General features: G+C 43.4%; 1 protein-coding gene across 1 annotated transcript; it reads left to right on the plus strand.

The window, feature by feature from the left end:
* Positions 1-912: 912 nt before the first annotated feature.
* On the plus strand, positions 913-29756 carry LOC141111667 (vomeronasal type-2 receptor 26-like). The gene is made up of 5 exons (XM_073603815.1): positions 913-1090; positions 7041-7237; positions 21647-21865; positions 25991-26114; positions 28849-29756. Exons 1-5 carry the CDS (start codon positions 913-915, stop codon positions 29754-29756), a joined length of 1626 nt encoding a protein of 541 aa, XP_073459916.1.
* Positions 29757-63634: the final 33878 nt, after the last annotated feature.

The raw sequence follows: 63634 nt of genomic DNA on the forward strand, positions 1-63634 counted from the left end.
CCACTACTATATAATAATATAAATAATAATAATAATAATTATCAATAAAATATATGCAAATCAATATATATAATATGAAATACATTGGCTAATATGAGATTCCACAACACATACTGTGTCAGGTTAAGGTGATATATAGAGCCAGGTCAGGGTGGTATATAGTGCCAGCTTAGGGAGCTATATAGAGCCAGGTCAGGGTGATATATAGTGCCAGGTCAGGGTGGTATATAGTGCCAGGTTAGGGTGATATATAAAGCCAGGTTAAGGTGGTATATAGTGCCCGGTTAGGGTGGTATATAGTGCCAGGTCAGGGTGGTATATAGTGCCAACTTAGGGTGATATATAGAGCCAGGTCAGGGTGTTATATAGTGCCAGGTTAGGGTGATATACAGAGTCAGGTCAGGGTGATATATAGAGCCAGGGGCCCCAGAAGCACCTGGGGTCCCTGGGCAGTGCCTGACTCCCCCCAATGTGTGTCACCCGGCGGAGCCTGGCCTTAACGATCATCTACACAATGGGCATAGGCAACCTACTGATTGACTTGACTGTAAATAATTCCAATATTATTTGAATTGTTTCTTTTGTTATCATAATGTAGTGAACTTTTAAGAGCATCAGCGGGCTTTTATCACATTTCATATTTTAATAGAAAATGCTTTAACTTTTTTATTAGAAAATCTTTTCAGGCAACTTCAGGCGACGAAAATACATAGACCTACATTTTCCTCTTTAGTACAACCAAATAAACTTGAGGTTCTAAATCTCTGCACTACACATCTTTATATAAAGAGAGCACAGAGGGATCCGACCTGCTGCACCATCAGACACGGCAGCTCACACCGTGTAATGTGGTGTACAGATTTCTTGCTCGGCATTTGTTCAGATCTATGCAAACATTTCATTTATAAAACTATGTGGCTTATTTTGTTTCTGTGTTTAACATTATGCCCGCATGGTATCTGCACTTCATCACCAGCTTGTCAGCTGAAGATTTTACCAGCATATGAGGAATATGAATATGTTCATGATGGAGACATCATCATTGGAGGAGTCTTCACCGTCAACTGTCTCATGGCCGATTACAGGATCCGTGAGAAGCCGAATGTCACTAGCATGTTCTGTGTAAAGTATGTAATTTGAACAAAAAAAATAAAAGTCTACTGAGACTCATACCTGTAAGGCAGGGTTCCCCGAACTACAGCCTGTGGGCCATATCAATCCCACTACAAGATTTGATATGGCCTGCAGCTCGGGTCAGAGGCCTATCCCTGTACACAGATTGAGGATGCAGATGAGCTGAGATTGCCTATTGTCTCTGCTTTGACCCAATGTAAGGGGGAATGTGATGGGGGGGTCTCTGATGTGAGTGGAACTCTGATGGGGATTCTGATGTAAGGAGAGACTTTGATGAGAAGTAGGGGAAGGGGTAAAGGTTGTAAGGAAGAGGCCCTTGTCCTCAACAACATGGGGACAGGGTGCTTTGCAAGTAGGTACTCATGTTGAGGGCATGTGACCTGGTATGGTTCAGGAAGGGAGGCTACGTGCCTCTCCCCCCCCCTCTTTCCTGGCCAGCCAGGCTGCATAATAGGATTAAGGGACTGGTATGGGTTTTTAGAGGAACCTCAAAATATTTTTATTTTTTTTAATTTTTTTTGTGTATGGAGTCCCCTTAAAATCTATACCAAAATGAAAGTTTTTTTTTTTAATTATTATTATTCTTGCTGTAGAAAGTGCTACAGTAAAAATTACATTTACAGTGAAAAATATGATACAGTTTAAATTGCCAGCATTTAACATTCATTGTCAGATTGCCAGGGTGGCTGCAACCCTATCCTGGTCAAGCACTCACAAACAGAGACAGCTATTCAAAATGGGTAAAAATCATGGACTGTAATTTGTGGGTCTTAGACATTTAGAGAGAAACTTATTTAAACCCCCCCTGCTCTTGTTGTGAGTTGTCAGGTACAAGAGGGGAAGGGCCGCCAGCAGAAAAACATTAAGCGTACAATCCTGTGGTCATACTGCCTGTCCTGAGAGAAACCTTTAAACTCAAGAGGAAAGCAAGCAGTGCCATCTAAGTGCAGCATCAATCATTTTATAGGGATAAAACAAAGGAGAGACACTCACAAGAAAATAAGTGTGCTACGCTTTTAAAAATCATAGAGGGTTCCTCCGCTACCAGGATCTGTGCCACTGCCGAGACGCAGCCGGTAGCGGTGTCGGCGCTGATGGCTCTCAGTGCTTCTGGGCTGTGCGCGTGGGTACACTCTGTCAGTGGAGATGGCGTGGCTGCTGGATCCGAGACGTGGTGCACGTTGGGAGCATGCGTTCTCCTTCCTCAGGCTTGTCTGAGGGCCCTCTTGCTGTAGGGATTAGTAAGCACTGGTGGGGGCGGGCATGAGAGTCTTGTCCCTAACTCACCATAACAACACATTAGCGGCTATTATAAACCTATGTACACAGTGCTAATGAAAAAACGATTGCTTACTAAAGGTAATGACATAAAAAAATTAAAAAATATATGCACTTACAATTTCAGAGCACCGGAAAGGTTTAGGGCTTAACAGTCCTACCTTAATAAATAAATAAATAAATAAAAACATATATTTGTATTAGTAAGCAATAAAAAAAACATTAAAACAAACTATTTCATTCATAATATTCCAAATAGATTAAAAAAGAAAATAAAGATAAGAACAGAGAAATAAAATCTAATATACACTCAACGGCCACTTTATTGGGTATACCTGTTCAATGGCTTGGTAACACAAGTCAGCCAATCACATGGCAGCAACTCAATGCATTTACACATCGTGGTGAAGACAAATTCCTGAAGTTCAAACCGAGCATCAGAATGGGGAAGAAAGGGGATTTAAGTGACTTTGAACGTGGCATGGTTGTTGGTGCCAGACGGGCTGGTCTGCGTATTTCTGGGATTTTCACACACAACCATCTCTCAGGTTTACAGAGAATGATGGGTAAAAGAGAAAATATCCAGTGAGCGGCAGTTGTGTGGAGGAAAATGCCTTGTTGAGATCAGAGATGAATAGGCAGACTGGTTCCAGATGATAGAAAGGCAACAGTAACTCAAATAACCACTCGTTACACCCAAGGTTTGCAGAATACCATCTCCGAATGCACAACACATCCAACCTTGAAGCAGATGGACTACAGCAGCAGGACACCACTCCCGTCAGCTAAGAACAGGAAACTGAGTCTACAATTCACATAGGCTTAAAAAAATTGGACAATAGAAGATTGGAAAAACACTGCCTGCTCTGATGAATCTCAATTTCAGCTGCGACATTCAGGTGGTGGGGTCAGAATTTGGCGTAAACAACATCAAAGCATGGATCCATCCTGCCTTGTATCAATGGTTCAGGCTGGTGGTGGTGGTGTAATGGTGTGGGGGATATTTTCTTGGCACACTTTGGGCCCCTTAGTAACAATTGAGCATGGTTTAAATGCCACGGCCTACCTGAGTATTTTTGTTGACCATGTCCATCCCTGTATGACTACAGTGTCCCCATCTTCTGATGGCTCCTTCTAGCAGGATAATGCACCATGTCACAAAGCTCCAATCATCTTACCACTGGTTTCTCAAACATGACAATGAGGTCACTGTACTCCAATGGCCTCCACAGTCACCACATCTCATCCAATAGAGCACCTTTAGGATGTGGTTGTCAGAGCTGGGCTCACCCCTTCCTTCTCAAAGCTGGCTGCCACAACCCCCACAAGGGCAAGGGTTGTGGGGATGAGGCCCTTCTCCCCATCAACATGGGGACAAGGTGCTTTGGGGGGCTACCCCAAAACACTCTCCCAATGTTCAGGGCATGTGGCCTGGTACGGTTCAGGAGGGGGGCGCTCTCTTGTCCCCCCCTCTTTTCCTGTGGCCTGCCAGGTTGCGTGGTCGGATAAGGGTCTGGTGTAGATTTTTGGGGGAGCCCCACTCCATTTTTTTTAATTTTGCCGCAGAGTTCACCTTAAAATCCATACCACACCTGAAGGGTCTGGTATGGATTTTTGGGGGGAACCCCACGCCATTTAAAAAAAAAAATTTGGCGCGGAGTTCCCCTTAATATTCATATCTGACCTTAAGGGCCTGGTAATGGAATTTTGGGGGATCCCCATGCATTATTTTTTTCAATGACTGTCAATTACTTTTATGTGTATTGTCGGGACCGACAATTCATTAATAGCAAGCACTAGTGCTAGCACTTTTAAATGACTTTTTTTTCCTTTAGAAATGTCATTTTGCTCTCAGACTGTTATAAACATGGGAAACATGCGCTACTTTACAGGCATACTATAGACACCCCCAGGTACAAAATTTAAAGGAATATTTAACTTTTATTGTTTCACTTGAAGCATTATTAAAATCACTGCTCCCAAAAAGTCAGTTATTAAAACTTTTTTTGCATTGATACATGTCCCCTGGGGCAGGACCTGGGTCCCCAAACACTTTTTATGACAATAACTTGCATATTAGCCTTTAAAATTATCACTTTTGATTTTTCACGTTCGAGTCCAATAGACTTTAACGGTGTTCGCGTGTTCGAACAAATTTTTTGCCTGTTCGCATGTTCTGGATGCAAACCAAACTGGGGGGTGTTCTGCCCATCCCTAGCTGTGAGTGATGTAGTCTGATTCTCGTGTGCAATTATGTGTGAGATGACAAAACTGACTTTTGGGAATGTTGTTCACCCAATGGGGGAGATGGCATCTCCTATGATGCAAATAGTAGTTGCCTGTCGTGGGTTTATTGTAATTTTGTGAACAAATGGTATTTCCATCATGATAAATTCCAGATCTAAGAACGCCAATGTTTCTGTGTCATATATTGAAGTAAAAGATAGCCCCACGTAATTTTGATTACAGTGTTCAACGAAGAATTGGGCTTCCTTTAACCTACACTCTGGGTTCACACTAGCTGCAGCCGCGGCTCACAGCAGGGGGTCCGGTGCATCCCTGTTCTCTGTTTCAGGCATGAATCAGGTCCGAATTTTAGCCTGAATTTGGACCTGAAACGGAGCCAAAGACACACAGGAACCTTCTCTAGTGCAGACCGTGGCCGACCCAGAGCTGTGTTCACTGGCTCCATTGAGAGCCAGTCATAGTCTCCTGTCATGCGAATCGGATGTGCAAAAATCTGCATCCAATTCGCATAAGTGTGAACACAGCCTTAAATTCAAAGCAGCACTCACCAACACCCTCCTTACCACTTTCCCAAGCCGGCGTGTTTGCTGGAGTGGAAGAAAAAATAGTTTTTTCCTAATCCTCACATGCTCAACATCTATTTTCCAGCTTGGCACTTCCACTAGTTCAATATCTGCTGGTTAAAACAAACCCTTTTCTTTAGTTATAGGTTAGGGCATGCCCCACTTTACCATTTTGTCACTCACCATCACTTTTTATCTTTTTTTTTTAATGTTTTCTAAATTTACCTTGACGAACATGTCATGTCAGAGAGGACCTTCAAGAAAAGAGGGAAAGGGGGGGATCTGTGACTAAAAGGATCACTTTTAATAAAATGAATGGGATCTGGATCACAGGATCTGGATCACATTCTTCCTGAAGACCTCCCCATTTGGATACAGACTGACCAGGATGCATTTCACCCCTCAAGACAGATGCTGTTGGAACATCAGAGACCTGCTCTGCTACACGCTGCTGGTACATTGTGTACGTTTTCCCGGTCGGGCATCTTCCTGTCAGGCTTGTTGTGAATTATTGAACTTTGACAATAATACAAGTTCTGTTCTCTGCAACTGGACTCTAAGTGTTTACTGCACCATGCTGCACTTCCCAGCAAACTACCTACATTCATTAAGGGTTTACATTTTCCATAGTACATACTTTAATATACTTATATCATTTTTTTTGGTGGGTCAGCAAGTGTCACTCATTATTGAAAAGGATCTACATAACTGGGAAATGGCATTGATGATGAATTACCATTGTGGGACATTTTTTGTTTTATTTTATTTTATTAATTTTGTTAGGGTGTCTTTTTGTTCGTTTTTTTTGTAAATGAGTAACCAGTGGTTCCATGTATCCGTTACTTATTCAGATATATAGGTATCTAGGCCACCATTATTTTCAAGAGAGCTTCCAGATCCTGATAAGTTTTCCCCTCACAGACACCTCACAACCAAGAGCCATGGTTGAAAAGAGGAGGACTTTGTCCTCATCAACATGAAGACAAGGGTTATGCCCCCTAGCAAGGTACCTTCCACATATTGAGGGCATGTGGTCTTGTTTGGTTCAGGATGGGGCTCTTTGTCCTCCAATTCCTAGTCAACCAGGCTGCAATCTCCAGTAAGGGTCTGGTGTGGATTTTGTGGGAGACAGGAATGGAATATTCTTGTGTGGGATCTTTCTTAAAATCCATGCCAGATTTTCATTGGGGCTACAATAGACTGGAATGGATTTTTCTTTTTTTGGTGAACAGTTTTTTTAATTTTTTTATTTAAACTATAATAACCAATGACTGTTGGGCTTTACCCCCGCCCCTTTGCAAATTTCCCTACCAATGTTGAGGTCAGCCTGGTTCAGGAGGTGGATTTACAGCAACAGAATTTTTGTTCTATAAAGGACATGTCAAAATTTGTCTGTGCTTTTATTTACAATTTTTTTTTTAAATGGGGGAGGCAGAATCTACGGGGTCCCCTTATTTTTACAAGGAATTCCATATTTTGATAAGCCCCCTATCTGCAGACCCCTACAACCACCAGCCTGCCTCAAAATCCACACCAAACCATTATTCAGGTAAGCAGCCTGGGTGACCTGGAACGGGGTGGGGCACCGGATCTTTGACATGGCTAAGATGATATGTAAGCAACTGGAATAAGCTCTTTTCATTTCCACTTTGTCACTAAACCTCTAGGTTTTAGTAAGCTAATGACCTACTATAGCCAATGTATTACTTAATTATATTAACAGACCTATGCATCATTACTACAAGAGACTTCAAATGTTCCTTTTTGCCATTGACCAAATGAATAGAAACTCAACAATCCTGCCTAATGTTACCCTAGGATATCATCTTTGTGACTCATGTTCTGATCCTGGAAAGGCCATTAAAAGTGTTTTACAGATTTTATCCGGACCTGGAGAGACTATTCCAAATTATTCCTGCCGAGACCACCAGAAATTAGCTGGTTTTATTGGAGACCAGAGTTCAACCACATCCCTGCCTATAGCCCAGATATTATCTATCTATAACCACGTGCAAGTGAGTATCAAAGCATAAAGTACGTCTCATGTCTCACGAATAAATGGTACTCGCTCATAGATTTTGATAGGGCGGTGTCAGAAACCATGAAATCAGGCTGAGACAGAAGTACAGTTAAATCACACTTGTTTAATAAAAAAAGTAAAAAGAACAAACGTAGCCAAAACATAGCCAAAGTACAATAAAAGGAATTGATAGTCAGCCAAGCCAAAAGTCAGGGATCAATGTAGTGGAACAGCAAGCAGGATCTGGAGCCAGAAGGGATGTCAGCAAAGCAAGTCTTGAACAGGATGGCAGGAGATAGTCTCTGTGATGTTGACCAAGACTTGCTTTGCTGACAACCCTTCTGACTCCAGATCCTGCTTGCTGTTCCACTACATTAATCCCTGACTTTTGGCTTGGATGACTATATGTTCCAGTTACTGAACTTTGGCTATGTTTTGACTACATTTGTTCTTTTTACTTTTATTATTAAACAAGTGTGATTTAACTGCACTTCTGTCTCAGTCTGATTTCATGGTTTCTGACAGTAGGCAAAGGCCATGGAGATGCTCCTCTAACGCAGGAATACTCTGCGGAAAAAACAAGTTAGGCAACATGTAAGGTTGAAAAGCATAATTCGCCATAAATGGGGAGAATCAGAAAGCAGAATTCAAGGCACTGTTGTGAGCAAACTCTGCCCACGGTAATAGGTCTGACCAGTTGTTATGATGGTCAGAAATATAGAAACATAGAAATTTCTCCAAGGACTGATTGGCTCGTTCACCCCATTAGAGTGCGGGTGATACGCAGAGGAGAAAGCAAGCTGAACTCCCAACTGTGCATAAAAGGCTCGCCAGAACCGGGACACAAACTGACTACCCCTGTCTGAGACAATCACCTTGGGTAGCCCATGTAAGCAAAAGATCTCCCGAGCAAAAATGGAAGCCAGTTCCTTAGAAGTGGGTAACTTCTTAAGTGGAATACAATGACACATCTTTGAGAATCAGTGAACCACCATAAGGATAACTGTGTTGCCCTGGGAATTGGGTAACTCCACAATGAAATCCATAGACAGGTGGGTCCAGGGCCTCTCTCCATTGGGTATGGGTTTTAAGAGACCCACTGGAAGGTGTCATGGAGTTTTACTTTGAGCACACACGGAACAGGCAGCTACAAAGGTGGTTACATCAGTACGTAGACTAGGCCAACAGAATTGTTGGGAAATGGCCCAAAAGAGTTGATACTTCCGAGGGTGTCGAGCGGCCTTGGGAGAAATTTTAAGTCTGGAGCACAGCACTTAGCCAGAATACGATCAGGAGGAATTAGAGGAAACGAAACCGACTCCATCTTGGAAGTGGAGGAAAATTGTCATGACAAGGCGTTAGCCCTTACATTCTTAGTACCGTGTAAGAATGAGACAATGTAATTGAAACTTGACAAAAAAAGAGCCCATCGCACCCTTCTGGGAGAGAGGCATTTAGCTTCAAACAAGAATGGGAGATTCTTATAGTCAGTAAGAATGAGAACCAACACAGTGGTACCTTCGAGGAGATGTTTCCATTCTTTCAGGGTTAAAATGATCACCAACAGCTCTCTGTCACCAATCTCATAATTGCACTCTGCAGGTGACAATTTCTTGGAAAAGTAGCCACAAGGATGCATAGCGCTCTCAGAGGTACGACGTTGAGACAAAAGGGCGCCAACTCCAGTCTCAGAAAAGGAGGGGCTGAGCCCAGCCCTGACAGGGGGTAAACTATGACTGTGAACTGTGAACAATTAGTAAAAAATTAAAAATAAATCAAAAATTAAAATGGAATATGAACTTGGGTAGCTGCTGCCTTTAATGGCATATATTAAATACACCATAAACAAATAAGAAAAAGAAAGTGCTGCACTCACCCTACCACCGTGCAAAATCGAATATAATACAACCTAATATACAATACATATAGATTACATACCAATAGATCAATATTATTTCCAGTCCAAAATAAAAGTAGAAAAGTACTTTAGTGCTCTGTGCAAATCCACTTCAATCTCCTCCACTCCTTGTGTCCACCCATGTCCTCTATAGGGTCCAAACTCACCAGAGGTTGTTGACCCCCTCATCTTATACTGAGAGAGGTCAATGAAAGCTTTGGACACAGACCAATTGTGGTCATACCATCATCCACACTTTATATAATGCCATCATAGTTTCTCTCAGATCCGCATTACGAAGGACAGGAAGCCAGAAAGAGCTCTTATAGGGTATTACCGTTTATTAAATCTAACTATAAGATATTAAAATGTTACACTCACAATATTTGGTGCCATGCCCACACCCAGAATCATCTGCCAACCCCTAGTATAGAAATTCTATAGCTCTGAGCCACTTGGGAGTGGGCGTGTGTTCCAAGAAGACAGAAGTGGCGTAAACCAGATGTCCTGCCCCTATGCATTTTGTCACATCTGGGATGTCATCAGGCATAGCTTCCCCCATAAATCCCTTCATATATTTACTACACTTTGTGCTTTGATTGGTTATGACTACCACATTAAAATGATTACTTCTCACATTCTCACATATATTGATCTCTAATTCATAATTACATATAAATACTTCATTAATTCTTATAAATTTTACATAAAATGCTCCCAGCTCCATCTAGTGACCCAGGGTATATTCCCTACCTGGCCTTCCCTATATGTCTTAATCTTGTGGTGAAAACATATATTACATTCTTAAAAAAAGGAAGAATATAGATTAAAACATGATACCTCATTTTTGCAATCAAAATTTAATTAAAAAATTGAGTATTTAAAAAAAAACGGAAACTTTGTAATCCATAAAATTTTGCCCAGGGCTATTTTATAATAAAACTCTGTGATAAAACATTTTTTAATTGATGTCCACATTCACACCATGCAGGGTCAAAGTCTCTAGTTCAAAGTTCCAAGGGTCTTATTTTGTGAAATGTCTTGCTTTAAATTTAACCCTCTCCAGTGTTTTTTAACCCCATCTATTCTATAAAAGATCAATAGACTTGGGTCTTTATTATAGAAAGCTTTATAATGTCTAAATACACTATGGGCTTAATTTACTAAAGGCAAATCCACACTGCACTGTAAGCACACTTGAAAGTGCAGTCGCTGTAGATCTGAGGGGAAGATCTGAAATGAGGGGAAGCTCTGCTGATTTTATCATCCAATCATGTGCAAGCTAAAATGCTGTTTTTTATTTTTCTTGCATGTCCCCCCTTCAGATCTACAGCATCTGCACTTCCAAGTGCACTTGCAGTGCACTTGTAGTGCAAAGTGGATTTGCCTTTAGTAAATAACCCCCCACGTCTTTGATACTCCTTTCTTATGTAATTCATATTTTCTTTAACTCTGTTCTCTTCAAATACTGGAGCCTGCATATTTATGAATGGAAGAAACACAAAAATAACCATCAATCACTCTTGATCTGGAGCTCCATGCAAGATTGTGCCTCATGGGGTAAGGAAGACCATGAGAAAAGTGAGGGATCAGCCCAGAAATACATGGAAGGAGCTTGCAGCAGTTGGGCCCACGTTCACCAAACAAATCATTGGTAACACAATATGCCACCATGGATTGAAATCCTGCAGCACCTGCAAGGTCCCCCTCCTCAAGAAGGTACATGTACAGGCCCATCTGAAGTTTGCCAATGAACTTCTAAATGATTCAGAGAAGGATTAGGAGAAAGTGCTGTAGTCAGATGAGACCAAAATTTAGCTCTTTGGCATTAACTCACCGTGTTTGGAGGAAGAAAAATGCTGCCTATGACCCTAAGAACATCAGCCTTACAGTCAAGCACGGAGGTGGAAACATGATGCTTTGGGGCTGTTTATCTGCTAAAGGTACAGGCTGACTTTACCACATTGAGGGCCCAATAGACAGGGCCATGTATTGTAAAATCTTGGATGACAACCTTTTTCCCTCAGCCAGAACACTGAAGATGGGTCGTGGGTGGGTCTTCCAGCATGACAATGACCCAAAACATACCGCCAAGGCAACAAAAGAGTGGCACAAGAAGAAGCATATTAAGGTCATGGAGTGGCCTAGCCAGTCTCCAGACCTTAAAGAATAAGTTCACCTTTACAAAAAAATAATAAATGCACATATTTTTGCAGGTAAAAAAATGGGCATTTGTTATTTCTTTTGTTGGGAGCCCAGAAAGCATTGCATCCAAGATCAGCAGATCCTACATTGTATGGCCAAGCATTTACAAACTAGCAGGAAGCATCAATAAACTACCACAGAGCTCAACAGTGCCATGGTAGTTCAGATACTACAGGCCTACAGCTGCAAAGATCTTGTAGTTTTTTGATTCACAGAACACTATGAACATATGACACTTCTGGTGGGTGGTGGCCCACATGGCTGTGTTTTTTTTACAGATTATAAAAGCTAGCAGAAGGGAGAAGATGCCCCTCTAGCTGTCAGACTGGGGGTTTGGGAGAAGCGGAGTCTGATGCATCTGTAGCATGTTACATGTTAGATCCTGAATATGGGTGTAACTTGTAGCATGTTTAAAAAGGTGAATGTATCCTTGAATCCTATAGAGAGTTGATGGAGGGAGCTGAAACTTCGAGTTGCTAAGTGACAGCCAAGAAACCTTAGGGATTTAGAGAAGATCTGGAAAGAAAAGTGGACCAAAATCCCTCCTGAGATGTGTGCAAACCTGGTCACCACCTACAAGAAATGTCTTACCTCTGTGCTTGCCAACAAGCAATTCTCCACCAACTACCAAGTTATGTTTTGCCTGGGGATAAAATACTTATTGTATTCTCTGTACTGCAACTCAATTTATAACATTTGTATCATGTGTTTTTCTGGATTTTTGGTTCATATTCTGTCTCCATCATTTAAAATACACCTATTATAAAAATTATAAACCCTTCATTTTTTTGTATGTGGGCAAACTTACAAAATCTGCAGGGGATCAAATATTTATTTTCCCCACTGTAAAGTGATCCTATATCTACCGTTACTAGTATTCTATCTTTATTTAAAGTGACTCCCTGAAGGTGATTTATAACATCTTTGCTATCTTTTATATAGGAAGGTCTGTTCTTTGCCAAGGGTTGTAGATAGAGGTTTTAATAAATGGTATTACCCTATGAAATGTCTTACTGGTGCCCTCTCCTTTATGATGCGGATCTGAGAGTAACTATGATGGCATTATATACAGCATGGATGATGGTATGACACACAATTGGTCTGTGTCCAAATCTTTTATTGACGTCCCTCAGTATAAGCTCAGGGGGTCAACAACCTCTTGTGAGTTTGGACCTTATAGGAGACATGGGTGGACACAAGGAGTGGAGGAGATTGAAGTGGATTTGCACAGAGCACTAAAACACAGGACTCTAAGAAGATTGCACTTTTATTTTGCACTATAGCACTTTAGTTTTGGACTGGAAATAATATTGATTTATTGGTATATAATCTACATGTATTTTATGTTAGGTTGTGTTTTATTAGATTTTGCACGGTGTTAGGGTGAACGCAAGCTTTTCTTTTTCTTGCGTCTCAAGTCTGGTGCGTCAGGGCTGTTCTGTCAGTCTGTTTCACCTCATTCTCTTCGTTTCATTTTTATAATTTTTTTTTTTTGCATGTAAATTTTAATAGTTTTAGCAATAACCACTCAAGGACCGAGCCTCTTTCTGAGATTTGTTGTTTACAAGGTAAAAACTGTTTTTTTTCTGCTAGAAAATTACTTAGAACCCCCAAACATTACACATTTTTTTTCTAATACCATAGAGAACAAAATGGTGGTCATTGCAATACCTTCTGTCACACCGTATTTGCACAGTGGTCTTACAAGCACACTTTTTTTGGAAAAAATACACTTTTTTGAATTAAAAAATAAGACAACGGTAAAGTTATTCCAATTTTTTTATATTGTGAAAGATAATGTTACGCCAAGTAAATTGATACCCAAAATGTCACGCTACAAAGTTGAGCCCGCTCATGGGATGGCGACAAACTTTTAACCTTAAAAATCTCTATAGGCGACGTTTAAAAAATTCTACAGGTTGCATGTTTTAAATTACAGAGGAGGTCTAGGGCTAGAATTATTTCTCTTGCTCATACCTCACATGTGTGGTTTGAACACTGTTTACATATGCGGGTGCTACTCACGTATGCACTTGCTTCTGCTCGCGAGCTCGGCGGAACAGGGCATGTTTCAATTTTTTTCTCTATTTATTTTACCTTTTATTTTTTATTTTTACACTGTTTTTTTTTTTTAAATGTCACTTTTATTCCTATTACAAGGAATGTAAACATCCCTTGTAATAAAAAAAAAGCATGACAGGACCTCTTAAATATGAGATCTGGGGTCAAAAAGACCTCAGATCTCATATTTAGACTAAAATGAAAAAAAAAAAAAAAAAATTGTCATAAAAAAAATGGCCTTTAAGAGCTGTGGGCGGAAGTGATGTTTTGATGTCGCTTCTGCCCTGCATTGTTATGGAGACAGGTTTGGGGCCATCTTTCCCTCACTAGTCTCCATGCCCAGCAAGGGTGAAGATCCAATCGCCTCCGTCTCTGCCGATGGCTCTGGTAAGTGCGGCGGGAGGGGGGCCCTCTCCCGCCGCCGATTAAAGTGCTCTTGCAGTGAATCCGCTACAGAGACCACTTTTATCTTAAACCAGACCACTCACTGAAGTAGAAGATACCGGGGTTATGGCAGCTAGCTGCTGCCATTACCCCTGTATTCCTCTTCAAACAGCCAATGTAAAACAACGATGGGCGGTCTGGAACAACATAGAGGACACATTTGTACTCATATTCTACTGTACCTTCACAAATAACCCTAATATTTAATCAACAGAAATAAAACAGTTCATGTTCAAACCACTAGGATGCAAGATATTTATCAACAAATCCACATTAATTCATACATATTTAATTGTTTCATATTAGATACTCTCTGGGGGTTGAAAATAATATCAATACCATAACATTTTAGTTGGATCCATTCCATAAAACTCCTTAGAATGTTTAGAAACTTTTTATAATTATCATAACCCTTAGGCACATTATTAATCCATTCTTTAACCCTAGTCACCAATTTTCTTGGTGTGTGACCCATGTACTGATGCCCACATGGGCATTCCAGTATGTAGGCAGCTTAACAGATGTCACAAGATATATCTTCTAGATTTTTCCCCCCATGCTATTACATTCAAAGTGATCTATTTTTCTAAGACTATTCCCAATCACTTTGCAGGGTAAACACCTCCTATAGGTAAAGGGATCTTTACCCTCAAAAAACAGTTGGCCTGAAGGTGGCAGTGGTTAGTTGCTGGCTGAAGGCTTTTTTTTTTGTCAGTGAAGCCCTTAGCCTGCATGTGATCACTATGTTGTAGTTGGATCATTAATGTCAGTAACATCAGGGACTGGGCTAGTAGACATGTGCACACTGAAATATTTCGTTTCGGAATTTAGTTTTCGTCCGAAAAATAAATTTATTTAGTTACTCCCGAAATTCGTTCTTATTTATTTCGTTTTTCGTTAAAAATTGCATTAGTCCGAAAATCCAAATTAAGGTCGAATCTGTCATTGAAGGCTTATGGTGTCTGTCGAATGTTCAAAGAAGATTCGACTGAGCAGCTAAACTGTACGACGCCATATAGTTTACCTGCTCCGTCGAATCTTCTTAGAACTTTCAACATACACCATAAGCCAAACTACCTGTGTACTTAGTTCTAGCTATTTTACTGCTCCTCCTCTTTGGTTACAATCAGCCAATAACATTCATCATCATCATTATTTTTATTTACCTTTTCTCCCCTACGTCGAATCTTTCTCCCCTACGTCGAATCTTTTCTCCCCTACGTCGAATCTTTTCTCTCTATGTCGAATCTTTTCTCTCTATGTAGAATAATCTTGGACTAATAGAGTTAAGGTTAGGCACATTCGACCACAGGTTTGATGGACACAGATTGTTATTGTCATCATCATGTCGAATCTCCTATCTATATCGAACTGTTGTAGCAACGAAAATGAAAATAAAGCATTTGTTTATGTCGGATCTTTCGTTTTTCGGATTCTGCACTTTCGTTATTGTTTGTTTAAACGATAACGAAAATACCTGAAATTCAGACGAAAATGCATTCGGACGAAAACGAATGCACATGTCTATGGGCTAGCAGCTTTGAGAAGTATTCTCTGGTGGCTCTCAAAGGGGGACATTTCAGTCTTGTGACTGTTAAGTGAATGTCACTTTTGCCACTAAAGGGCAGATTTCAGTGAATGAGGGTGAATGTTGTTTGGCCCACTAAATGTGCAGGTTATTCTTTATATAGATGTGTTTATTCTTTACAGGGAAGGATTTTGACTGTTTGGAGAGTGTGCAGTAAATGTACCATTTACCACTTGATACATAGGACCTTAACATCTCATTTTAGAAAGGCGTGTCTTCCTAGATGCTTGAAAGCTTAACTATCTCCTGTAGGTTTATATCCTCAATGCTGAAACACATCTCCCTGTTTTCTTAGATCAGTTATGGGGTAATGGATGATTTTGGCATCGACAGAGCTGTTTTTCCCTCTTTTTACCAAACAGTCCCAGGTGACTTTATGATTTATCATTATATATCAGAACTTATCAGACATTTTGGACGGACTTGGGTTGGAATAATATCATCTGCAGATGAAAGCGGGCAGAGAGCAGCGTTTCGGTTATCAAGAATTTTGTCACGTCTTCAAATTTGTGTAGCCTTTATATTAAGATCTTGTATTCAATTATCAATGTCTGCAGAGAGTGATTTGGAAAGTGCATATACGACCGTTAAGAAATTATCGGTAAAAGTGATCATACTCTGTGGAACATATCATGATGTAATGTTTGAATCCTCAATGAAAAGATTATTCAGGGATGTAACATTGATCCTCCCACCTCAATGGGCCTCACATATTGCTCTTATAGAAAGTATCCAGATAGTTTTAATTGTAGCTTATCCTTGAACTTCTGGTCCGAAGCTGATAAGAATTTCAAGAATTTTGTTGATGGTTTCCATCCAATGATCCACCCAAAAGACAAGTTACTTGAAGATCTGTGGATGACAACACTTTTCTGCTTGTCAGGAAACAAAAAAAAAGATACATTGTATGAAAGACTTTATCGAATTTCTCTTCACAATTGTACAGGGCAGGAACATTTACCGGACTCCGGAGATTATTCATCTGACAGAACTTCAGGTCCTGTGTATCATGCAGTGCAATGTATGGTCGATGCTCTGAACATTCTGCATTCATGCCAAAATTATTCTTACTGTATATTAAATGTCACGCAGATGATAAAGAAAAATATAAACAAAAGATGAGTACAAATGTGGCCAAAAAATAGATTAGACTTTTATTAGAATTCTTCAGTGGACACACACGAGTCAATGAGTCATGATTTGTGACAAGTGAACAGGTTGCAGCTTACTGTTTGTAGTATCAGGTATAGCAGATAGCCATCCCAATGGCCAACTAGTGCGCACAACAAATTATCAAAGCTGTTGCAATTTTCAAAGCATCAGCTTAGCATTGTCAGCCTGCAACAAGAAGTATGGTTTCTGGCAGGATCTCTGAGTAAGAAACTTTGCAACAGATGTTACAAAAAAAGAATATGCTTAAGAAAACTGTATATTGTGAGGCATCATGTGAAACATGGTGATGTCTTGTCTAGATCCTTTATATTTAGCTGTCAGGAAAAATGAATGGTGCTAGTTTGTATGACTGGTTAGTTAGTAGCTTCAAGTAGACATTTAGTTTGATAAAACGCCCGGTATCATAAACACGCAAAAACATGCACATACACCCCCATACTCAGAAAGCCTTTCGTGGACCCAACCAATGTTAACAATCTATGCCCCATCTCCTTGCTCCCCTTTTCCTCAAAACTCCTTGAACCCCTGGTCTACAACCAACTGAGTGACCACCTCATTAAGAATAACCTCCTTGATCCCCTTTAGTCTGGATTTTTCCCTCAACACTCAACTGAATCTGCTCTTTTAAAACTCACAAATGACTTACAGATAGCAAAATCCAATGGACACTACTCTGTACTCCTACTTCTGGACCTTTCAGCTGCCTTTGATATGGTAAACCACCCCCTACTCAAAAAAAAACTTTACTCCTTTGGTCTCCGTGACTGTGCTCTTTGCTGGCTCTCATCCTACCTATCCCACAACACTTTCAGTGTGACTTACAATTCTGCTTTCTCCACTCCCCTTCCTTTCACCGTTGGGGTTCCCCAAGGTTCTGCTCTTAGACCTCTCCTATTTTCAATCTACACCACCTCCCTGGGTCAGCTGATAGCCTACCATGGATTTCAATATAATTTTGACACTGATGACACCCACATGTATCTCTCCACCTCTCAACTCACTCACTCAATCAGTCTCCTCACGCATCACTAATTTACTAACAGACATATCTATCTGGATGTCATACCACTTATTCAAACTCAACTTTTCCAAAACTAAGCTCAAAATATTTCTTCTCCACGTGCCTCTTCCACTGACCTCTCTGTCCAGATCAATAGCATAACCATCAACCCTTCCCCGCATGCCAGGGTGTTAGTTGTTATCCTGGACTCTGAACATTCCTTTTGGCCCCACGTTCAATCACTTTCCAAAGTCTGCCGCCTCAACCTCCACAGCATCTCCAAAATACATTCCTTCCTAACCAATGAAACCACAAAGCTCCTAGTTCACCCCCTGGTTATCTCTTGCCTCGACTACTGCAACTCCCTCCTCATTGGCTTACCTTTAAATAGGCTATCCCCTCTTCAGTCCATAATGAATGCTGCTGCGAGACTCATCCATCTTACAAACAGCTCAGCATCTACTACCCCTTTTTGCCAATCCCTCCATTGGCTGCCACTCACCCAACAAATTGAATTCAAAATACTAACACCAACTTACAAAGCTATCCACAACTCATCCCCAGCTACATCACCAAATCGCCCTCTTCGTTCCTCTCAAGACCTCCTGCTCCCTCATCATCTCCTCTCATATTCGCATCCAGGATTTCTCCCAAGCCTCTCCCATCCTTTGTAATTCCCTACCCCAATCTGTATGATCATCTTCAACTCTATCCACCTTTAGGCGTTTCCTGAAAACTTTGTTTTTGACGACAACTAGAGTACAGTACTTGGCTGAAACTAATTGAATAGCAGGGGGAAGAGGTTCAGATGCTCATGGAGGACTATACAAAGAGGTAGAGAAACACAATAAGAAATAATTTAATTGAAAAATTAGTTAGTACAGAGCCATTAAGTAGAGGATGTGTATGGATTGTTTTTGGAGAATAAGGACATTATTTAATGTCACTTTAAATTTTGTTCTGCCAGGCTGTAGCTAGCCTGAGCTGAATTAATAGTTCTGATTAAAGTTTATTTTCCCCTAAGCTCTGGTTATTGTTTGCTTTTGTCTGCTGTTGGGTGCTGTCCCTGGGAATAGTGTAAGAGGATCCAATATTTATATCTTTATGGCTAACCACTAAGAGGTTTATTGTCAATGGTGCATGCTGAAGAAAGGTATAAGTATTAGAGGGAACATTTTGGAAGCTCTCTTCCCTCCCTGTTTCTGCCTGGGGAGGGTGTGTGTTGTTGTGACTGATCTCCCAGACCTGCTCCTGGGAAGGACTTAAGTCGGCCATATGTGGATGTAAATTCGGCCAATTCGACAGGGACCAGCAGATATTCGATCCATGTATTACCCAAGTCGATCCATCAATCAACTTGGGTACAACCAGACTGTTGGATGTTTTACATTAAATTACTATTGGCGGCTATAGTTGCTAGTGACCATTGTGTTCTGACAGCCGGGAAGGCTCTTTATACCCCTGTGCTGGCAGAACACATTAATGCAGCAGGAGTCATTCCCCCATCAAAACTGACCACACCTGTAGGGAAAAGGAAGAAAATAAAGTCATCTATGGGGTGCTTTATGAGCCTGAAGAAAGGTACAGTAGACTCAAGCCTGGGGACACAAAGGTTGCACTGCCTGGCTGGAGATGTTGCCCAAAGGTAGTGAAGCCAGATTCTAGATTAGAGCAATGACCACTGCAGGTATTCTGAAGGCTGGCTCAGTAGGCCTAGGTTCACACATGTGTGGTGCAGGAAACGCAGCGTTTCCCTCACCACATTGCAATCAGCTGCGGGTCTCAATAGAAAGTTAGGGACACCCAAAATGCATCACAAATGCAGTTCAGTTTGCCTGCACCGAATAGCATGGTACAAAATGTTTGCAGTGCTATCTATGGTGCCTGCACTTCTTTGGATTTGAGCCAAAATGAAAGGGCTCAAATTGCACTGCACTGACTTGCACAGGAATGTGGTGCGTTTCCTGTGCGATTCACATGCGGATTCTAGTGTGAACCTGGGCTTAGTGTAGTGCAGCAACCAATGCTGTATCCTGGCCTAGGCCAACAAGGCAGCACTTTGCAGGGTGGCAGCACGGAAAGAGTCCCCGCCGGCTTGCGCAGCGCTAGTCTTATGGGATGGACTGGGCTGAAAGGCAAATTAGTGGAGCGCACACAAAAAGCATCCGCACTGCTTCCGGTATGTGGGCGGCTGGCATTCTGCAACTGTGCTATATGTTTTCTGCTGCACCATTTGCATGGTTATATCTTCTTAGTCCTTTCCATAAAATTATCAGAAATTTGTGCTTAAAGTAGAACTATAGGCAACACTTTTTTTTTTCATTTTGGACGGAGTAAGGGAGACTATTGTCCCCACTCGAAAATTTCAGGGCGGATCCCAGCACAGAACCCAGTGTGCCCCACTACCCACCCCTGACCATTCTGAGTACTCCCCATTTATCACCACCCTCTGAATTTGCCCTTGTAGCCAGTTTTCAATCCATGTACTCACCCTATGGTCCATGCCAACAAACCTTATTTTGTACAGTAAACGTTTAAGGGGAACTGTGTCAAATGCTTTAGCAAAATCCAGATACACCACGTCTATGGGCCTTCCTTTATCTAGATGGCAACTCACCTCCTCATAGAAGGTTAATAGATTGGTTTAGCAAGAACAATTCTTCATAAAACCATGCTGATTACTGCTAATGAAACCGTTTTTGTTACTAAAATCTTGTATATAGTCCCTTATCATCTCCTCCAAGAGCTTGCATACTATTGATGTTAGGCTAACTGGTCTGTAATTCCCCGGGATGTATTTTGGGCCCTTTTTAAATATTGGTGCTACGTTGGCTTTTCTCCAATCCCCTGGTACTATTCCAGTCAGTAGACTGTCAGTAAAAATTAGGAACAATGGTCTGGCAATTACTTGACTGAGTTCCCTAAGTATCCTCGACTGCAAAGCCATCTGGTCCTGGTGATTTATTAATGTTAAGTTTCCCAATTCTAATTCTGTCCTCTGTTAGCCATGAGGGTGCTTCATGTGATGGGGCATTGTTTACTCCCACTGGTGCCAGGACACGGCACCTGAAGTACAGTAAACTGGCCTCTTGTTTAGAAAGCTTGGAGACCCCTGCTCTGGAGGATAAGGAGGTACAGTGGAACCTTGGATTACGAGCATAATCCATTCCAGGAGAATGCTTGTAATCCAAAGCACTCGCATATCAAATCGAGTTTCCCCATGGAAGTCAATGGAAACTTAAATAATTAGTTCCACATTGACTTCTATTGCATGCAATACCGCATGTGGCCAGAGGTGGGAGGGGGCACTCAGAGAGACTCGGAAATACACGGAGACCGCTCAGATGCACTCGGAAAGGCTGGCAAACACTCAGGAACTGAGTATTTCTGAGTGTTTCCGAGTATTTCCGAAAGGCTTCGAGTGTCACCGGTGCCCCTGCCCCTCTGGCCAAATGCGGTACTGCACACTGCAGAGGCTTGAATCCTGCTAGTTTTGCGAGACAAATCTCGCAAACTGAGTCAGGATTTTTTTTAAATAATTGCTCTTATTGCAAAACTTTTGTTAACTGCTTTACTCGCAATCCGAGGTTCCACTGTAGTACACTTGTTTACATCTTTTTACATAGTTTGTTACATCTGATGTGCTCCAACTTATTTGCAAACACATCCTCTCTGCATTCACTCCAGTGATGGCTGTATGGCATTTCCAGAGTTGGTTTCCTGAGGGTGACAACAGTGGACCATGCCTGGGTAATGTGTGTAGTCTCTGGTGGAATCTTATGTGACAAGGTGATAATGCAGCAGCACAATTGGGAGACAGAGGTTGTCACTCTATAACAAGAAGTACCTAAACAAGGACCTTCTTGGCTGGATCTCCAGGGATTATTATTTACATCAAATCTGCAGATTAAAAATTTAATGAAAATGATGTTTGAAAAGACATTGACATGTGAACATATTCTAGTAATTAGGTTTAAAATGTAGTAGTTCAGTAACAGTGATATGTAATATAATATGCAATGTTTTTATCTGGTAGTTTAACCGGCGCTTAAAAACAACATTGGATGAGAATGTCAGTAGAAATAAAGGAAATGGAGATCTTGCTGTACAGTTTACTATTCAGAACCATGTTTTTGTTAATGGGAGTTGGTTTACAAGATCTGTTGGGAATTTCCATCGTGATGGGTTTGGTTATTGGAAATGGAAACTTGCAATTAATTCTACTTTAATTAACTGGAAAAATAAGAAAAATCAGGTAAGGCTATATGAGATTCTGTAAAGTTCTAGAGAAAAAAAGTCTTGAAGATGTGGGTCATTCATATGCCATAATCTTAACAATCAACTATCAGAACAATTGCCTCCCAGTGAGGACTCTTCTTGCCCCAAGGTAAAGTAAGATTAACGTAAGTGAGTCTTTTAGCCTACAGGCTGCATTTTTTTCTAGGGTAGACATAACATTTTCTTATCTCTAAGCCCCCTTCTTTCTCTTCTGAGCTTTCAGGAAACCATGTGATGAACTGATAAATAATGTGAAGATCAGAGTTCTGTGCAGGCAACTTGAGTTCCTCAACATCAAACTCATAAAATCCAGTTATTCTGAAAGAGAAATGGGCCTTTCCCAGCCTGTGACTCTTTGTTGGCTGATAGCAACATATTCAAAGGATCAGTGATAAGCACTGAAACCAAGAATAAGTATCAAACCTAGAAGTAAAAATATAAATAAAAATAGGAATAGGGACCAAAAGATGTATCATGAAAATGGTGAAAGTGAGAAGAATGAGGTACCAGGAGGAATAGAGGCAATGGTTACTAACAACATCTTTTGGGTACCATCAGTAGGGAGGCCCCTCATGTTGAGCTAGGTGGAAACCCCCCCTAAGAATGGAAACCTCCGCCTGGACATTCCTGTGGAGGTGAAAACCCATAGGAAGAAGAAGCTACCACACATACAGGTGATTTGGGAGCCAGACCTAAACATATGTCTCAGTCAACATCACCTTTTTTGGTTGCCCTAAATGGGGTGTGAAAAGAAAAAGAAGAAGAGCGGAACCAGACCCCAACAATAGTGAAGATATACAGGAATTTAGTGTTTCACCATTTGGTAAATGCAACTCAGTCTTGCATTCCTGCCTTGTGGAAATCCACGTCTGACCCCACTCTCACACAATGGTTCCATTTGGTGGAAGACATCCTTCATATGAAGAGACTGACTAGCGTCCTAAAGGGAACAGGGGAGAAGTTCCATAAGACTTGATTTTACTGGCTCAAATACATCTGCGCTGATGAATTTGACCAAATTTTGGCAGACCAATCACCTTTTTAGATGCCAAGATGCTGAGACTATACAGCCATGATGGTGGAGTGTAGACTACTTGTGCTTGAGTGATCAATGACTCGTGGATGCAGAGCAGGCCTGGTCTGTCCTACTATTTTTCCCTCTTTTCCTTCTCCCTGCTCCACCCCCCCCCCCCCCCCCCCCGTTTTAATAGGTTTTTTTTATCCTGGAGTGTCATTTGGACAATTGATATAGATGGGTAAAGTCCAGGTAAGTGAGCAATAATAGGGGATTCCAGTGGAGCCACTCAAACAGCCAGCTCTCTTGGTTGGATACTTAACACGTTTCATTCTGCCACTGCCTTCATGAATGGTTGTATAAATAGGTCCCTTTATCTTTTATGATTGTGTGTCTATTTTGTTGTAAGCCCTTGGCTTCTACTGTATTTGGGATTTTGAATGTTTTTCACTTTATTTTTACTTGCTTGTAAACTTTTGTGAATTTGTTTTGGTCTTGACAAATAAAGAATGCAAAAACATAAATTATATTATTTTGCCTTCTCTTTGTTGAACAAATAATTTATTGGATCAAGTTCATTCATGCATAAAATAAAATTTGAAAAAGCATTAAAAGAAATAACGTATTTTTAGTTAATAAGCTGGCTTTTAAAATCTACATCCGGAAAGTATTTACAGCGCTTTACTTTTTCCACATGTTGTTATTTTACAGCCTTATGCCCTGTACACACGATAGGATTTTCCGATGGAAAATGTGTGATAGGACCTTGTTGTCAGAAATTCCGACCGTGTGTAGGCTCCATCACACATTTTCCATAGGAATTTCAGACACACAAAGTTTAAGAGCTTGCTATAAAATTTTCCGACAACAAAATCCTTTGTCGGAAATTCCGATCGTGTGTACACAAATCCGACACACAAAGTGCCACGCATGCTCAGAATAAATTAAGAGATGAAAGCTATTGGCTACTGCCCCGTTTATAGTCCCGACGTATGTGTTTTACGTCACCGCATTCAGAACGATCGGATTTTCTGACAGCTTTGTGTGTCCATAAGTATGCAAGACAAGTTTGAGCCAACATCCGTCGGGAAAAATCCAGGGGATTTTGTTGTCGGAATGTCTGATCAATGTCCGACAGTGTGTACAGGGCATTATTCCAAAATGGATTAAATTAACTATTTTCCTCAAAATTCTACAAACAATTTCTTATAATGACAACATGAAAGACTTTGAAATCTTATTAAAAGTCTTATTAAAAAATTATTTTGCAATTTTATTAAAAAAATTAAAAATGTAAAAAATCCCATGAGCATATGTATTCACAGCCTTTTCTCAATACTTTGGTGAAGCATCCTTGGGGCAATTACAGCCTCACGTCTTTTTGAGTATGATGCTACAAGCTTGGCACACCTATTTTTGGGCAGTTTCTCCCATTCTTCTTTGCAGGACCTCTCAAGCTCCATCAGGTTGGATGGGGAGCGTCGGTGCACAGCGATTTTCAGATCTCTCCAGAGATGTTCAATCTGGGTCAAGTCTGGACTCTGGCTGGGCCACTCAAGGACATTCACAGAGTTGTCCCTTAGCCACTCCTTTGTTATCTTGGCTGTGTGCTTAGGTACAGTGTCCTGTTGGAAGATGAACCTTTGCCCCAGTCTGAGGTCCAGGGCAATCTGGAGCAGGTTTTCATTAAGGACATCTCTATACATTGCTGCATTCATCTTTCCTGACTTGTCGCCCAGTTCCTACGCTGAAAAACATTCCCACAGCATGATGCTGCCACCACCATGCTTCACCACCATGTTTCACTGTAGGGATGGTATTTAACAGGTGAGTGGTGCCTGGTTTATGCCAAATATTCAGGCCAAAGAGTTCATTCTTTGTTTCATTAGAGCAGAGAATTTTGTTTCTCATGGTCTGAGAGTCCTTCTGGTGCCTTTTGGCAAACTCCAGATGGGCTGTCATGTGCCTCTTACTGAGGAGTGGCTTCCGTATGGCCACTCTACCATACAGGTCTTATTGGTGGAATGCTGCAGAGATGGTGGCTCTTCTGGAAGGTTCTCCTCTCTCCACAAAGAAAAGCTGGAGCTCTGTCAGAGTGACTATCGAATTCTTGGTCACTTCACTGACTAAGGCCCTTCTCCCCAGATTGGATTGCCAGGTGGCATGCTCTAAGAAGAGTCCTGGTGGTTTCAAACTTCTTCCATTTATGGATGATGGAGGTAATTACGCTCATTGAGACATTCAATTCTGCAGAAATGTTTCTGTACCCTTCCCCAGATCTGTGCCTCCATACAATCCTGTCTCAGAGGTCTACAGACAATTCCTTGGACTTCATGGCTTGGTTTGTGCTCTGACATGCATTGTTAACTGTGGGACCTTCTATAGACAGGTGTGTGCCTTTCCAAATAATGTCTACGCAACTGAATTTACCATAGATGGACTCCAATCAAGTTGTAGAAACATCTCAAGGATGATCAGTGGAAACAAGATGAACCTGAGCTCAATTTTGAGTGTCATGGCAAAGGCTGTCAATACTTATGTACATGGGATTTTTTAATTTTTTATTTTTAATAAATTTGCAAAGGTTTTAAACAAACCTTTTTCATGTTGTCATTATGTTTTTTTTTTTTTTTTTAGAATTTTTTGGAAAATAATTAATTTAATCCATTCTGGAATAAGGCTGTAACATAACAAAGTGTGTAAAAAGTGAAGTGCTGTGAATACTTTCCGGATGCACTGTATTTATGTGTAAGTATAACTTGCCATATAAAAAAAGATCACAAAATGTGGTAATCTGCCAATCATAAAAAATATATTGTAGAACTGCTGCACCGAAATAAAAAGATATTTTCAAAGCAGCTCAGGAAAAACAAGAGTTGCTGAAGTCCACAGTCAGCAGATGGTTTACAAGTTGAAGAATTTTGGCACCATGACTGATTTCCCTAAAAGAAGAGATTTTATCTTACAGACAGTAGAATAGTGGTGAGGCCACATCACTTGTAAAGTATACACCATAGATGAGAAAACTTGGTTTTATAAATACATTTATACAATATATATAACATACTATATGTTGCTCTCTGTTAGGTTCCAAAATCTCAGTGCTCAGAAAGTTGTTTCCCAGGATACCGGAAAGTTCCCAGCTTCGCCATACAATCTTGTTGTCATAGCTGTGCCCCGTGTTCATATGGAGAAATATCAAATACTACAGGTAATGGTTATCAAATATTACTAAGGGCGTTATGTCTTTAACCACCTGATATACAGGGTGACTTAGAACCATCAAACCTTATATATTTTCTAAAAGCAGAGACCCTGGAGAATAAAATGGCAGCTCTTGCAATTTTTTATGAAACACGATATTTGTGCAGCTGTTTATCAAAACTTTAATTTTTCAGGAAAAAATTCACCCAAATTAATTTTAGTGAATGCAAACACATTATTATGACCAATTGTTCCATAAAAAAGTGTAAAGAGTAAAGAGACACCAAACATATCAAGATTTAAAACTGTACACTACTGTGAAATGAGGACAAACTATGTTACCTAAAATTGTCCATAGGTGATGCTTTAAAGCCTTTACAGGTTGTCAGTTTAGTGTCAATCATGAGTTTAGAGTTAATCATCCCCCCATTCCCAGGAAGCGGGTCCTGAGACCGGATTGGCCAGGGAGTCTTAGGACTCCTGGCCAATCCGGTCTCAGGACCCACTTCCTGCTCGGACGGGAGGGGAAGTAGTGCCTGTTCGGCCGGGAGGAGAAGCAATAACCCCGGATATTCCCTCAGCAAACAAGCAAAGAAAGTGTTTCCACCGCTCAGGCTGACACTGACCCAGGTGTAAGTAGAAGTTTCAGAGCAGAAGAGCTCCAGGTGCTGGCTGAATGCTAGGCAAAGCAGGCTTGAATGGAGGAGAAGATTTGGATGCCGCACACCGGATGTAGTTAAAAAACTTCACTTTATTGAAAAAATGGGATCATCAAAATGACAAGACTGTCATGCAGAAAGTACAGGTGAGCTGACGCGTTTCGCACTCAGGACTGAGTGCTTACTCATAGTGAGTGAGGAGCAGCATGAGCCTACTAAGGTAAGGCCACTGATCACCACCGTCTATCTCCTCGCCGCTGTCCATCTCTCATGGAGGGGCACTGATTGCCGCAGTCCATCTCCCGCAAGAGGGTGGGGTTGTGGCGTTAGTGCGGGTGAGGGGGACCGCCCCCAAAAAATATTGAGCACAAGCCGCCTCCATCTGTGGGGGTACAATTATCATGGTCTTGCATTTCCCGGAGGAACAATGAACCCAGGAACCACCAGAGGCTTTGCAGTGCCCAGATCACTTTTACAAGAAACCGGTTCAAATATTGAAATACACGGTTCCAGGACCATGTTTTAAGCTGCAGCCATGATCCTGGTATAACCAGTTGCTGATGGAATGTTTTAATACATTTTGCGTGGTCATGCAACACAGTACCCATATGAAATGTTTATCATTTTTTTTCACACAAATAGAGCTTTTTTGGTGGTATTTAAACACCATTTTTTTTTGCTAAATTAACTAAAAAATACCGAAATTTATGAAAAAAAAAATTCTGTTTCTGTTATACAATTTGGCAAATAAACAATTTTTCTTCATGAATTTAGGTGAAAATGTATACTACTAAATTTCTTTGGTGACAATTACCCAAATCAGTGTATATAATAATATAATATATATATTATATATTAATATATAATTTGTAAGTTATAGAGTCCACAAACTATGGGATATATATATATATATATATATATATATATATATATATATATATACAAATAGATCAATCCTGATGTCTATCTCATTTCTTGAGGCCCGAAAATGTCAGGTCAGTACAAATACCCCCCAAATGACCGCTTTTTGGAAAGTAGACAGTTCAAGGTATTTAGTAGGATGCATGGCAAAAATTGTTTATTTTACAACTTTTCTTTTTAGATACTGTCACCAATGCAGTACAGCGTCATCATATAACTGGTGTGGCGGTGATCAAGTAATGATCAAGTAATGATTAAGTAATGATTAAGCACACTTGGAGTGTGTGAATGCATCTACCAGCTTTCTGTCTTTTGTCAACCCTTGGGATGTTCTGAATAAAAAAAGAATTTTGATCCAGTATGGAGTGCGGCCATTTCTTCTATTATTGACTGCATGCGGAGGCGAGCCGAGACACCTGTCTAGATCATCAGACAGGCATCTAATCTCACCTGGAGCAGCGAGTTTTTCTTGTTGGACGTGGTGATCAGGGACACTGAATTGTGGCAGTATACTAAAAAAAAATAGAATATTTTTTCATTTTTTTAAATGTTTTTTTTTCTTTTTCGTTACATTTTTTCCACATACTGACCAGAGCACTGCAGTGTTACCAAAGTAACATTGTACTACTCTGGGGGGTTATCATGATTTTTTATATTTGCTTATAATTGTCAATTTCACTGTTATAAGCAACCATTTTTACAGAATGAAATCTATTAATTCAGTGTTTACTATTGTGAGTAGCTGTGATTGGCCACAGCTAAACACATGATACAGATGAGTTGTGGTTGGCCCTATCTGTACCATGCGATCACTGTGACCAATCACAGAAATCAAAACAATAGTACACAAGGAATAACATGAATGAAAGCCATCCATTGTGTACAATTGTCTTGTGATTGGTCACAGCGATCGCATGGTAACAGCAGGGGGGCGGTACACTGATCTTTCACGGACACAGCGGGTGTCAGATCGCGCCACAGTGTGGCCATGGGGTGCGCATGAGGCACATTCTGGGGAGGATGTCATATGACATCCACCGGGAACATCGAATGTACACAACCTAGAACACTAATGTGGAAATGTGAGACTAGCTAGAAGTAAGCCAAGCAAGATATCCTGTAAGTGCTCACACTGTTCATTGATTTTATTTTGTTTTCCAGATAGTGAAAACTGCATGAAATGCCCCGATCACGAATGGCCAAATGAGAACAAAACTCACTGTATTCCCAAACAAGTAGAATTTCTTTCCTTCACTGATGACAAAATCTCATTTGTTTTTATAACCTTCTCACTGTTGTGTTTTGGGAAGACTGTTCTAGTTCTCGTCATTTTTATTTTACACCAGGACACACCAGTTGTGAAAGCCAATAACAAGAGCCTCAGCTTTGTCCTCCTGGTCTCCATCATGTTGGGTTTCCTCTGTGTGTTCCTCTTCCTGGGTCGTCCTGTGGATGTAACCTGCTTGCTACGCCAAATTTATTTTGGAATTCTATTTACAATAGCTGTATCTTCTGTATTGGCCAAGACTATTATGGTTTGCATTGCCTTCAAAGCCACCAAACCCAACAGCGTGTGGAAGAAATGGATCGGAGTAAAACTGCCCACCTGTATAGTCTTAGCTTGTTCCAATGTTCAGGTTATAATCTGTGTTAGTTGGTTGACCATCTCTCCTCCCTTCAAGGAATTGGACACACACTCCTACCAGGAGAAGATCATCATTCAGTGTAATGAAGGGTCAGTTATTGGGTTCTACTCTGTCCTGGGTTATATGGGGATCCTGGCTGCTGTTAGTTTTATTATAGCTTTTTTTGCCAGGACATTACCGGACAGTTTTAATGAAGCCAAATACATCACCTTCAGCATGCTGGTGTTCTGCAGTGTCTGGATTGCCATGATCCCGGCCTATCTGAGCACCAAAGGGAAATACACGGTGGCTGTGGAGATATTCGCCATACTGATTTCCAATAATGGTCTCTTATATTGTATATTTCTTACAAAATGCTTTATAATTCTCTGTAGGCCAGAACTGAATACAAAAGGCTATCTGCACAGTAAAGGGAATATATAAACTTTCTTTTATTTTAAGACATCAAAAAATGTAGACAGTTATGTAAATGTTACATTACATTTTAAATTAGGTCAAGGTTGCAAAAAATAAAATAGCTGATCTATTTCCTATACAGTATATTGTATAACAGAACATCATTCAACAACAAAAAAAAATCAAATGTAATTCAAAGTTTTAATGAATAATCTAATCATCAAGATATGAATGTTTTGAATGTTTCCAAACCATTAGAAACAGAAAAATAAAGAAATGCAAACATGGCCATAAGACACAAACTTTATACTGGTACCATAAAACCTAAAGTTTAAACTCCATACAGATATAAAAGGCACAAATTAATACAAAGCTGTATTTATTAACATGTACTTTTTCCGGTACATATATGAACACAACAACAATACGGATATGTAAGTGAGATATGCCTAGTCTACTTTGTGTTGTTCTAGCTGTCGGTCTGTTCTTTTTTTTTGCTTTGTTTTGTTTTGTTATTCTGCTTATTATTTTTTTTTTGCTATAGATTTTTATATTTTATATAGGGTTGCACCAATACCACTTTTTTAACACCGAGTAAGAGTACCGATACTTTTTTTGTAAGTACTCGTCGATACCAATTACTGATACCCATTGCGTAGGTAGGGGGTGGTTTGGGAGGGGGATTGTTAGGGAGTTGGGCGAGGCTGGGGTGAGGACAGGGTGGAAAGTAGAGGGGTAAGTTAGGGCAGGGTAGTTAAGGGTGAGGTGAAATAGGAATTGTGGGGTGGGAGAATTGAAAAGAAAAAGGCTGTGATTGCTGGGGGAAGAGGATGGGAGAGTCATTGAGAGACATGGGGGCAGAGGTGACCGCTGGTGGGGGGGAGGAGGCAACACAGGGAGGGCACAGTACAGGGTGTTAGGAAGGTGCAGTACAGGGCATTAGGAGGGTGTTAGAAAGGTGCAGTACAGGGCGTTAGGAGGGTGTTAGAATGGCACAGTACAGGGCGTTAGGAGGGTGTTAGGAGGGCACAGTACAGGGCATTAGGAGGGCACAGTACGGGGCATTAGAAGGGTGTTAGGAAGATGCAGTACAGGGCGTTAGGAGGGTGTTAGGAAGGCGCAGTACAGGATGTTAGGAGGGCGTAGTACAGGGCATTAAGAGGGTGTTATTAGGGTGCAGTACAGGGCATTGGGAGGGCACAGTACAGGGCATTATAAGGGTGTTAGGAAGATGCAGTACAGGGCATTAGGAGGGTGTTAGGAAGGCGAAGTAGAAGGTGTTAGGAGGGTGTTAGAATGGCACAGTACAGGGCATTAGGAGGGTGTTAGGAGGGCGCAGTACAGGGCATTAGGAGGGCACAGTACAGGGCATTAGAAGGGTGTTAGGAAGATGCAGTACAGGGCGTTAGGAGGGTGTTAGGAAGGCGCAGTACAGGGTGTTAGGAGGGTGTTAGGAGGGCGCAGTGCAGGGCATTAGGAGGGCGCAGGTAAGGGCATTAGAAGGGTGTCAGGAAGACGCAGTACAGGGCATTAGGAGGATGTTAGGAAGGCACAATACAGGGCGTTAGGAGGGTGTTAGGAGGGTGCAGTACAGGGCATTAGGAGGGCACAGTACAGGGCATTAGGAGGGCACAGTACAGGGCATAAGGTACAGACCAGTCTGTACACTGACACCGTAACTTACATTATTTACAGACTGGTGTGTGTATAACATATACAGTACAGTGTTGGGGTACAGACTGGTCTGTATATACTGTATGGTGCTAGTGTGTAAGACTGGTCTGTAGCCTGCTGACACTGTCCTGTACATACTACACTAACCTGTTTGCAGGATTTGCTCTCCTCCTTACTCGGTTCTGCTTCCAGGGACGATTCCACAGCTGCCTCACATAGAAACACACGTGCTGATGCTGTCCAGCCCCTTTCCCTTGGCGACCCACCCACTCTCTGTTATTGGATAGCGGCCAGCCATCCAGCTAGCTCTCTCTCTCTGTGCAGAAACAGGATGGGAGGAGTCATGACATCACCCACCCTCTTCTTGTTTACAGAGGCAGGAGAGGATCGTAGCAGTGCTGCGTAATGAAAAAAAGACAGCCGGGAGCATGGGGTGTCAGTGTGGCCAGTTGTCAGCCTGTTCCCACTGTGCTGTGGATTTTCCCCCACCGAACCCCAATGTCGGAGGGGAGGAGGAGGTTCCCCGCCCACTTCCGGTATCGGTTTTCTGTATCGGAGCATTTTCCTGAGTACCGATACCCGTGAAAATGCCTAGTACCGTCACCGATACCAGCATCGGTGCATCCTAACTTTATATTAAGACAAATAGCTACCAGCACCCTAACACACTCCCTTTAACCATTTCAGTCCCAGAAGGTTTACCCCCCCTTCCTGACCAGGCCATTTTTTGAGATACAGCACTGCATTACTTTAACTGATAACTGCACGGTCGTTCGATGCTGTACCCAAATAATATTGATGTCCTTTTTTCCCACAAATAGAGCTTTCTTTTGGTGGTATTTGATCACCTCTGCGGTTTTTATTTTTTGCACTATAAACGAAAATGGACGACAGCTTTGGAAAAAAAAACAATATTTTTTTTACTTTCTGCTATAAAAGACATGGAAAAAAAATGTAAAAAACTAATTTCTTCATCAATTTAGGCCAATATGTATTCTGCTACATGTTTTTTGGTAAAAAAAAATCAAAATAAGCGTATATTGATTGGTTTGAGCAAACGTTATAGCGTCTGCAAACTATGCAATAGATTTATTTATGTAGTTTACCATTAACGGCAGTTATCAGCGACTAATAGTGCAACTGCGATATTGCAAAAGTTATCGCGTCTACAAACTATGGGGTATTTTAATGGAATTTTTTTTTTTTACCGGTAATGGCGGCAATCAGCGATTTTTAGCGGGACTGCGACGTTGCGGTGTACAAATCAGACACCTGACACTTTTGACTAGGGTTGCACCGATACTAGTGTAGTGCTGGGATTTTTGCCATCTAATTATAGGCAGTATGTAATGCTATTAGATTAGTGATTGGGTCCCTCTAGTGGTCAGCTCATCTCTGTGAATAAGACTGTTGTCCCTCACATAAGAGCATGGGACAAAACATAAACAGGAAGTGACTTCAAAGTTTTGTTTTACAAAGAACTTGCTTTCCCACAGTGCACACTTACCTACCCAGAAGGCCAAGTTGCAGAATTGCCTGGTGGGTAGGGCTATATAAAGGACATGCATGGCACGTGTGGGTCTCTTCTTCCAGGACCTGAGACCTGCAAGCAGGGACCTGTGTGGGAGTGTTCAGAAGAGCACGGCCTGCTTGACTGCAGAATGGAGTTGATGCCATCGGAGAGGTTTTAGACAGTGTGCTGGAGACGCGTGTGATCGGGTCGGAGGATCCAGGAAGCCTGAAGGAGCCTAACAGCAGCCATCGTTCATCTAACAGAGCGGTGTGGTGGAGCCCACCTGGAAGCAGGACTGGGATCACAGAAACGTGGCAGTACAACTGTCCGGATCTGGTGTGGTGAGAGGGCTGTTGCCCAAGACTTATATAAAGCACTTACCCTAATCCCACCCCCTAGAGTCCGAGAAAACCTAACCCTAATCCCTGTCCCTATAGTCCCAAACCCCTAACCCAAACCCTAATCCCACCTCCTATAGTCCAAAACCCCTAACCCTAACCCTAATCCCATCTCCTATAGTCCCAAACCCCTAACCCTAATCCCAACTCTTATAGTCCCAAACCCCTAACCCTAACTCTAATACCACCTCCTACAGTCCCAAACCCCTAACCCTAATCCCACTTTCTATAGTCCCAAACCCCTAACCTTAACCCTAATACCAAGTCCCATAGTCCCAAACCCCTAACCCTAACCCTAATCCCACCTCCTATAGTCCAAAACCCCTAACCCTAATCCCATCTCCTATAGTTCCAAACCCCTAACCCTAACGCTAATCCCAACACCTATAGTCCCAAACCCCTAACTCTAATACCACCTCCTACAGACCCAAACCCCTAACCCTAATCCCACTTTCTATAGTCAGAAACCCCTAACCTTAACCCTAATACCACCTCCTATAGTCCCAAACCCCTAACCCTAACCCTATTCCCACCTCCTATAGTCCCAAACCCGTAACCCTAACCCTATTCCCACCACTTATAGTTCCAGAAACACTAACCCTAATCCCTGTCCCAAACCCCTAACCCTAATCCCACCTCCTATAGTCCAAAACCCCTAACCCTAACCCTAATCCCAATTCCTATAGTCCAAAACCCTTAACCCTAACCCTAATCCCACTTCAAATAGTCCCAAACCCCGAACCCTAACACCATTTCCTATAGTCCCAAACCCCTACCCTAATCCCACTTTCTTTAGTCCCAAACCCTTAAACCTAAACCTAATCCCACCTCCTATAGTCCCAAACCCCTAACCCTAACCTAATCCCACCCCCTATAGTCCCAAACCCCTAACCCTAATCCGACTTCCTATATTCCCAAACCCCTAACCCTAACCCTAATCCCACCTCCTATAGTCCAAAACCCCTAACCCTAATCCCATCTCCTATAGTCCCAAACCCCTAACCCTAATCCCAACTCCTATAGTCCCAAACCCCTAACCCTAACTCTAATACCACCTCCTACAGTCCCAAACCCCTAACCCTAATCCCACTTCCTATAGTCCCAAACCCCTAACCTTAACCTTAATACCACGTCCCATAGTCCCAAACCCTTAACCCTAACCCTAATCCCACCTCCTATAGTCCAAAACCCCTAACCCTAATCCCATCTCCTATAGTCCCAAACCCCTAACCCTAATGCTAATCCCAACACCTATAGTCCCAAACCCCTAACTCTAATACCACCTCCTACAGTCCCAAACCCCTAACCCTAATCCCACTTTCTATAGTCAGAAACCCCTAACCTTAACCCTAATACCACGTCCCATAGTCCCAAACCCCTAACCCTAACCCAAATTCCACCTCCTATAGTCACAGAAACCCTAACCTTAATCCCTGTCCCTATGGTCCTAAACCCCTAACCATAATCCCACCTCCTATAGTGCCAAAGCCCTAACACTAACCACAATATCACCTCCTATAATCCAAAATCCGTAATCCTAATCACACTTCCTATAGTCCCAAACCCCTAACTCTAACCCTAATCCCACCTCCTATAGTCCCAAACCCCTAACCCTAATACCACCTCCTATAGTCCCAAACCCCTAACCCTAACTCTAATACCACCGCCTACAGTCCCAAACGCCTAACCCTAATCCCACTTCCTATAGTCCCAAACCCCTAACCTTAACCCTAATACCACGTCCCATAGTCCCAAACCCCTAACCCTAACCCTAATCCCACCTCCTATAGTCCAAAACCCCTAACCCTAATCCCATCTCCTATAGTCCCAAACCCCTAACCCTAATGCTAATCCCAACACCTATAGTCCCAAACCCCTAACTCTAATACCACCTCCTACAGTCCCAAACCCCTAACCCTAATCCCACTTTCTATAGTCAGAAACCCCTAACCTTAACCCTAATACCACGTCCCATAGTCCCAAACCCCTAACCCTAACCCAAATTCCACCTCCTATAGTCACAGAAACCCTAACCCTAATCCCTGTCCCTATGGTCCTAAACCCCTAACCCTAACCCTAATCCCACCTGCTATAGTGCCAAAGCCCTAACACTAACCACAATACCACCTCCTATAATCCAAAATCCGTAATCCTAATCACACTTCCTATAGTCTCAAACCCCTAACTCTAACCCTAATCCCACCTCCTATAGTCCCAAACCCCTAACCCTAATCCCACCTCCTATAGTCCCAAACCCCTAACCCTAATCCCACCACCTATACTCTAAGAAACCCCTAACCCTAACCATTATCCCACCTCCTAAAGTCCCAGAAACCCTAACCCTAATCCGACTTCCCATAGTCCCAAACCCTTTACCCTAACCCTAATCCCACCTCATATAGTCCCAAACCACTAACCCTAACCCTAATCCCACCCCCTATACTCCCAGAAACCCCTAAACATAATCCCACCCCCTATAGTCCCAAACCTCTAATCCTAACCATAATCCAAACTTCTATAGTCACAGAAACCCTAACCCTAATCCCTGTCCCAAACCCCTAACCCTAGCCCTAATCCCACTTCCTGTAGTCCCAAACCCTTAGCACTAACCCTAATACCACTGCCTATAGTCCTAAACCCCTAACCCTATTCCTAATCCCACCCCCTATAGTCCCAAACCCCTAACCCTAATTCGACTTCCTATAGTCCCAAACCTCTAACCCTAACCCTAATCCCACCTTCTATAGACCCAATCCCCAAACATTAATACCACCTCCTATAGTCCCAAAAAAACCCTAACCCTAACCCTTTCCCCTGTCCCTATAGTCCCAAACCCTTAACCCTAACCCTAATCCCACCTCCTATAGTCCCAAACCCATAACCCTAATACCAACTCCTATAGTTCCAAACCTCTAACTCTAACCCTAATCCCACTTCCTATAGTCCCAAACCCCTAACCCTAACACAACTGCCACCTCCTATATCCCAAACCCCTAACTCTAACCCTAATCCCACCTAATATATTCCCAGAAAACTTAACCCTAATCCCTGTCACAAACATATAACCCTAACCCTAATCCCAGCTCCTATAGTCCAAAACCCCTAACCCTAACCCTAATCCCACTTCCTATAGTCCAAACCCCTTAACCCTAACCCTAAACCCACTTCCTATAGTCCCAAACCCCTAAAACTAACACAACTACCACCTCCTATAGTCCCAAACCCCTAACACTATTCCCACCTCCTATAGTCCCAAACCCATAACCCTAACCCTATTCCCACCACCTATAGTCCCAGAAACACTAACCCTAATCCCTGTCCCAAACCCCTAACCCTAATCCCACCTCCTATAGTCCAAAACCCCTAACCCTAACCCTAATCCCAATTCCTATAGTCCAAAACCCTTAACCCTAACCCTAATCCCACTTCAAATAGTCCCAAACCCCGAACCCTAACACCACTTCCTATAGTCCCAAACCCCTACCCTAATCCCACTTCCTTTAGTCCCAAACCCTTAAACCTAAACCTATTCCCACCTTCTACAGTCCCAAACCCTAACCCTAATCCCACCCCCTATACTCCCAGAAACCCCTAACCCTAAACATAATCCCACTTCCTATAGTCTTAGAAACCCTAACCTTAATCCCTGTCTTAAACCCCTAACCCTAATCCCACCTTCTATAGTCCCAGAAAACCTAACCCTAATCCGTGTCCCAAACCCTTAACCTTAACCCTAATCCCAACTCCTATAGTCCCAAACACCTAACCCTAACCCTAATCCCACTTCCCATAGTCCCAAACCCTTAGCCCTAATCTTAATACCACCTCCTATAGTCCCAAACCCCTAACCCTAACCCTAATCCCACCTCCTATAGTCCCAAACCCCTAACCCTAATCTGACTTCCTATATTCCCAAACCCCTAACCCTAACCATAATCCCACCTTCTATAGTCCCTTAAACTCTAACCCTAATCCCTGTCCAAAACCTCTAACCCTAATCATAATCCCACCTCCTATAATAAAAAACCCTAATCCTAATCCCACTTTCTATAGTCCCAAACCCCAAACTCTAACCCTAATCCAACCTCCTATAGTCCCTGAAACCCTAACCCTAATCCATGTCCTTATAGTCCCAAACCCCTAACCCTAATCCCACCTCCTATAGTCCCAAACCCCTAACCCTAACCCTAATACCACCTCCTATAGTCCCAAACCCCTAACCCTAATCCCACTTCCTATAGTCCCAAACCCTTAACCCTAACCCTAATCCCACCTCCTACAGTCACAAACCCCCAACCCTAACCCTAATCCCACCCCCTATAGTCCCAACCCCCTAACTCTAATCCCACTTCCTATAGTCCCAAACCCCTAACCCTAATCCCACCTCGTACAGTCCCAAACCCCTAACCCTAATCCAACCTCCTATAGTCCCAGAAACCCTAACCATAATCCCACCTCCTATAGTCTCAAACCCCTAACCCTAACCCCACCTCCTATAGTCCCAAACCCCTAACACTAACCCTAATAGCACCTCCAATAGTCCCAAACCCCTAAACCTAATCACACTTCCTTTAGTCCTAAACCCCTAACTCTAACCCTAATCCCACCTCCTATAGTCCCAGAAACTCTAACCGTAATCCCTGTCCCTATAGTCCCAAACCCCTAACACTAACCCTAATCCCACCTCCTATAGTCCCAAACCCCTAACCCCAACCCTAATGCCACCTCCTATAGGCCTAAACCCCTAACCCTAATCCCACCTCCTATAGTTCCAAAGCCCTAACACTAACCCTAATACCACCTCCTATAATCCAAAACCCCTAATCCTAATCACACTTCCTATAGTCCCAAACCCCTAACTCTAACCCTAATCCCACCTCCTATATTCCCAGAAACCCCAACCCTAATCCATGTCCTTATAGTCCCAAACCCCTAACCCTAATCCCTCCTCCTATAGCCCCAAACCCTAACCCAATACCACCTCCTATAGTCCCAAACCCCTAACCCTAATCCCACTTCCTATAGTCCCAAACCCTTAACCCTATCCCTAATCCCACCTCCTATAGTCCCAAACCCCTAACCCTAATCCCACCGCCTTTAACTCCCAGAAACCCTTAACCCTAACCATAATCCCACCCTCATAGTCCCAAACCCCTAACCCTAACCATAATCCCACCTTCTAATGTCCCAGAAACCCTAACCCTAATCCTTGTCCAATACCTCTAACCCTAACCCTAATCCCACCTCCTATAGTCCCAAACCCTTAACCCTAATCCCACCTCCTATAGTCCCAAACCCCTAACCCTAACCCTGATACCACCTCCTATAGTCCCAAACCCCTAACAATAACCCTAATCCCACCTCTTATAGTCCCAAACCCCTAACCCTAACACTAATCCCACCTCCTATAGTCCCAAACCCCTCATTTTACTTCCTATAGTCCCAAATTCTTAACCTTAACCCTAATCCCACCTCCTATAGTCCCAAACCCCTACCCCTAACCCTAATCCCACCCCCTATACTCCCAGAAACCCCTAACCCTAACTATAATCCCACCTCCTATAGTCTTAGAAACCCTAACCATAATCCCTGTCCTAAAACCCTAACCCTAATCCCACCTCCTATAGTCCCCGAAACCCTAATCCTAATCACTGTCCCAAACCCTTAACTCTAACCCCAATCCCACCTCCTATAGTCTCAAACACCTAACCATAACCCTAATCCCACTTCCCATAGTCCCAAACCCTTAGCCCTAATCTTAATACCACCTCCTATAGTCCCAAACCCCTAACCCTAACACTAATCCCACCCCCTATAGTCCCAAATCCATAACCCTAACCCTAATCTCACCCCCTATAGTCCCAAACCCCTAACCCTAATCCGACTTCCTATATCCCCAAACCCCTAAACTAAACCCTAATCCAACCTTCTATAGTCCCAGAAACCCTAACCCTAATCCCTGTCCAAATCCCCTAACCCTTATCATAATCCCACCTCCTATAGTTCAAAACCCCTAATCCTAATCCAACTTCCTATAGTCCCAAACCCCAAACTCTAACCCTAATCCAACCTCCTATAGTCCCTGAAACCCTAACCCTAATCCATGTCCTTATAGTCCCAAACCCCTAATCCTAACCCTAATCCCACCTCCTATAGTCCCAAACCCCTAACCCTAATACCACCTCCTATAGTCTCAAACCCCTAACCCTAATCCCACTTCCTATAGTCTGAAACCCTTAACCCTAACCCTAATCTCACCTCCTATAGTCCAAAACCCCTAACCTTAACCCTAATCCCACTTATTAGAGTCCAAAACCCTTAACCCTAATCCCACTTCCTATAGTCCCAAACCCCTAACCCTATCCCTAATCCCACCCCTATAGTCCCAAACCCTTAACCTTAATCCGACTTCCTCTAGTCCCAAACCCTTAACCCTAAGCCTAATCCCACCTTCAATAGACCCAATCCCCAAACCCTAATCCCACCTCCTATAGACCCAAAAACCCTAACCCTAACCCTGATCCCTGTTCCTGTTGTCCCAAACCCCTAACTCTAACCCTAATCCAACCTCCTATAGTCCCAAACCCCTAACCCTAACGCTAATCCCACCTCCTATAGTCCCAAACCCCTAGACATAACCCTAATCCCACATCCTTTAGCGCCAAACCCCTAACCCTAATCCGACTTCCTATATTCCCAAACCCCTAACCCTAATCCCACCTTCTATAGTCCCAGAAACGCTAACCCTAATCCGTGTCCTAACGCTAATACCTGTCCCAAACCACTAACCCTAACCCCACCTCCTATAGTCTTAAACCGCTAACCCTAACCTTAATCCCACCTCCTATAGTCCCAAACCCCTAACCCTAATCCCACCTCCTATAGCCCCAGAAACCCTAACCCTTATCCGTGTCCCAAACCCCTAATCCTAACCCTAATCCTACCTCCTATAGTCCCAAACCCCTAAGCCTAACCCTAATCCCACTTCCTGTAGTCCCAAACCCTTAGCCCTAACCCTAATACAACTTCCTATAGTCCTAAACCCCTAACCTAAATCCCACTTCCTATAGTCCCAAACCCTTAACCCTAATCCCACCCCCTATAGTCCCAAACCCCTAACCCTAATCCGACTTCCTATAATCCCAAACACCTAACCCTATCCCTAATCCCATCTTCTATAGACCCAATCCCCAAACCCTAATCCCACCTTCTATAGTCACAGAAACCCTAACCCTTATCCCTGTCCCTATAGTCCCAAACCCCTAACCCTAACCCTAATCCCACTTCCTATAATCCCAAACCCCTAACCCTAACCCTAACCCCACCCCCTATAGTCCCAAACCCCTAAACCTAACCCTAATCCGACTTCCTATAGTCCCAAACACCTAACCCTAACCCAAATCCCACCTTCTATAGACCCAATCCCCAAACCCTAATCCCACCTTCTATAGTCCCAGAATCTCTAACCCTAACTCTTATCCCTGTCCCTATAGTCCCAAACCCCTAACCTAATCCTAATCCCACCTCCTATAGTCCAAAACCCTAACCCTAATCCCACCTCCTATAGTCCCACACCCCTAACCCTAACCCTAATTCCACTTCCTATAGTCCCAAACCCCTAACCCTAACCCTAATACCACCTCCTATAGTCCCAAACCCCTAACCCTAACCCTAATCCCACGTCCTGTAGTCCCAAACCCTTAGCCCTAACCCTAATACCACCTCTTATAGTCCCAAACCCCTAACCCTAATCCCACTTCCTATAGTCCCAAACCCCTAACCCTAATCCCACTCCCCTATAGTCCCAAACCCCTAACCCTAATCTGACTTCCTATAGTCCCAAACCCCTAACCCTAATCCCACCTTCTATAGAACCAATACCCAAACCCTAATCCCACCTCCTATAGTACCAGAAACCCTAACCCTTATCCCTGTCCATATAGTCCCAAACCCCTGACCCTAATCCCACCTCCTTTAGTCCCAAAACCCTAACCCAAATACCAACTCCTATAGTTCCAAAACCCTAACCCTAATCCTACTTCCTAAGCCTAACACGACTCCCACCTCCTATAGTCCCAAACCTCTAACCCTAATCCCACCACCTATAGTCCAAGAAACCCTAACCCTAATCCCTGTCCCAAAACCCTAACCTTAACGCTAATCCCACCTCCTATAGTCCAAAACCCCAACCCTAACCCAACTTCCTATTGTCCAAAACCCAAAACCCTAACCCTAATCCAACTTCCTATTTTCCCAAACCCCTAACCCTAATACCACATCCTATAGTCCCAAACCCCTAACTCTAATCCCACTTCCTATAGTCCCAAACCCCTAATCCTAACCCTAATCCAACCTCCTATAGTCCCAAACCACTAACCCTAACCCTAATCCCACTTCCTATAGTCTCTAACACCTAACCCTAACCCTTATCCCACCCCCTATAATCCCAGAAACCCTAACCCTATTCCCAACCCCTATAGTCCCAAAGCCCTAACCCTAACCCTAATCCCACCTCCTATAGTCCCAAACCCCTAACCTTCACAGTAATCCAACTTCCTATAGTTCAAAAACCCCTAACCCAAATCCCACCCCCTATAGTCCCAGAAACCCTAACCCTAATCCCACCTCCTACAGTCCCAAGCCCCTAACCCTAACACTAATTCCACTTCCTATAGTCCCAAACCCCTAACCCTAACCCTAATCTCACCCCTATAGTCTCAAACCCCTAACCCTAATCCCACTTTCTATAGTCTCAAACCCGTAACCCTAACCCTAATCCCACCCCCTATAGTCCCTAACCTCTAACCCTAACCCTAATCCCAACCCCTATAGTCCCAGAAACCCTAAATCTAATACCACCCCCTATAGTCCCAAATTCTTAACCCTAATCCCACCTCCGATAGTCCCAGAAACCATAACCCTAATTCCTTTCCCAAACCCGTAACCCTAACCCTAATCCCACCTCCTATAGTCCCAAACACCTAACCCTAATCCTAATCCTAATTCCTATAGTCTCAAACCCCTAACCCGAACACGACTCCCACCTCCTATAGTCCCAAACCCCTAACCCTAATCCCACCTCCTATTGTCCCAGAAACCCTAACTGCAATCCCTGTCCCAAAACCCTAACCCTAATCCCACCTCCTATAGTCCAAAACCCCAACCCTAACCCAACTTCCTATTGTCCAAAACCCCTAACCTTAACCCTAATCCCACTTGCTATTTTCCTAAACCCCTAACCCTAATACCACTTCCTATAGTCCCAAACCCCTAACCTAACTCTAATCCCACTTCCTATAGTCCCAAACCCCTAACCCTAACCCTAATCCCACTTCCTATAGTCTCAAATTCCTAACCCAAAATCTAATCCCACCTAGTATAGTCCCAAACCCCTAACCCTAATCCCACCTCCTTTTGTCCCTGAATCCCTAACACTAACCCTAATCCCTGTCCCTATAGTCCCAAACCCCTAACCCTAAACCCACCTCCTATAGTCCCAAACCCCTAGCCCTAACCCAAATACCACCACCTATAGTTCCAAACACCTAAACCTAACCCTAATCCCACTTCCTATAGTCTCAACCCCCTAATCCTAACACGAATCCCACCTCCTATAGTCCCAAACCCCTAACCCTAACACTAATACCAACTCCTATAGTCCCAGAAACCCTAACCCTAATCCCTGTCCCAATCCCCTAACCCTAATCCCACCTCCAATAGTCCCAAGCCCCTAACCCTAACTTTAATCCCATTTCCTATAGTCCCAAACCCCTAACCCTAACCCTAATCCCACCCCCTATAGTCCCATAAACCCTAACCCTAATCCCACCTCCTATAGTCCCTAACCCCTAACCCTAATCCCAACCCCTATAGTCCCAGAAACCCTAAATCTAATACCACCCCCTATAGTCCCAAATTCTTAACCCTAACCCTAATCCCACCTCCTATAGTCCCAGAAACCCTAACCCTAATCCCTGTCCCAAACCCCTAACCCTAACCCTAGTCCCACCTCCTATAGTCCCAAACACCTAACCCTAATACCACCTCCTATAGTCTCAAACCCCTAACCCTAACCCTAATCCCACTTCCTATAGTCCCAAACCCCTAACCCTGATCCCACCTCTATAGTTCCAGAAACCCTAACCCAAATCCCACCTCCTATAGTCCCAAACCCCTAACCCTAACCCTAATCCCACTTCCTATAGTCCCAAACCCCTAACCCTAATCCTACCCCCTATATTCCCAAACCCTTAACCCTAATCCCACCCCCTGCAGTCCAAAACCCCTAACCCTAATCCCACTTCCTATAGTCTCAAACCCCTAACTCTAACCCTAATACCACCTCTTATAGCCCAAACCCCTAACCCTAATCCCACCTCCTATTGTCCCAGAAACCCTAACACTAACCCTAATCCCTGTCCCTATAGTCCCAAACCCCTAACCCTAAGCCCACCTCCTATAGTCCCAAACCCCTAGCCCTAACCCTAATACCACCTCCTATAGTTCCAAACCCCTAAACCTAACCCTAATCCCACTTCCTATAGTCCCAAACCCCTAACCCTAACACTAATCCCACCTCCTATAGTCCCAGAAACCCCAACCCTAATCCCTGTCCCAATCCCCTAACCCTAATCCCACCTCCTATAGTCCCAAACCCCTAACCCTAATCCCACCCCATATAGTCCCAGAAACCCTAGCCCTAATCCCACCTCCTATAGTCCCAAACCCCTAATCCTAACCCTAATCCCAACCCCTATAGTCCCCGAAACCCTAACCCCTAATCCCACCTCCTATAGTCCCAAACTCCTAACCCTAACACTAATCCCACTTCCTGTAGTCCCAAACCCTTAGCCCTAACCCTAATACCACCCCTTATAGTCCCAAACCCCTAACCCTAATCTCACTTCCTACAGTCCCAAACCCCTAACCCTACTCCCCTATAGTCCCAAACCCCTAACCCTAATCCGACTTCCTATAGTCCCAAACCCCTAACCCTAATCCCACCTTCTATAGAACCAATCCCCAAACCCTAATCCCACCTCCTATAGTCCCAGAAACCCCAACCCTTATCCCTGTCCCTATAGTCCCAAACCCTTAACCTTAACCCAAATACCAACTCCTATAGTTCCAAACCCCTAACCCTAATCCAACCTCCTATAGTCCCAGAAACCCTAACCCTAATCCCTGTCCCAAAACCCTAACCCTAACCCTAATCCCACCTCCTATAGTCCAAAACCCCAACCCTGACCCAATTTCCTATTGTCCAAAACCCCTAACCCTAACTCTAATCCCACTTTATATTTTCCCAAACCCCTAACCCTAATACCACCTCCTATAGTCCCAAACCCCTAACCCTAACTCTAATCCCACTTCCTATAGTCCCAAACCCCTAATTCTAACCCTAATCCCACCTCTATAGTCCCAAACCCCTAACCCTAACCCTAATCCCACTTCCTATAGTCTCAAACACCTAACCCTAACCCTAATCCCACCCCCTATAGTCCCATAAACCCTAACCCTAATCTCACCTCCTATAGACCCAAACCCCTAACCCTAACCCTAATCCCAACCCCTATAGTCCCAGAAACCCTAACCCTAATCCCACCCCTATAGTCCCAAATTCCTAACCCTAACCCTAATCCCACCTCCTATAGTCCCAAACCCCTAACCCTAACTATAATCCCACTTCCACTCTAAAAAGTAATTCAAGAGACCTGTTGCCACCACTTAATTAAATGCATATTTCCAAGATAAAAATTCAAATTTATTGTTTAAATAAACTTTTTACATTGAAAATCTATTTTAATAAGTTGTGTTGATATTATAATGTTGGAAATTAAAGCTTAAAACTTAATTTTGTGTGTCATGCACAGTCCCATTTCTGCATTCATTGATGAAATTTAAGTTGTGGTAACTTGATAAAATAGACTTGGTAACTCAATTTTGTTCTACCTTGAGTGCATTATTGCAAGTCTCCACCCCCACCAACTTAACACAGAACAAGGTGAGGCATGTTGGAAGGAAGACCTGCTGCACAGAAATATAAAATACATTTTTAAAGGTGAGAATAATTTGCTTTACAAAGAAATTTGGAACTATTACTATTTGTAATTACTTATAGCATATAGGTAGAGAACTAAGGGTTAAAAGGCAACACAACGAACAAACTTTGTCCTAATATAGTGCTGGTTGTATTTAGCCTTGTGAACTAACCATCATTGCCTCATGTCAGTGGATAGGATTGATATTGTGCCTTTTTTTAAAATCTGCTAAGCTTGGAAAAGTTTTTTTTTTAGTGCCAGGGGAATGTTGATTTGCCTTTAGTAAATAAACCCCATAGTCTGATTGTTTATTGTATTCTTTCCTTGGAGTCGGAGGGACTGTTTTCCTCTCTCCCCTCCAAACTAAGGTCATTATTGTGGTATTCCTATTTGACATTTTTTTTATGCTCTTCCCCTTATCAGCTCCCTCTTCCTACTTCCCCTAAGGCCACTTTCACAATGAGGTGTCGGCGGCGGTAAAGCGCCGCTATTTTTAGCGGCGCTTTACCGTTGTTTTTGCGGCACTATTCGGCCCCATAGTGGGCGCTTTTAACCCCAGCTAGTGCCGCTAGGCTGAAAAAGGGTTAAAACTGCCCACAAAGCGCCGCTGCCCATTGATTTCAATGGGTAGGGGCTCTGTAGGAGCGGTGTATACACCGCTCCTACAGTGCCTCAAAGATGCAGTTAGCAGGATGTTTTTTTACCATCCTGCCAGTGCACCGCTCCAATGTGAAGGCCCTTGGGGCTTTCACATTGGAGTGAATTGAGAGTCTCTTTCAGGGCACTTTGCAGGCGTTATTTTTAGCGCTATATCGCCTGCAAAGCGCCTCAGTGTGAAAGCAGCCTTGCTTTCCCTTGCATTTATGTATATGATGTTGGGCTCCGTACATTTCCCTTTGATATGTATGCAGAGGTGGATCCAGGGGGGCAACGGGGCAATAGCCCCCTCCGAGTATGAGGGTGAGTGAGTGGGCGGGCAGGTGTCGCCGTGGGTGAGAGAGCCGGCAGGCGGCTCCGCGGGGGGACCAGGCGGCTTGGATGGTGAGCAGCTGTGCGGCTCGGTGACAGTGTGTGAGCAGGCTGTTGGCCAATCAGGGAGGCCGGGGGAGCAGAGAGATGACATTATTTTTCTCTGCCCTTGCCCGCCCTGCATCCTTGCAGTTCTGCCCTCACTGTGCAGTGTGCAGGCAGCCACGGCAGCAGAGAGATTACACCATCTCTCTGCTTCTTGACTGGTAATCTGCTGCCTGCCTCTGGGACACAGCAAGAGACAATTATAGCAGGCAAGTGACAATCCGCAACATGTGGCATGGGATGTGGCAAGTGACAATCTGCAACGTGTGGCAAGTGACAATCTGCAACATGTGGCATGGGACGTGGCAAGTGACAATCTGTAGCATGTGGCATGGGTTGTGACAATCTGTAACGTGTGGCATGGGATGTGGCAGGTGACAATCTGTATCTGGTGACAGGCAATGTGGCAAGTGACAATCTGCAACATGTGGCATGGGACGTAGCAAGTGACAATCTGCAACGTGTGGCACGGGACATAGCAAGTGACGTGGCAAGTGACAATCTGCAACGTGTGGCATGGGACGTGGCAAGTAACAATCTGCAACATGTGGCATGGGACGTGGCAAGTGACAATCTGCAATGTGTGGCATGGGATGTGGCAGGTGACAATCTGTATCTGGTGACAGGCGAAGTGGCAAGTGACAATCTTCAATGTGTGGCATGGGACGTAGCTAGTGACAATCTGCAGCATGTGGCATGGGACGTAGCAAGTGACAATCTGTATCTGGTGACAGGCGACATGGCAAGTGGCAATCTGCAACATGTGGCATGGGACGTAGCAAGTGACAATCTGCAACGTGTGGCATGGGATGTAGCAAGTGACGTGGCAAGTGACAATCTGCAATGTGTGGCATGGGACATGGCAAGTGACAGTCTGCAACATGTAGCATGGGACGTGGCAAGTGACCATCTGCAGCGTGTGGCATGGGACGTGACAAGTGACAATCTGCAACGTGTGGCATGGGATGTGGCAGGTGACAATCTGTATCTGGTGACAGGCGACATGGCAAGTGACAATCTGCAAAGTGTGGCATGGGACGTAGCAAGTGACAATCTGCAACGTGTGGCATGGGACATAGCAAGTGACGTGGCAAGTGACAATCTGCAATGTGTGGCATGGGACGTGGCAAGTGACAATCTATATCTGGTCACAGGCGATGTGACAAGTGACAATCTGCAATGTGTGGCATGGGATGTAGCAAGTGACATGGCAAGTGACAATCTGCAATGTGTGGAATGGGACATGGCAAGTGACAATCTGCAACATGTGGTATGGGACGTGGCAAGTGACAATCTGCAGCGTGTGGCATGGGATGTGGCAAGTGACAATCTGTATCTGCTGACAGGCAATGTGGCAAGTGACAATCTGCAACATGTGGCATGGGACGTAGCAAGTGACAATCTGCAACGTGTGGCATGGGACGTAGCAAGTGACGTGGCAAGTGACAATCTGCAACATGTGGCATGGGACATAGCAAGTGACAATCTGCAACGTGTGGCATGGGATGTGGTAAGTGACAATCTGCAACGTGTGGCATGGGATGTGGCAGGTGACAATCTGTATCTGGTGACAGGTGATGAGGCAAGTGACAATCTGCAACATGTGGCATGGGATGTGGCAGGTGACAATCTGTATCTGGTGACAGGCGACGTGGCAAGTGACAATCTACAACGTGTGGCATGGGACGTAGCTAGTGACAATCTGCAACGTGTGGCATGGGACGTAGCAAGTGACATGGCAAGTGACAATCTGCAATGTGTGGCATGGGACGTGGCAAGTGACAATCTGCAATGTGTGGCATGGGATGTGGCAAGTGACAATCTGTATCTGGTGACAGGCGACGTGGCAAGTGACAATCTGCAACATGTGACATGGGATGTAGCAAGTGACAATCTGCATTGTGTGGCATGGGACATGGCAAGTGACAATTTGCAACATGTGGCATGGGACGTGGCAAGTGACAATCTACAACATGTGACATGGGATGTAGCAAGTGACAATCTGCATTGTGTGGCATGGGACATGGCAAGTGACAATTTGCAACATGTGGTATGGGACATGGCAAGTGACAATTTGCAACATGTGGCATTGGACGTGGCAAGTGACAATCTGCAGCGTGTGTCATGGGATGTGGCAAGTGACAATCTGCAATGTGTGGCATGGGACGTGGCAGGTGACAATCTGTATCTGGTGACAGGTGATGTGGCAAGTGACAATCTGCAACGTGTGGCATGGGACGTAGCAAGTGACAATCTGCAATGTGTGGCATGGGACGTAGCAAGTGACAATCTGCAATGTGTGGCATGGGACGTAGCAAGTGACGTGGCAAGTGACAATCTGCAATGTGTGGCATAGGATGTGGCAAGTGACAATCTGCAATGTGTGGCATGGGACGTGGCAAGTGACAATCTGTATCTGGTGACAGGCGATGTGGCAAGTGACAATCTGCAACGTGTGGCATGGGACATAGCAAGTGACAATCTGCAACGTGTGGCATGGGACGTAGCAAGTGAAGTGGCAAGTGACAATCTGCAATGTGTGGCATGGGACATGGCAAGTGACAATCTGCAACATGTGGCATGGGATGTGGCAAGTGACAATCTGCAGCCTGTGGCATGGGACGTGGCAAGTGACAATCTGCAATGTGTGGCATGGGATGTGGCAAGTGACAATCTGCAATGTGTGGCATGGGACGTGGCAAGTGACAATCTGCAATGTGTGGCATGTGATGTGGCATTAGACGTGGCAAGTGACAATCTGCAACATGTGGCATGGGACCTGGCAAGTGACAATCTGCAATGTGTGGCATGGGATGTGACAATCTGCATCTGGTGACAGGTGACGTGGCACGTGACAATCTGCATCTGCTGACAGACGATGTGGCAATCCAAAATGTTTGGCAGGTGACAGTGGCAAGTGACACGCTCGGGGCTCCCACTGATTCTGCATTATGGTGAGTTGAACCATTTCATTTTTTATAACAATGTAATAATAGTGATAATGCGCTTCAATCATCCTAACATAACAACCATGGCGCCGTGATGATTTTAGCGCTAACACCAGCCATTTCCCTGATAAATTTACCCCAAAAAACATATTTTCTGGCAGTGCCCCTCCAGAGACTAGGCTCTGGATCGGCCCCTGTACGTTTGATGGTATTATTTTTCCATCCTGCTTTGTAAAACCCAAATATTGCTTTATTATGACTTGCCTTGATGCCTTTTTATGGAAATGTATATGTTGATAATATTTTATTGTTTGTATACTGATAAAACAAAATAAAGATTACAAAAAAAAATGTTGTACTTTTGGGGCCAGTTAACACCAGAATGCAGTGCAGGAAACCTATGTTCCATGAGCGTTTCCCACACCATGTTCAAAATGCACTGCATCTGTGTTCTGCAGTAGGTGTCAATATTAAGCTAATGACACCCCAAATGCAGATCACAAATGCAGTGTGTTTGCAGTACTGGATCGCATGGTACAGAAGTACCATGTGATCTGGTTGCAGTGAGTTTCCAATTATAGATAGACTACTTTTAGTGCAGTGCAATTTAAGCCCATCCAAAATGAATGGGCTGAAATTGTACCACAAAAGAACAGCATGTGAACATATAGCGCATTCCTGTGCAATTCCCGGTGTAAGTTTATTTGGCACTGTGGTTTTAAATATATTAGGCTTGATACATGGTAAAAATCTTTATGTTTATGTAAGAAAACTTATTTTCTATATATGTTAACTTTAATATTTATGTTAAAAAAAAACAACTGTTTCGAGTAATAAAGTTAATTGTTTAACAATTGTGTTGTTGAATGAATTTATTTGTGAAAGCTAGTATAAAAAGAAAGCTAAACACTAATACAGAAAATAACTTTGGACCAACTTGATTTTATCTGTTTATTAACCTAAAGAAAGTGTGTTCATAATTGTAGCAATTAGGTATGTGACTTAAAAAATTTCTTGTAGAAACTGGTAAAACTAATTAGAGCAACTTAATATTTTTGAGTACTCAACTTAAAAACATGTGTTTATAATGCAAGTAATTAAGTGGGTGGTAAATAAAAATGCATTTATATCAAGCAGAAAAGCGAATTACCTCAACACAATGTAGGTTGTTGCTTCCACTTAATTTTACCTGACATTGTCATAACTTAAAAAGCTTGATGCAAACTGTTGCGTTAATTTTTTTTGTGGAGCCAAGACATTCGTTTTTAAAGTGCATAGTCCCAAACCCCTAACCCTAATCCCACTTCCTATAGTCTCAAACCCTAACCTTAACCCTAATCCCACCCTCTATAGTTCCAGAAACCCTAACCCTAATCCCACCTCCTATAGTCCCTAACCCCTAACCCTAATCCCAACCCCTATACTCGAAAAAACCCTAACCCTAAAACCACCCCCTATAGTCCCAAATTCTTAACCCCAACCCTAATCCCACCTCCTATAGTCCCATAAACCCTAACCCTAATCCCTTTCCCAAACCCCTAACCCTAATCCCACCCCTATAGTTCCAGAAACCCTAACCCTAATCCCACCTCCTATAGTCCGAAACCCCTAACCTTAATCCCACTTCCTATAGTCCCAAACCCCTAACCCTAATCCTACCCCCTATAGTCCCAAACCCTTAACCTGAACCCTAATCCCACCCCCTATAATCCCAAACCCCTAACCCTAATCCCACTTAGTATAGTCTCAAACCCCTAACCCTAACCCTAATCCCACCTCCTATTGTCCCAAACCCCTAACCCTAATCCCACCTCCTATAGTCCCAGAAACCCTAACCCTAATCCTAATCCCTGTCCCTATAGTCCCAAACCCTAAACCCTAACCCTAATCCCACCTCCTATAGTCCCAAACCCCTAGCCCTAACCCTAATACCACCTCTTATAGTTCCAAACCCCTAACCCTAACCCTAATCCCACTTCCTATAGTCCCAAACCCCTAACCTTAACACGAATCCCACCTCCTATAGTCCCAAACACCTAACCCTAACACTAATCCCACCTCCTATAGTCCCAGTAACCTTAACCCTAATCCCTTTCCCAATCCCCTAACCCTAATCCCACCTCCTATAGTCCAAAACCCCTAACCCTAACCCCACTTCCTATATTCCCAAAACCCTAACCCTAATCCCACCTCCTATAGTCCAAAACCCCTAACTCTATTCCCACTTCCCATAGTCCCAACCCCCTAACCCTAACCCTAATACCACACCTATAGTCCCAAAACCCTAACTCTAATCCCACTTCCTCTAGTCCCAAACCCCTAACTCTAACCCTAATCCCACCCCATATAGTCCCAGAAACCCTAACCCTAATCCCACCTCCTATAGTCCCAAACCCCTAATCCTAACCCTAATCCCAACCCCTATAGTCCCAGAAACCCTAACCCTAATACCACCCCCTATAGTCCCAAACCCCTAACCCTAACCCTAATCCCACCTTCTATAGAACCAATCCCCAAACCCTAATCCCACCTCCTATAGTCCCAGAAACCCTAACCCTAACCTTTATACCTGTCCCTATAGTCCCAAACCCCTAAACCTAATCCCACCTCTTATAGTCCCAAACCCCTAACCCTAACCCAAGTACCAACTCCTATAGTTCCAAACCCCTAACCCTAATTCTACTTCCTATAGTCCCAAACCCCTAACCCTAACACGACTCCCACCTCCTATAGTTCCAAACCCCTAACCCTGTATAGGAGGTGGGATTAGGGTTAGGGTTTCTGGGACTATAGGTAGCTATAGTATCTTCAAAATTTATGCCATTTCTCTCCCATACCAAATTACACACATGCTGCCTTTATAACTTTACATGCATTCTCTACTTTTAAGTTTATTGGTTTATGGAAAATTTGCCATTTGTTGGCAAGTATGCCAAAGGAACATTTGACCAGTCTACATGTCCGACAGAGATGATAGAAAATTCTCTTCCGGGTGTCCAGATTTCTCTGCGAGTAAGGCTTCATTAGATGTTCATTAATAGCAAATGCATCATCCGCCACAAACACAAACGGCATGTTTGGACCATCCGTCCCAGGCAATGGTCTGTTTTCTGGCAAATCGAGTTGATTTGAAGCAAGACGTTTTCCAAATTTTGAATTTTGGAAAACGGTGGAGTCTGCACAGCTCCCAAATGCTCCAAGATCGACAAAATGGAATTTATAGTCTGCGTCTACCACAGCCATCAAAACAACAGAAAAATATTTCTTGTAATTCTAGTAATGACTTCCACTATGACAGGGTTTTATCAACCTTATATGTTTGCCATCTATTGCTCCAAGACAGTTGGGAAAATTAGTCTTGATCAAGAACCGCTGAGCAACATCTTCCCATTTCTCTTTGTTTGGAATTGGCATAAAAGTATTTCTCAGGTTCCAGATTGCATTACATGTTTGCTTAATAATATCCGCAATGGTTGATATTCCTAAACGAAATTCATATTGTAGTGATGTGTAGGTATTTCCTGTTCCAAGATATCTGTAATTAAAGGAAATATGAATTTTATCTTTCAGTACAAATGCTCAAAATAAGATGGAAAACAATGAGAGATAATTTTCGGAGAGAATATATCAAGCAACAAAATATAAGAAGCGGTTCAGGTGGCAAGTCGAGCCGCGTATATTGCCATTATACAAAGCTCCAATTTTTGAAGCCCGTCATGCAGCTGAGACAGTAAATATTCTCAAATGTTAATAATGTTTATGATAGAAATCTTTACAAATTACATCTATAATTATATAACATTGTGTAATTATTCCTTTTTTAAAGAACAGAAAGCAATATGAGCTAAGATACAGAGGAGGACGCAGATCAAACCCAAGTAGATGTTGATCACATGGAAGAGACTCAATTACTCTTCAATGACGATGATGCTGAAAATACACCAGAGCCAGTGGAAACCCGTATACAAAAGGAAATATTAAGATCCAGACCAAAAAAAGCAACACACACAGGAGTTTATTGACGTTGTCAAAAACCTCATAACTTCTCAGAGAAATGAATCGGGAGAAATTGCTTCATTTGCCAGAAGTCTGATCCCTCAAATGGAGGTTGACCAAGGATTGCAGTGCACCTCCTATAGTCCCAAACCCCTAGCCCTAACCCTAATACCACCTCTTATAGTTCCAAACCCCTAACCCTAACCCTAATCCCACTTCCTATAGTCCCAAACACCTAACCCTAACACGAATCCCACCTCCTATAGTCCCAAACACCTAACCCTAACACTAATCCCACCTCCTATAGTCCCAGTAACCTTAACCCTAATCCCTTTCCCAATCCCCTAACCCTAATTCCACCTCCTATAGTCCAAAACCCCTAACCCTAACCCCACTTCCTATATTCCCAAAACCCTAACCCTAATCCCACCTCCTATAGTCCAAAACCCCTAACTCTATTCCCACTTCCCATAGTCCCAACCCCCTAACCCTAACCCTAATACCACACCTATAGTCCCAAAACCCTAACTCTAATCCCACTTCCTCTAGTCCCAAACCCCTAACTCTAACCCTAATCCCACCCCATATAGTCCCAGAAACCCTAACCCTAATCCCACCTCCTATAGTCCCAAACCCCTAATCCTAACCCTAATCCCAACCCCTATAGTCCCAGAAACCCTAACCCTAATACCACCCCCTATAGTCCCAAACCCCTAACCCTAACCCTAATCCCACCTTCTATAGAACCAATCCCCAAACCCTAATCCCACCTCCTATAGTCCCAGAAACCCTAACCCTAACCTTTATACCTGTCCCTATAGTCCCAAACCCCTAAACCTAATCCCACCTCTTATAGTCCCAAACCCCTAACCCTAACCCAAGTACCAACTCCTATAGTTCCAAACCCCTAACCCTAATTCTACTTCCTATAGTCCCAAACCCCTAACCCTAACACGACTCCCACCTCCTATAGTTCCAAACCCCTAACCCTGTCCATATTCCCACCTCCTATAGTCCCAGGAACCCTAACCCTAATCCCTGTTTCAAAACCCCAACCCACCTCCTATAGTCCAAAACCCAACCCTAACCCAACTTCCTATTGTCCAAAACCCCTAACCCTAATCCCACTTCCTATTTTCCCAAACCCCTAACCCTAATACCACCCCCTATAGTCCCAAACCCCTAACCCTAACCCTAATCCCACTTCCTATAGTCTCAAACACCTAACAATAACTTTATTCCCACCCCCTATAGTCCCAGAAACCCTAACCCTAATCCCACCTCCTATAGTCCCAAACCCCTAACCCTAATCCCATCCCCTATAGTCCCAGAAACCCTAACCCTAGTTCCACCCCCTATAGTCCCAAATTCCTAACCCTAACCCTAATCCCACCTCCTATAGTCCCAAACCCCTAACCCTAATCCAACTTCCTATAGTCCCAAACCCCTAATCCTAATCCCACCCCCTATAGTCCCAGAAACCCTAACCCCACCTCCTATAGTCCCAAACCCCTAACCCTAACTCTAATCCCACTTCCTATATTCCCAAACCCCTAACCCTAACCCTAATCTCACCCCTATAGTCCCAAACCCCTAACCCTAATCCAACTTCCTATAGCCTCAAACCCCTAACCCTAATCCCACCCCCTATAGTCCCAGAAACCCTAACATTAATCCCACCTCCTATAGTCCCTAACCCCTACCCCTAATCCCAACCCCTATTGTCCCAGAAACCCTAACCCTAATACTACCCCCTATAGTCACAAATTCTTAACCCTAACCCTAATCCCATCTCCTTTAGTCTCAGAAACCCTAACCCTAATCCCTGTCCCAAACCCCCAACCCTAACCCCAATCCCACCTCCTATAGTCCCAAACACCTAACCCTAACCCTAATCCTACTTCCTGTAGTCCCAAACCCCTAACCCTAACCCTAATACCACCTCCTATAGTCCCAAACCCCTAATCCCACTTCCTATAGTCCCAAACCCCTAACCCTAATCCCACTTCCTATAGTCCCAAACACCTAACCCTAACCCTAATCCTACTTCCTGTAGTCCCAAACCCCTAACCCTAACCCTAATACCACCTCCTATAGTCCCAAACCCCTAACCCTAATCCCACTTCCTATAGTCCCAAACACCTAACCCTATCCCACCCCTATAGTTCCAGAAACCCTAACCCTAATCTCACCTCCTATAGTCCCAAACCCCTAACCCTAACCCTAATCCCACTTCCTATAGTCCCAAACCCCTAACCCTAATCCTACCCCCTATAGTCCCAAACCCCTAACCCTAATCCTAACCCCTATAGTCCCAAACCCTAACCCTAATCCCACTTCCTATAATCTCAAACCCCTAACCCTAATCCCACCTCCTATAGTCCCAAACCCCTAACCCTAATCCCACCTCCTATAGTCCCAGAAACCCAAACCCTAATCCCTGTCCCTATAGTCCCAAACCCATAACCCTAACCATAATCCCACCTCCTATAGTCCCAAACCCCTAGCCCCAGCCCTGATACCACCTCCTATAGTTCCAAACCCCTAACCCTAACCCTAATCCCATTTTCTATAGTCCCAAACCCCTAGCCCTAACACAAATCCCACCTCCTATAGTCCCAAACCCCTAACCCTAACACTAATCCCACCTCCTATAGTCCCTGAAACCCTAACCCTAATCCCTGTCCCAATCCCCTAACCCTAATCCCACCTCCTATAGCCCAAAACCCCTAACGCTAATCCCACTTCCTATATTCCCAAACCCCCAACCCTAATACCACCTCCTATAGTCCAAAACCCCTAACTCTATTCCCACTTCCCATAGTCCCAACCCCCTAACCCTAACCCTAATCCCACCCCCTATAGTCCCAAACCCCTAACCCTAATCCCACTTCCTATAGTCCCAAACCCCTAACCCTAATCCCACCCCATATAGTCCCAGAAACCCTAGCCCTAATCCCACCTCCTATAGTCCCAAACCCCTAATCCTAACCCTAATCCCAATCCCTATAGTCCCAGAAACCCTAACCCTAATCCCACCCCCTATATTCCCAAACCCCTAATCCTAACCCTAATCCCAATCCCTATAGTCCCAGAAACCCTAACCCTAATCCCACCCCCTATAGTCCCAAACCCCTAACTCTAACCCCACCTCCTATAGTCCCAAACACCCAATCCTATAGTACCTAACTGATTGTAAAAAAAAAATGATTGTTAATAAAAATATGAATGTATTGATGTTATTAGTCTGCATGTATGATGAATGGACTATTGATGATGAACAAAAAGATAATCAATTATATTATTATATTATGACATGCCTGCAGTAAAGTTAGACACCAAATATTATAACAGACATCCTCTAATCAGACTATATATAAACTGACATAGTACAAGCAAAGTATAAAAACATCAAAATTGGGTTAGATCATATCTTCATGGCAACCTACTGTATTGCACCTACAGGGCTCAAAAAATAATCAGCAAATTCATTGTGTATTGTATAACCCACTCTGGGACCACAAACATGGGGGAAAGCAGCGGGTTCCATATTATGTGCCAAAGTATCTTCAAAATTTATGCCATTTCTCTCCCATACCAAATTACACACATGCTGCCTTTATAACTTTACATGCATTCTCTACTTTTAAGTTTATTGGTTTATGGAAAATTTGCCATTTGTTGGCAAGTATGCCAAAGGAACATTTGACCAGTCTACATGTCCGACAGAGATGATAGAAAATTCTCTTCCGGGTGTCCAGATTTCTCTGCGAGTAAGGCTTCATTAGATGTTCATTAATAGCAAATGCATCATCCGCCACAAACACAAACGGCATGTTTGGACCATCCGTCCCAGGCAATGGTCTGTTTTCTGGCAAATCGAGTTGATTTGAAGCAAGACGTTTTCCAAATTTTGAATTTTGGAAAACGGTGGAGTCTGCACAGCTCCCAAATGCTCCAAGATCGACAAAATGGAATTTATAGTCTGCGTCTACCACAGCCATCAAAACAACAGAAAAATATTTCTTGTAATTCTAGTAATGACTTCCACTATGACAGGGTTTTATCAACCTTATATGTTTGCCATCTATTGCTCCAAGACAGTTGGGAAAATTAGTCTTGATCAAGAACCGCTGAGCAACATCTTCCCATTTCTCTTTGTTTGGAATTGGCATAAAAGTATTTCTCAGGTTCCAGATTGCATTACATGTTTGCTTAATAATATCCGCAATGGTTGATATTCCTAAACGAAATTCATATTGTAGTGATGTGTAGGTATTTCCTGTTCCAAGATATCTGTAATTAAAGGAAATATGAATTTTATCTTTCAGTACAAATGCTCAAAATAAGATGGAAAACAATGAGAGATAATTTTCGGAGAGAATATATCAAGCAACAAAATATAAGAAGCGGTTCAGGTGGCAAGTCGAGCCGCGTATATTGCCATTATACAAAGCTCCAATTTTTGAAGCCCGTCATGCAGCTGAGACAGTAAATATTCTCAAATGTTAATAATGTTTATGATAGAAATCTTTACAAATTACATCTATAATTATATAACATTGTGTAATTATTCCTTTTTTAAAGAACAGAAAGCAATATGAGCTAAGATACAGAGGAGGACGCAGATCAAACCCAAGTAGATGTTGATCACATGGAAGAGACTCAATTACTCTTCAATGACGATGATGCTGAAAATACACCAGAGCCAGTGGAAACCCGTATACAAAAGGAAATATTAAGATCCAGACCAAAAAAAGCAACACACACAGGAGTTTATTGACGTTGTCAAAAACCTCATAACTTCTCAGAGAAATGAATCGGGAGAAATTGCTTCATTTGCCAGAAGTCTGATCCCTCAAATGGAGGTTGACCAAGGATTGCAGTGCGATATGAGGATAGATATGATAAGACTTACACAGTCATATCAACAAAGGTCTGGATCAGCATCTGTTCATTCCCAATCGTTTGAGATACCCAATCCTAACCATCATGGGGGGTATGCTAATCAGTTCACAGCAGGTACATCATACGAAAACCGTAACATGTCCTACCCACCGATAGGACCAGGCCTCCCCTTGCCTCCTCAATACAATAATGCCTGTTTTCATGGTGGCCCGCTTGACCCACCTCTTTATTGACCACCAACCCAACATCCCCTTCCTCCACCTCGAGAAGATCCACACCCTCTACCACACTGTTATCAAAACCTGTAATTTTTATGATCACTTTTTGATTACAAAAATACATGTTTTATATATATTGAATAAATATTTGATTATATTTTGCATATAAAAGGTTTACATATGTTATAATTATACTAAAATTCAAGTGCTACTAAAGTTCTAAAGTTTTATATATTATATAACGATACATTAAATATATATCTATATATATATATATATATATATATATATATATATATATATATATATATATATATATATATATATATATATATATATATATACTAGGACTATATATAAAATTGTAATGTTTTTTCTTTGCACATGTTGTGCTGTTATGTTTGAAACAATACATTTAATAAGTGTATACAGTTTTGAACCTAATTGTGTTTGTATGATGTGTTTATTATAAGTGCACGTATTGAATCATCATATATATTACCTCAACATTACAAGTAAACATTCGCATGGTGTTATTGCATCTCTGCAATTTGTATCCTGTCTCAACAAAGGAGGTGTCAACAGCTCAAGCAGAAAGTCAAATCTAGTAATGAAAATAGGTCATATGTTAACAATATTGATAAATGATTGACCCATTCTATTCAATTCAATAGTTAATTGGGACAATGTGGGAAGGGATCTGGGTAAGGGTTATTGTTTCCGGAACTATAGAGACTGGGATTAGGGTTAGGGGTTTGGGACTATAGGAGGTTGGATTAGGGTTAGGGGTTTGGGACTATAGGAGGTGGGATTAGGGTTAGAGTTTCTGGGACTATAGGGGTGGGATTAGGGTTAGGGGGTTGGGACTATAGGGGGTGGGATTAGGGTTAGGGGTTTAACTATAGGAGATGGGATTAGGGTTAGGGGTTTGGGACTATAGGAGGTGGGATTAGGGTTAGGGATAGGAGTTTGGGACTATAGGAGATGGGATTGGGGTTAGGGTTAGGGATTTGGGACTATAGGGGGTGGGATTAGGGTTAGGGGTTTGGGACTATAGGAGCTGGGATTGGGGTTAGGGTTTCTGGGACTATAGGGGGTGGGATTAGGGTTAGGTTTAGGGGTTTGGGACTACAGGGTGGGATTAGGGTTAGGGCTAGGGATTTGAGACTATAGGGGGTGGGATTAGGGTTAGGGGTTTGGGACTATAGGGGGTGGGATTAGGGTTAGGGTTAAGGGTTTGGGACTATAGGAGGTGGGTTTTGGGTTGGGGTTAGGGGTTTGGGACTATAGGGGGTGGGATTAGGGTTAGGGTTAGGGGTTTGGGACTATAGGAGGTGGGATTAGGGTTAGGGCTTCTGGGACTGTAGGGGGTGGGATTGGAGTTAGGTTTAGGGGTTTGGGACTATAGGGGGTGGGATTAGGTTTAGGGTTTGGGACTATAGGAGGTGGGATTAGGGTTAGGGTTAGGGGTTTGGGACTATAGGGGGTGGTATTTGGGTTAGGGTTTCTGGGACTATAGGAGGTGGGATTACGGTTAGGGGTTTGGGACTATAGGAGGTGGGATTAGGGTTAGGGGTTTGGGACTATAGGAGGTGGGATTAGGTTTAGGGTTAAGGGTTTGGGACTATAGGGGTGGGATTAGGGTTAGGGGTTTGGGACTATAGAGGGTGGGAATAGGGTTAAGGGTTTGGGACTATAGGAGGTGGGATTAGGGTTAGGGGTTTTTGGGACTATAGAAAGTGGGATTAGGGTTAGGGTTTCTGGGACTACAGTGGGTGGGATTAGGGTTAGGGTTAGGGGTTTGGGACTATAGGAGGTGGGATTAGGGTTAGGGGTTTGGGACTATAGGAGGTGGGATTAGGGTTAGGGTTAGGGGTTTGGGACTGTAGGAAGAGGGATTAGTGTTAGTGTTAGGGACTGTAGGAGGTGGGATTTGGGTTGGGGTTAGGGGTTTGTTACTAAAGGAGCTGGGATGAGGATTAGGGTTTCTGGGACTATAGGGGTGGGATTAGGGTTAGGGTTAGGGGTTTGGGACTATAGGGGGTGGGATTAGGATTAGGGTTAGGGGTTTGGGACTATAGGGGGTGGGATTAGGGTTAGGGGTTTGGGACTGTAGGAGGTGGGATTTGGGTTGGGGTTAGGGGTTTGGGACTATAGGGGGTGGGATTAGTGTTAGGGTTAGGGGTTTGGGACTATGAGGGGTGGGATTATGGTTAGGGTTAAGGGTTTCTGGGAGTTTAAGGTGGTGGGATTAGGGTTAGGGGTTTGGGACTATAGGAGGTGGGATTAGGGTTAGGGGTTTGGGGCTATAGGAGGTGGGATTAAGGCTAGGGTTAGGGTTAGGGGTTTGGGACTATAGGAGGTGGGATTAGGGTTAGGGGTTTGGGACTATAGGGGGTGGGATTAGGGTTAGAGTTTCTGGGACTATAGGGGTGGGATTAGGGTTAGGGGTTGGGACTATAGGGGGTGGGATTAGGGTTAGGGTTAGGGGTTTGGGACTATAGGAGATGGGATTAGGGTTAGGGGTTTTGGGACTATAGGAGGTGGGATTAGGGTTAGGGTTAGGAGTTTTGGACTATAGGAGGTGGGATTGGGTTAGGGTTAGGGGTTTGGGACTATAGGGGGTGGGATTAGGGTTAGGGGTTTGGGACTATAGGGGGTGGGATTAGGGTTAGGGTTGAGGGTTTGGGACTATAAGAGGTGGGTTTTGGGTTGGGGTTAGGGGTTTGGGACTATAGGGGGTGTGATTAGGGTTAGGAGTTTGGGACTATAGGAGGTGGGATTAGGGTTAGGGTTTCTGGGACTGTAGGGGGTGGGATTAGGGTTAGGGGTTTGGGACTATAGGGGGTGGGATTAGGGTTAGGGTTTGGGACTATAGGAGGTGGTGTTAGGGTTAGGGTTAGGGGTTTGGGACTATAGGGGGTTGGATTAGGGTTAGGGTTTCTGGGACTATAGGAGGTGGGATTAGGGTTAGGGGTTTGGGACTATAGGAGGTGGGATTAGGTTTAGGGTTAAGGGTTTGGGACTATAGACGGTGGGAATAGGGTTAGGGGTTTGGGACTATAGGAGGTGGGATTAGGGTTAGGGGTTTGGGACTATAGGAAGTGGGATTAGGGTTAGGGTTTCTGGGACTATAGGGGGTGGGATTAGGGTTAGGGTTAGGGGTTTGGGACTATAGGAGGTAGGATTAGGGTTAGGGGTTTGGGACTATAGGAGGTGGGATTGGGGTTAGGAGTTTGGAACTGTAGGTAGAGGGATTAGGGTTAGGGTTAGGGGTTTGGGACTATAGGGTGTGGGATTAGGGTTAGGGTTAGGGGTTTGGGACTAAAGGAGCTGGGATGAGGATTAGGGTTTCTGGGACTATAGGGGTGGGATTAGGGGTAGGGTTAGGGGTTTGTGACTATAGGGGTGGGATTAGGATTAGGGTTAGGGGTTTGGGACTATGGGGGTGGGATTAGAGTTAGGGGTTTGGAACTATAGGGTTTGGGATTAGGGTTAGGGGTTTGGGACTATAGGAGGTGGGATTTGGGTTGGGGTTAGGGGTTTGGGACTATAGGGGGTGGGATTAGGGTTAGGGGTTTGGGACTATAGGAGGTGGGATTAGGGTTAGGGTTTCTGGTACTATAGGGGGTGGGATTGGGGTTAGGGGTTTGGGACTATAGAGGGTGGGATTAGGGTTAGGGTTTGGGACTATAGAAGGTGGGATTAGAGTTAGGGGTTTGGGACTATAGGAGGTGGGATTAGTGTTAGGGGTTTGGGACTATAGGAGGTTGGACTAGGGTTAGGCTTTTGGGGCTATAGGGGGTGGGATTAGGGTTAGGGTTTCTGGGACTATAGGAGGTGGGATTAGGGTTAGGGGTTTGGGACTATAGGAGGTGGGATTAGGGTTTGTTTAGGGGTGTGGGACTATAGGAGGTGGGATTAGGGTTATGGTTAGGGGTTTGGGACTATAGGGGGTGGGATTAGGGTTAGGGTTTCTGGGACTATAGGAGGTGGGATTAGGGTTAGGGGTTTGGGACTATAGGAGGTGGGATTAGGGTTAGCGTTAGGGGTTTGGGATTATAGGGGATGGGATTATGGTTAGGGGTTTGGGACTATAGGGGGTTGGGTTAGGGTTAGGGTTAGGGTTTTGTGACTATAGGAGGTGGGATTAGGGTTAGGGGTCTGAGACTATAGGGGGTGGGATTAGGGTTAGGGTTAGGGGTTTGGGACTGTAGGAGGTGAGATTAGGGTTAGGGTTAGGGGTTTGGGACTACAGGAGGTGGGATTAGGGTTAGGGTTAGGTGTTTGGGACTATAGGAGGGGGTTTGGAGCTATAGGGACAGGGATTAGTGTTAGGGTTAGGGGTTTGGGTCTATAGAGGGTGGGTTTCTGGGAATGGCATATTGTGACTATACTTACGTTGCAATGCTCATCCGGGTATAATTTTAGAATTGATCAGGGTGCACCCTCAGGTCCTGATATAGCTGTACGAATTGTCCTCTGTCAGCATGCATTTGCTGTATAGGAGGAACACAAAAGCGACGTTGCGGTCTCTGTTTCAGGATTTCTTCCCAAAAGAGTAGCACGATCATTAACAGCAGCTCATAATACTCCATCTTCATCCTGTATAACCAGGAAGTGCACAGGATGTGATGTATGGGGGTGGGGTTGTTAGCTAACGCCAACGCTTTAAAAAGACGATAAAAACTCATGGGCGTCAGTGCTATTTTTAGCTCTAACATGGCATAAACGCGGTAAAAACGCATCAATAGCACTATATGTTTTATAGGCTTTTACTAACGCCTCAGTGTGAAAGGGGCCTTAGACCCCTTTCACACTGAGGTGTTCTTTAGGTGTTTTTGGGCTAAAAATAGTGCCTGTAAAGCGCCTGAAAAACAGCTCCCCTGCAGTCTCAGTGTGAAAGCCCGAGTTCTTTCACACTGAGGCGATGCGCTGGCAGGACGTTAAAAAAACTCCTGCAAGCAGCATCCTTGGAGCGGTGAAGGAGCGGTGAAGGAGCAGTGAAGGGGCGGTGTATACCCTGCTTCTAAGACCCTTTTCACACTGAGGCATTTTTGCGGTGTTTTAGCGCTAAAAATAACGCTATTAAAATGCTCATAAAATGCTCCCCATGCATCTCAATGGACCCTTTC

Source organism: Aquarana catesbeiana, linkage group LG11 (genome assembly GCF_042186555.1).
Source record: "Aquarana catesbeiana isolate 2022-GZ linkage group LG11, ASM4218655v1, whole genome shotgun sequence".
In the NCBI taxonomy this organism is placed as follows: domain Eukaryota; kingdom Metazoa; phylum Chordata; class Amphibia; order Anura; family Ranidae; genus Aquarana; species Aquarana catesbeiana.

Coding starts and splice junctions, on each gene's coding strand:
- LOC141111667 (XM_073603815.1), top strand. CDS start 913: ATGTGGCTTATTTTGTTTCTGTGTTTAACATTATGCCCGCATGGTATC. Junction 7,238..21,646: donor CTATCTATAACCACGTGCAA/GTGAGTATCAAA, acceptor TTTATCTGGTAG/TTTAACCGGCGCTTAAAAAC. Junction 26,115..28,848: donor AGAAATATCAAATACTACAG/GTAATGGTTATC, acceptor TTTGTTTTCCAG/ATAGTGAAAACTGCATGAAA.